Genomic DNA, 72089 nt, shown 5'->3' with positions numbered 1-72089 from the left:
CCAATATCTCTCTTTTGCAAAGAGCTGCGCATTGGAAAATTCAGGGCTATGTCGTGTAGATGATGGCCTAACAGGAGGCTTTAAAATTTTCTTTCTAGTGTCCTTCGTTTGGGAGAAAAATGCAAAGGTACAAGACAGCTTTTCCTTGCCAATATCTCTCTTTTGCAAAGAGCTGCGCATTGGAAAATTCAGGGCTATGTCGTGTAGATGATAGCCTAACAGGCGGCTTTAAAATTTTCTTTCTAGTGTCCTTCGTTTGTGAGAAAAATGCAAAGGTACAAGACAGCTTTTCCTTGCCAATATCTCTCTTTTGCAAAGAGCTACGCATTGGAAAATTCAGGGCTATGTCGTGTAGATGATGGCTTAACAGGAGGCTTTAAAATTTTCTTTCTAGTGACCTTCGTTTGGGAGAAAAATGCAAAGGTACAAGACAGCTTTTCCTTGCCAATATCTCTCTTTTGCAAAGAGCTGCGCATTGGAAAATTCAGGGCTATGTCGTGTAGATGATGGCCTAACAGGAGGCTTTAAAATTTTCTTTCTAGTGTCCTTCGTTTGGGAGAAAAATGCAATGGTACAAGACAGCTTTTCCTTGCCAATATCTCTCTTTTGCAAAGAGCTGCGCATTGGAAAATTCAGGGCTATGTCGTGTAGATGATGGCCTAACAGGAGGCTTTAAAAAAAAATTTCTAGTGTCCTTCGTTTGGGAGAAAAATGCAATGGTACAAGACAGCTTTTCCTTGCCAATATCTCTCTTTTGCAAAGAGCTGCGCATTGGAAAATTCAGGGCTATGTCGTGTAGATGATGGCCTAACAGGAGGCTTTAAAATTTTCTTTCTAGTGTCCTTCGTTTGGGAGAAAAATGCAAAGGTACAAGACAGCTTTTCCTTGCCAATATCTCTCTTTTGCAAAGAGCTGCGCATTGGAAAATTCAGGGCTATGTCGTGTAGATGATGGCCTAACAGGAGGCTTTAAAATTTTCTTTCTAGTGTCCTTCGTTTGGGAGAAAAATGCAAAGGTACAAGACAGCTTTTCCTTGCCAATATCTCTCTTTTGCAAAGAGCTGCGCATTGGAAAATTCAGGGCTATGTCGTGTAGATGATGGCCTAACAGGAGGCTTTAAAATTTTCTTTCTAGTGTCCTTCGTTTGGGAGAAAAATGCAAAGGTACAAGACAGCTTTTCCTTGCCAATATCTCTCTTTTGCAAAGAGCTGCGCATTGGAAAATTCAGGGCTATGTCGTGTAGATGATGGCCTAATAGGAGGCTTTAAAATTTTCTTTCTAGTGTCCTTCGTTTGGTAGAAAAATGCAAAGGTACAAGACAGATTTTCCTTGCCAATATCTCTCTTTTGCAAAGAGCTACGCATTGGAAAATTCAGGGCTATGTCGTGTAGATGATGGCTTAACAGGAGGCTTTAAAATTTTCTTTCTAGTGACCTTCGTTTGGGAGAAAAATGCAAAGGTACAAGACAGCTTTTCCTTGCCAATATCTCTCTTTTGCAAAGAGCTGCGCATTGGAAAATTCAGGGCTATGTCGTGTAGATGATGGCCTAACAGGAGGCTTTAACATTTTCTTTCTAGTGTCCTTCGTTTGGGAGAAAAATGCAAAGGTACAAGACAGGTTTTCCTTGCCAATATCTCTCTTTTGCAAAGAGCTGCACATTGGAAAATTCAGGGCTATGTCGTGTAGATGATGGCCTAACAGGAGGCTTTAAAATTTTCTTTCTAGTGTCCTTCGTTTGGGAGAAAAATGCAAAGGTACAAGACAGCTTTTCCTTGCCAATATCTCTCTTTTGCAAAGAGCTGCGCATTGGAAAATTCAGGGCTATGTCGTGTAGATGATGGCCTAACAGGAGGCTTTAAAATTTTCTTTCTAGTGTCCTTCGTTTGGGAGAAAAATGCAAAGGTACAAGACAGCTTTTCCTTGCCAATATCTCTCTTTTGCAAAGAGCTACGCATTGGAAAATTCAGGGCTATGTCGTGTAGATGATGCACTAACAGCAGGCTTTAAAATTTTCATTCTAGTGTCCTTCGTTTGGGAGAAAAATGCAAAGGTACAAGACAGCTTTTCCTTGCCAATATCTCTCTTTTGCAAAGAGCTACGCATTGGAAAACTGACTCGCTGTTTATCCTCTACGCACCAAACAAGATGGGTGCTCCTGCTTCAAAGCAGACTATTGCTCGCTGGATATGTAGCACAATTCAGCTTGCACATTCTGCGGCGGGACTGCCGCATTGTAGATCAGTAAAAGCCCATTCCACGAGGAAGGTGGGCTCTTCTTGGGCGGCTGCCCGAGGGGTCTCTGCTTTACAACTTTGCCGAGATGCTACTTGGTCGGGGTCAAACACATTTGCAAGATTTTACAAGTTTGACACCCTGGCTGAGGAGGACCTGGAGTTCGCTCATTCGGTGCTGCAGAGTCATCCGCACTCTCCCTCCCGTTTGGGAGCTTTGATATAATCCCCATGGTCCTTACGGAGTCCCAGCATCCACTTAGGACGTCAGAGAAAATAAGATTTTACTCACCGGTAAATCTATTTCTCGTAGTCCGTAGTGGATGCTGGGCGCCCATCCCATGTACTTGTACATAGTTATTGTTAACAAAAGGGTTATTGTTGAGAGCCATCTGTGCAGAGGCTCCGTTGTTGTCATACTGTTAACTGGGTATAATATCACGAGTTGTACGGTGTGATTGGTGTGGCTGGTATGAGTCTTACCCGGGATTCAAAATCCTTCCTTAGTGTCAGCTCTTCCGGGCACAGTATCCTAACTGAGGTCTGGAGGAGGGTCATAGGGGGAGGAGCCAGTGCACACCAGGTAGTCCTAAAGCTCTCTTTAGTTGTGCCAAGTCTCCTGCGGAGCCGCTATTCCCCATGGTCCTTACGGAGTCCCAGCATCCACTACGGACTACGAGAAATAGATTTACCGGTGAGTAAAATCTTATTATATATATATATATATATATATATATATATGACTTGGGGTTTGTTTTATTAGATAGAGCATGTCCCTGTGAAGTGCCTTTTGGGGTTGTGGTTTTTCAGAAAGTTACAGGTTTTTTTTAATTAAGAGAAATATGCCCCATTATAGAGATCGGGCATTTCAATTTGTTGCGCCTGCGCAGTGGCCGCCAGCAGGGGGTGTACTAGAGTGCCTTCTCTTGAGAGCCGCAATATGGCCGCCTTCTCCCCGGTTATTCTGTAAATAGGAAAATAACCTCACAGGTTCACATAGGGCAGAGTTGCCACTACTAGTGCAGGGCTGTAACTTACAGTACTAAGGAAAAGCCATATACTAAAGCGGCACGGTGACCTCACCCCTCTCAGAGACACCAGGGCGCAGCACACTGGTACACACACCTGTTAGCTCAGGGCAGCACTATAGGACCCTCCTGTAATGCTGTGCTGGCGGCGTGTAGTGATCAGGGCACTGGGAGACTGGCTGGCTGGTCTCCGTCTCTGCTGCCTATAGAACTTCCACCTCTGTTATATATCAGGGCTGCTGTCCTGTTGTTATGATTCCAATACTCTGGTCTGGGGATATCTTATAGCAAGGACCTGAGTACTGGAACGTAATGCTTGGAAAGGGAGTGGGAACGGGAATAGCCCCTGGCGCCCTATCTCCGTTGTCTCGCCCGTGCTGTCAGAAATCTCTTGCGAGACTATGGTTGCTTGGGCCCATGGCAGCCGCGTTTGAAGGGCGGATTACGTCTGCCCAACTCCGATGCCCCCTCAGGTCTTAATGGGAGACAAAGAGAAATCCGAGACAGGGTGATAACAAGGGGCCCTCTACTAAACAACAAAGCCAGGGGCTCAAAACTAACTTTAAACTAGAGTATGTGCGGAAAACCGCCAGGGAAAAGGACAACCAAAATACCCACTTGTCCACTCTTCTACCCATCACCGGCGAGTTCCGGAGAGGAGTGTGGGAGAGTAAACCTCCGCAAATGCACCAACACAGAATACAAAATAAAGCGGCCTAGGCCGCAGCACGCGGCAGAGCCGCCACTCACGAAAACCACACGAGATCCTCTAGCGACTGTTGCGGGTAAATGAGGACTGGAAGACTCCTTTGGAAGAGATGACAACACTAAGATTCAGGAACTCTGAGGACAGGAATGACCGGACACAGCAGAACTGGAACAGACGTCAGCAAACCAAAGCAGCATGCAGGAAGCTATTACCGGCGTCTGTGTGAAGCACTGAGAAGGTATTTAGCAGGGAGTCCTTCAATCAGAAGTTCAGAGCCTGATTAGCACAATGCCGTGCAGCTGCCTTGCTGCACGACCAGAAGACAAGTGTGTGTGTGTAGTTCACTTGATTGACCCTGCAAGGGGAGCGCAGTCCGTCCGTGGCGTCCCCGTTGCTAGGGTCCAGGCGGCTCAGCGCGCCCGGCGTCCTAGCGTTGCTAGGGAGCCGGCGGCTAGCACGCTCGGCGTCCCTAGTTGCTAGGCGCCGGGCCGCGAGGACATCGCGGACCACGGCGCCTAACACCTGTGTGTTCTCTTCCTCTCCTACCTCACACTGGAACTGGCCGCCCAGAGAACGAGAGGGCAGCGGCTGACATCAGAGAGGGTGCAGCAATCTGTGTGGGCAGAGCCCCTCACAGCAAGGTGTCCTTATGCTGTGCCCCGTGTAATCACTGTGATCCATACAGACTCTCACCCTGGTATGCTCTCTATTATTTATTTTTTTACACTGCGGCATGCTCGAGGGAAGGGAGCAGGCACCACCCCACCGCCACTACTCCTCCGCCAGCATCACTGCCGAGCCGGTCAGTGTTTCGGCGGCAATGAGCAGTAGGCAGCCACCAGCAACAACAGTCAGGAAGCTGTTACTCCCGGCAGCAGTAGCGTCAAGCTGCAATTCAGCCAGCGGCACGATGATCCGGGAGACAGTGGCAGCACAGGGAAGCAGTACCCCCTCCAATCGCAGCACCAACTAGGAGACTGAGGCAGCAACCTGCCCCCAGCAGCAGCACCACCCTGATGATAGGTAAGATGCATTTTGGTGTCACAAGAAGGTGGCCGGAGTAGTGGCTGGCTGTGGTCACACCCCGGGGAAAAGTGATAGTGATTTCAGTGTTCCCTTGCGCGGGGATTGGATGTGTAGATGTATGGAGGCTATGTATGTATAGATGTGAGCGGCAGTGTGCGGATGTATGAGAGCGGCAGTGTGCGGATGTATGAGAGCGGCAATGTACGGCTGTATAACTGCGTCGGTGTGCGGCTGTATGAGTGCGATGGTGTGCGGCTGTATGCGTGCGGCGGTGTGCTGCTGTAAGAGTGCGGCAGTGTGCGGCTGTAAGAGTACGGCTGTAAGAGTACGGCTGTAAGAGTGCGGCTGTAAGAGTGCGGGGTTGTACGGATGTATGAGAGCGGGGTTGTACGGATGTATGAGAGAGGGGTTGTACGGATGTATAAGAGCGGCAGTGTATGGATGTATGTGAGAGCAACAGTGTACAGTTGTGTGAGAGCGGCAGTGTGCGGATGTATATGAGTGGCGGTGTACGGATGTATGAGAGCGGCAGTGTATGGATGGCAGCGTCATAGGGAGGGATGTCGGAATGCTGTTATAGGGTTCCTAATACAAAATGCCACGTTGGGCTTGATGGGCAGGTAGTGCGGCAAGCACACCCAAATTGGCATCTGACGTCGCCTGCAGTCCACACTGTTGTGAGGAGTCAGAGTTAATTTTGACTGTGTAGTGTACTCACAGAGGACCTACCGCCTGTCCCCTCCTCGCATCTGAGCAGCAGGTCAGGCTCTTATTTTCTTTTTAATCAGGAGAGGCCGAGTGAACTGTGAGCAGGGGGGCAGAGCTACATGGGACCCAGAGGGGCTGCTGTGCTGTCAGAGAGGGAGAGGAAGAGAGAGATGAAGCTACTGCAGATCCCCAGCTGATTGTGAGGTGCCGGGTTGAAGGGTGATGTGATCACCCTTCTCCCTCGCTGCCGCTGGGGACCGCATCTAGGCTTCCTCCATCGAGGGCATGCGGCGCAGCAGTGGGCAGCGTGTAATGAGTTTGTCTGACTCATTATACTGCTGCCTGTTGTGGACACCTCCGTCCGTACGGACTGGTGTACATGCCCAGCACAGAGGTGACAGTGTTGGTGGAAGTGCTGCCCAGTTCTGACCCTGCAGGCTTCCCTCAACTGACTGCGGCCGCTGCTACTGCTGCGGCCCGAAACCCCTGCCGGTCCCCTCCATAGACTTCTGCCTGTCCAGCGCTGAGGTACTAGGGGTATCCCAGCTGCGGGAAGGGTATGTCTCTGGCTTTCTCTCCGGCAGGGGAAGGTGACAGCGGCGGAGGAAGTGTTGCCCACCTCAGACACTGCAGGCCTCCCCGATCCAGCTGCGGCCACAGCTGATGCTGCCAGAACCCCCTGCTGGTCTCCTTTGTTGACTGCCGCATGGCCAGTGCTGAAGTACTGGGGGTAGGCCAGCTACGGGAAGAGTGTCTCTGCCTCGGGCTCTCTCTCTCTGTCAGGGGAAGGAAGGGCTGATTCTCTGGCACAACAGGGAGGGCTAGGCTGCAGGAACACAGCACTGGAAGAAACAGGAGGCCGAACTCATGACCAAAAAGTGAGCAGTGCAGTGATCAGCCCCCTAGTCTTTCCCTCTCTCTGGGTGCAGAGCTGTATTCTACAGAGAGAGCTGGGATGGGAAGAAGGGGAACGGCACCTGACACACACATACACGCGCGGCACCTGACACACACATACACGCGCAACACCTGACACACACACATACACGTGCGGCACCTGACACACACACACGTAGCATCAGACACAATAAAATAAACATGCAGCACCTGACCCACACATACACGCGCAACACCTGACACACACACATACACGTGCGGCACCTGACACACACACACGTAGCATCAGACACAATAAAATAAACATGCAGCACCTGACCCACACATACACGCGCAACACCTGACACACACACATATACACGTGCGGCACCTGACACACACATGTACCATCAGACACAATAAAATAAACATGCAGCACCTGACACATGCATATACACGCAGCACCTGACACATGCATATACACGCAGCACCTGACACATGCATATACACGCAGCACCTGACACATGCATATACACGCAGCACCTGACACATGCATATACACGCAGCACCTGACACATGCATATACACGCAGCACCTGACACATGCATATACACGCAGCACCTGACACATACATATACACGCACACCATCAGACACACACATACACACGCAGTGCCTTACTCACACACACATAGACACGTGCAGCACCTGAGGCACACACATGTACACGCGCAGCACCTGACGCACACACATGTACACGCGCAGCACCTGACGCACACTCATGTACACACGCAGCACCTGACGCACACTCATGTACACGCGCAGCACCTAATGCACACTCATGTACACGTGCAGCACCTGACGCACACTCATGTACACGCGCATCACCTGACACAGACATACGTATTCATGCACAGCACCAGACATACACTTGTACACACGCGGAGCACCTGATACTCACACACATATACACCCGCAACACCTGACACACACACACACACGTGCGGCAGCTGACGCATACACACGCACCATCAGACACACTCATATATACACGCAGCACCTGACACACACATACACACAGGAGCTGACACACACATACACAGGCAGCACCTGACACACACACACATATACACGCGCAGCACCTGACACCACGCACTCACACGTACAAGCAATGCATTTCACGCCTACCTCCAGCCTCAGTTACAGGCTGCTGCCGCCTACCCCCCTCCCTGCATCAGCTGCAAAGGCAGCAAAATATTTTGACCAAAGTCTAAAGGCCCGTACACATTAAACGATGTCGCTCTGTGAGCTACATCGTCTAATGTTTCCCCTCCCGGGCCGGCCGGCGGCCGACTGTACACACTGAGCGATATGACCGCTCATATCGCTCAGTGACGTCACGCCCCCGCCAGCCCTGCATGAAGGTCGTGGACGACAGTCCACATCCTTCCTGCATGCCCTACCGACAGCGAAGATTGTTGCCGACCCGCGGGGCCGCGCATCGTTTGTCGCTGGCTGCATACACACTTAACGATAAAATGAGCGACGTCGCTCATTAAATCGTTAAGTGTGTACGGACCTTAAACAATTTGGTTTGGTTAATAAAATAATTTTGCACAGAACAGTGATGTTATACGAACATTTTCATTAAACATTTAAAAAATCAAATGTTTATTCTTACAGTGAAATTTTACATTTCTGAATAAAATTTTTTTTTTTTTAAAAAGCGATGAAATTCCATAGACAAAAAACCTTACGGTTTCACATGTCCCATTAAGGCTTCTTAGACATGATCGAAATTTCAGAAACCTGTTGTAACTCTTCCACTCAAACTCCAAAAAGCAATGAAATTCCGATCATTAAGGCTGACGCCTTAATGGACGTGTTCCTTGCGTAATACAGATATGGTATGCCTTCACAGCCTGTGGGTAAGTGCAGATTCAGCACTCTCACAGAGTGAGATTGCTGTCACTCACACAATGGTGGAGCTGCTAATTCACAGATTTGTGTGCTCATTGGAATACACACATGCAGTCTATGCAACTGAAGGTCTGAGCGGAAGACAAAGCTGCTCAGATGAGGTAAGAGTGTTGTTGATTGGAGGGAGGAGAGCGGTGTGGATGGGGGAACAGAAGTGTGTGGATAGAGGGAACACTAAGCAGCACTAATGGGGGGGACAGAGAAACACAGGGGGTAATTCAGACCGCAGCAGCAGCAGCGATTGCAGTCTGAATTAGTTTGTGAGGTGCGCACGTGCAATGGCCGCACTGCGCGTGCGTACCCCAGGAGCCCAGTGAGATGCTATCACCCTGCCTGATTGATAGGCAGAGGTGGTTGCGGGGAAGGAGGGGGGCGTGCAAACAGCGTTAGAATGCCATTGGCAGGGCATGGTCTGCACAACGGAGGCGTTTCCGGACCACTGGGGGGTGGGCTGTGGCGGTTATCCCCCTGCCAAGAGCGCAGGATCCACTAAATTTACCTTCAGGATGTCAGCTACATGAATAGGGTAAGAGTGGTGTGGATAGGGGGTAGATTAAGCAGCAAGTATGGGAAGGGAGACAGAGCGGTGCAGATGGGGGAAATGGTGCAGATGGGTTGAAAACACTGGCATGGATGGGTAGAAAACTGGTGCAGATGGGAGAGAAGACAGTGTGCCATGTACTGGAGGAGGCAGAGTGACGTTGAAGAAGGAAACACTGAGCAGCACAGAGAGAAGGAAACGGTGGTACAGACAATGCACAGGTGGGGAAAGACAGATGGTACAGATAAGTTAGTACAGACTAGCACAGATGGGAGAACACAGCAGTAGGGATTGGGGAAGACCGGGCAGCATGGGGGTGTATAGGGGACGTAAGTGTAGATGCATAGACCGTAGATGGGGTATTATAGTTTAGCAATTAACCAAGATGTTTGAGGGAGCTAAATGTGTATACTAAGTGAGATGGATGTATGGAGTTAGAAGGATGTTGTAACAAGGTGGCTTTGTTGTGTTGACTGAATGGGATGGTTGTGGGCACTGTGTGGGATGGGAGCACCACAAAACTGCTCAGACCTTCAGTTGCATAGACTGCATGTGTGTATTCCAATGAGCACACAAATCTGTGAATTAGCAGCTCCACCATTGTGTGAGTGACAGCAATCTCACTCTGTGAGAGTGCTGAATCTGCACTTACCCACAGGCTGTGATGGCATACCATATCTGTATTGCGCAAGGAACACGTCCATTAAGGCGTCAGCCTTAATGATCGGAATTTCATTGCTTTTTGGAGTTTGAGTGGAAGAGTTACAACAGGTTTCTGAAATTTCGATCATGTCTAAGAAGCCTTAATGGGACATGTGAAACCGTAAGGTTTTTTGTCTATGGAATATATATATGTATCACAAACATATATGATTCATACATATATCACACACACATACATGATACATACATGAGAAAGACCTGGGATGGTGATGAGGCCAGGGCCCCCTGCTGATGTTGCGTTGAGGAAGGCAGTGTTCCAGGGCGGATGCCAGTCGGGTAGAGCGCCGCGCAGCCCGGGAAAAATACTGCTGAGGAGCTACATCTGGAAGAGCCCCTGGGAGGGAGAGTGCCACATGCCCCATCCTGCGCGGCAGACTCTGCAAGCCTGCACATGGGAAGGGAGGTCTCTGGCCACACATACTCACCCTTCTGCTGAAGCCCCGCTGCTGTCCCCATCAGCGATCTCCAGCGGGGAGCGTGGCCAGGATGAACCTCAACCTGAGAGAACTATCTTCATGATCAAGAGATCTCATATGCAAGATAAGTATGTTTTGGGATAGGGCTGGGGAGGGCGGCTGCTCGGGCACAGCCCCGTCAAGTTAAGGAGATTTAACTGAGGAAGCACAAGGGAACTCTCGTCTGGGGACAACAACTGCAGGGAGACCACATCTTTTCAGATGAACATGGGAGGGCGGAAGGCTGCCTAATACTGAAGCACCCTCAGACATTAAACCATATGCAACAACTATTGCAAGCATTCCTGGGGGAAGGTCTGCAGCAGACGGATTTGCATACGGTGATGTCATCCAAGCAGTGGGCCAAAGTTGGCTGGAACCCTCATCTGTATATGAAAAGAGAAAAGGGGCATGCAGGGCATGGCGGCCTTTTGCGGCGATTGGATAACCCCAAGTTTGCATTAAACACCCCCACCCTCCTTCGGTGTGGGGCTCATGTTAGCCATGCCCAAGCCCCTGAAGCATTCAAGCTGATTTCTTGCAGCAGCTGGGCACTGTAACAGCTTCAGAGCTGCTCTACAAGACAAGTAAAAGGGTGTGGGCCCTGCAGCACCACCTGTAGTTTGCATACACACATATATAGGACAGCATCTCTTATATGCCCCAGGGTCAATAAAATAGTATCCTTGTCTAGGCTATCCATCCCCTCAGATAAGGTATTTGTCCATGCCGCTACAGCACTACACACCCAGGCCGACGCAATTGCTGGTCTGAGTAAGGTACCTGAATGTGTATAAATGGACTTCAGGGTAATCTCCTGTTTGCGGTCAGCACACTCTTTGAGGGTAGCCGTATCCTGGGACGGGAGGGCTACCTTCTTGGATAAGCGTGTTAATGCTTTGTCCACCCTAGGGGAGGATTCCCATCGTAACCTATCCGTTGATGGGAAAGGATACGCCATAAGAATCCTTTTGGAAATCTGCAGTCTTTTATCTGGAGATTCCCAAGCTTTTTCACATAACTCGTTCAGCTCGTGTGAGGGGGGAAAGGTTACCTCAGGCTTCTTACCCTTGTACATATGTACCCTCTTGTCAGCGACAGGGGGTTCCTCTGTGATGTGCAAAACATCTTTTATTGCCATAATCATAAATCGAATGGATTTTGCCAATTTTGGCTGTAACTTTGCATCATCGTAATCGACACTGGAGTCAGAATCCGTGTCGGTATCTGTGTCAACAATCTGGGATAGTGGGCGCTTATGAGACCCTGACAGTCCCTGCAACATAGGATCAGGCATGGGTTTAAACCCTGACTGTCCCAAAGCTTCTGCCTTGTCTAATCTTTTGTGCAATGAGTTTACACTAGCATTTAAAACATTCCACATATCCATCCAATCAGCTGTCGGCGGAGACACCACATTCATTTGCTCCCGCTCCTCTCTATTATAGCCTTCTTCCTCAGACATGTCGACACACGTGTACCGACACACTACACACACAGGGAATGCTTTTTCTGAAGACAGTTTCCCCACAAGGCCCTTTGGAGAGACAGAGAGAGAGTATGCCAGCACACCCCCCAGCGCTATATAACCCAGGAATAAAACAGTAACTTAATGTTTGCCCAGTAGTGCTGCTGTATGTAATTTGCGAATTATGTGCCCCCCCCCTCTTTTCAACCCTCTTGTCTAACGTGGTATAAGCAGGGTAGAGTCCGGGGAGCTTCCTCTCAGCGGTGCTGTGGAGAAAAAATGGCGCTGGTGAGTGCTGAGGGAGAAGCCCCGCCCCCTCGGAGGCGGGCTTCTGTCCCGCTTAAACTGTAAAATTGGTGGGGGCTTATACATATATAAAGTGCCCAGGTGTATATATGTTATATTTTTGCGAAAGAGGTTTATATTGCTGCCCAGGGCGCCCCCCCTGCGCCCTGCACCCTTACAGTGACCGGAGTATGTGAGGTGTATGGGAGCAAAGGCGCACAGCTGCAGTGCTGTGCGTTACCTCAGTGAAGATCATGAAGTCTTCTGCCGCCTCTGAAGTCTTCTTTTCTTCTCATACTCACCCGGCTTCTATCTTCCGGCTCTGCGAGGGGGACGGCGGCGTGGCTCTGGGACGGACGGCGAGGGTGAGATCCTGCGTACCAATCCCACTGGAGCTAATGGTGTCCAGTAGCCTAAGAAGCAGGACCTTGCAACTCAGAGAGTAGGGCTGCTTCTCTCCCCTCAGTCCCTCGATGAGGGAGTCTGTTGCCAGCAGTGCTCCCTGAAAATTAAAAACCTAACAAAATACTTTCTGTCAGAAAGCTCAGGCGAGCTCCTGAAAAGCACCCAGTCTCCACTGGGTACAGTATCAAACTGAGGTCTGGAGGAGGGGCATAGAGGGAGGAGCCAGTGCACACCCAGAACTAAAGTCTTTCTTAAAGTGCCCATGTCTCCTGCGGAGCCCGTCTATCCCCATGGTCCTTACGGAGTCCCCAGCATCCTCTAGGACGTTAGAGAAAATAGGATTTTAATACCTACCGGTAAATCCTTTTCTCTTAGTCTGTAGAGGATGCTGGGCACCCGTCCCAGTGCGCACTGTGTCTGCAGTTATTAAATGGCCCTTAACTCCAGAACATTTATGTGGAGATGAAAACATCCAAGGAAGACTTGACCATCTTCCTTGGATGTTTTCCCCCTGTGTGACTGCTCTCCAGCCTCGGAGGGTTGCATCCGTGGTCCCTAGGATCCCGTCCTGGATCCCGAACCATCGCCCCTCTAGGTGGTGAGAACTGTGCAGCCACCAATGGAGTGAGATTCTGGTCTTGGAAGACAGGATTATCCTCCGGTGCATGTGTAGGTGGGATCCGGACCACTTGTCCAACAGGTCCTACTGGAACACTCTGGCATGGAACCTGCCAAACTGAATGGCCTCGTTGGCCGCAACCATCTTCCCCAGCAACTGAATGCATTGATGGATTAACACTCTTGCTGGTTGCTGGATCTCCAGAGCCTTTCCACTAGAAGAAAACCTCTTCTGTGTCCAGTATCACTCCCAAAAACAACAACCGCGTCATTGGGACCAACTGCGATTTTGGCAAGTTTAGGAGCCAACCATGTTGTTGAAGAACTGTCAGGGAGAGTAGATGTTTTGCACCAACTGGTCCCTGGATCTCGCCTTTATCAGGAGATCATCCAAGTACGGGATAATTGTGACTCCTTGCTTGCGAAGGAGGACCATCATTTCCGCCATCACCCTGGTGAAAATCCTCGGAGCCGTGGACAGACCAAACGGCAACGTCTGAAATTGGTAATGACAATCCTGAATTGCAAACCTCAGGTAGCTTGATGCAGTGGCTAAATGGGAACATATAAGTAGGCATCCTTTATGTCTACCAAAACCATGAAATCTCCTTTATCCCCCGGACTGGAGATCACTACCCTGAGAGATTCCATCTTGAAATTGAATTTCTTTAGGTAGAAATTAAGGGATTTCAGATTTAAGATTGGTCTGACTGAGCCGTCCGGCTTCGGGACCACGAAGAGGCTTGAATAAAAACCTTCTCCCTGCTGACTAAGGCTGATTTGAACAATCGGTAAGGGGGAACGTCTTGAAACCCCAGTTTGTACCCTTGGGACACTATTTGTAAAACCCACGAGTCCAGGTCCGAATGAATCTAGAACTGACAGAAGAGTTTTAGACGTGCCCCCCACTGGTGCGGGCTCCTGCAAGAGAGCCCCAGCGTCATGCAGTGGATTTGGCAGAAGCAGAGGACGATCTCTGCTCCTGCGATCTTGAAGAGGCTACAGACCTCTTCCCTCTTTTCCTTCCTCTACCTGCAAAGAAAGGGGAATCTTAACTTCTTGCATATCTATTGGGCCGAAATGACTGCGTCAGATAATGATGCGTCTTCATCCGTTGAGAGGGAACATAGGGCAAGAAGGATGACTTACCTGCGGGAGCTGCCGAGATCAAATTAACTAGGCCGTCGCCAAACAAGGCTTCACCTTCATAGGGAAGAGACTCCCTTTCTTCTTGGAGTCAGCATCAGCATTCCCTTGGTGAATCCACAATGCCCTCCTATCCGAGACTGCCATGAAATTGGCCCGTGAGCACTTGTGCCCGGTGTAGGATTTTTAAATATGTGTAGTTTACTGTATGCAAGGGTTTAAAACCTTTTAGGAACTGAGCTCTAAGGTGTATTACATGTAGTTTAAAAAAAACAAAAAAGGTTTATTTTATTGCAGTAGTTTCCAAACTGGGGTTCTTGCACTGGTAGCATAGTTTGGTGGTCCAGGACCAATTAAAATTATTTATACTTTATTAAATTGGCAAAACCATTCCCTCACAACATAACTGAACCTGAGGATGACATGCTATAAACACAATTTACTTAATTTTATATTTTTTTCTGAATTTCTCAATAAAAAAAACTTTGGCCTAGGGGTGCCGTGAAACAAATTTTGATACTCTAGGGCAGGGGTGTCAAACCCATGGGCCGCATGCCGCCCCCAATGCATCCTTTTGTGGCCCACAGGCCGGGGTCCGGCAGGGGTCCGACAGGGGTCCTTTTGTGGCCCGATCACCTTGCTTAGAGCGAGGGCAGGAGAGTGCAGCCAGAGTCTTTGCTTTCTATGTGCGGCACCATCTTCCCGAAGAGATCACCGGGAAGATAGTGCCCCTTCCACTGGCTACAGCACAGGTATACTGGGGTGGGGTAGCAAACTGGGGGCCCCAATGGGCCCCTCCAGCAGTCCCTCTACCAAAACACGTCTTTTGGTGGTTTTGCGGTGTTGTTATAACTACATGGTGACGATACTGTAGCACAGAGATTTTCAACCATTTACAACTCACGTCACACAGAACAAGATTTAAATATTGACAAGGCACACTGAAATATAATGGTGATGCATGGTGCAGTATCGTGTCCTAGGATGTCATGTCGCAGCTTCTCCATAGGTAACGCCTGAACAGGCCCGGTGACAGGGGGGACCAAGGGGACACTTGTTCAGGGCTCCAAGTATTAAGAACTGAAATAATGGGGCCACAGTGCCAATATTGCTTTTTAAAGTGTATCCACCAACTGCTCAATTTAAGCAGGAAAACAATTAACAGGCCAACTAAACCCTCCCCCCTCCTTTTACCCCATCACTTTGTCCAGTCCCTGTGGTCCATACTGTATTGCCATTATTATGCATGTTGCTGTGCTGGCCCTTTTCTGAATGTCCCTGCCACCGCCACCGAAGAGCTGGATAGCCCAGTATGAAAACCACCTGCCGGCCTCACTGACGGTCCGAGTCAAAGGCTCCATTTTTTTTTTAAAGATCCCTCTGCCAAGTTAAGGGGGGGTTGAGGGGGCCCCAGAGATATCAGTGTACTGGGCCCCGAGATTTCTGTTTCTGGCCCTGACCCTCAGGGGCGTATCTACCCCTTGGCCAGGATGGCACTTGCCAGGGGCACCATCCAGCTGTGCCAACCGTGGCTAAGGGATAGAGTTCTGCAGTCTCGAAAGGGCGCTATGGCAATCAGCGTGGGACTGACCAATTAGACGGTGAGGGAAGGATACTGAAATTGTCCCAACCCTGTTACAGTTTGAAACGCCCCTCAACTGCTGTCCACTGCTTCACTCCTAGCTCTGCCCCTTTGAAATTATTAATCCCTACCCCCCGGTAGGCGGAGTTCTCCAGGCCCATACTCAGGAGTCACCACTGCTGTACATTATGTGCCGGTTGTAGAGGCAGAGCGGGGAACATCAGAGAACGCCACAAATTACACAGTGGGCAAGGAGATGGCTGGAGACAGCTGCACAGCCATGCCTTGCAAGTTCGAGAGAGCTGTTGAATTTCAGCACTTCAAGTCAGAGCCTGCCCCCTGCTGCCCAAGCAGTCCGTGACAGTTAGTGTCGAGGAGGGGGGGATTTGTGCATGTGTGCTTTCAGTGTGTGTGTGGGGGGGGGGGGGGTGGGGGGGTGGAGGATGTGTGTGACTGTGAGGGAGCTGTCAGTGTCAGTGGGGAGAGGAGCAGGAGGGAGTTGTCAGTGTGTGGAAGTGATGAGAGTTGTCAGTACTGGGGAAATGTGTGTGTGTGTGTGTGTGTGTGTGTGTGTGTGTGTGTGTGTGTGTGTGTGTGTGCTAGATTTAGGAGTGTGTGTTTGTGAGAGGTTTCAGTTGGGGAATTAGAGTTCATACAGTAATTAAATGTTTTCATATTGAGAACTACATCTCCCAGCATATACAGTGTGCTGGGGATGCTAACAAGCTTTATTTAAAAGTTTAAAAAACATTGCTTTTATGACTGCAATGGTTAAAAAGGGAGAGCTATAAATCAATTTATCAGTGAATGATCGCAGTTTGAGCTGTTACATTTTACTGAACCACCTATCCCTCCACACTCACTACCTGTCCTCAGGATACATTTACCATCCCGGCAGACGGTATACCGGCGGTCATTTGACCGATGTTGGAATCCTGACACCACTTGGGAGACTGGTGCCGGCACACAGACAGCCAACATCCCGAAGGCGAGTATTGGAGGGAGGGTTAGGACCGGGGGAGGGGGTGTTAGGGAAGGCACTAGGAGGGGGGGGGGGGGTTAGTCCTAGCTGCCACCCCCTGAGGGTTAGCCCTATCCGCCACCCCCCCAGAGGGTTAGGATTAGGATTAGGTATCATGTGACTGCTGGAATCCCGAGCGCCGGATGCCATACCCAACCCCCTTTACTTTTTCAGGCATTTCTATCTCTCCTCTCTCTATGGTGTTCCGATTGCCCACTTTCCCTTGTGCTTTTCTCTCTCTCTCCTTTGTTTAGAGCATCAGTTTCTGTAGTCCACTTTATCCTTATTTTTTCCAGTGTTTCACTATCTCTCTGATGTAATGAGGATGTATGGTCTAGAGGGATCAGTAATGCATTGTACTGTATAGAGGCGTCAGGGATGTAGCGTAGGGTATAGAGGCGTCAGGGTTGTAGCGTAGGTTATAGAGGCATCAGGAATGTAGCGTAGGGAATAGAGGCATCAGGGATGTAGCGTAGGGAATAGAGGCGTCAGGGATTTAGCTTAGGGAATATAGGCATCAGGGATGTACTAGCAGGTATATAGAGGTCAGTGTACTGTATAGAGGGGTCAGTAATGCAGTGATGGTTATAGAAAGGTCAGTGATGTAGTGTAGGGTATAGAGGGGTCAGTTATGTAGTGTGGGGTAAAGAGGGGTCAGTAAAGATACTAAGCTGAAGTACTTAGAACACTTCTTGAATTAAGACACAACCTGCAAGAAAAAGTATGCAATATGGGTGAAAAGGCAAATGTCAGAGGTCTGATACAAGTGACCAGCTCCACACCTTGCACCACATAGCGTTATGTTAAACTGGGATATGTTCTTTTTTGGTGTGTGTGTGTGTGTGTGTGTGTGTGTATGTGTGTGTGTGGGGGGGGGGTGCCAAAGGAAATTTTTGCCATTGGCTCCTTTGGTCTAGAACCAGCCCTGATCACAAAATATTTTTGTCTGAGCAGACTGGACACTGATCAGCGTTGGCTCATTCTCAGCCCCCCGCCCAGCCTCTGCTGCCAACAGACTGCTATTAGCTAGTTAACCTTCTGCCTTCCCTATCTATGACACAGACTGCTGCTAATGCTACCAGAATGTTCCCAGTGGCTTCACACCAACAGTGAATCCCAGCCGATGATGTAGGGCAGCGTGTGGGGGAGGGGGTCAGTTGCTGTGGCTCCAACATGGTAACCGCCAATGGACTGCAATGCTTTATCGAAAGGGGGGGCGCCAGTCCCTTACTTTGCCAGGGGCGCTTGGACCCCTAGCTACACCTCTGTTGACCCTAACCGATACCCCTAAACTAACCATAATTCCTGCAGTAAAAATCCATGTTTCTATGTATATAGGGGGTCATTCCGAGTTGATCGCTTGCTGCCGTTGTTCGCTGCGTAGCAATCAGTTGAAAAAAAATGGCTAATCTGTGCATGCGCATGCTCCGTAATGTGCATGCGCATCGTACGGGTACAAAGTCCATTGTGGTTTTGCACTAGTTCTAGCGATTATTCCAATCACAGAACAGGCCACAAGGAGATTGACAGAAAGAGGGCGTTTCTGGGTGTCAACTGACCGTTTTCAGGGAGTGCTTGGAAAAATGCAGGCGTGGCAGAAGAAATGCAGACGTGGCTGGGCATTCGCTGGATGGGTGTGTGACATCAAAAGCCGTCCCTCGGTTGTTAGAATCAACGCACACGAAGTGTAACTACAGTGCTGGTCTTATTTTGAAACGATTTTGCAGGCGCTCTGCTGCTCAAGTGTTCGCACTTCTCCAAAGTGAATATACACTCTCCAGTGGGCAGCGACAATGCGTTTGCATGGCTGCTAAAAACTGCTAGCGAGCAATCAACTCAGAATGACCCCCATAGTGTATTGCAAGAAAATATCTGTAAATCCAATGGTACCGTAAGTGCGGTATATACTCGCACTTCTTTGCGGGGTGAGAACATCTCCCCTAAGTGAAGTCAGCCCTATGAATAGAGTTTGTGTGATCCCTGTGCAGCAGTCACAGAAAGGGTTCATCTCTGCAGTTTGTCACTCAAATTACATTGCTGCATTTTTTCTAGAAGTGGATCTGAGAGCTGTTACCCGCAGACCAGCTACAATAATTATCCTGGGTACTCACTAGACCAGTGGTTCTCAAACTGCACCCTGGGGTGCCTCAGGACACTTGCAGGGGTGCCTTGGATTGGTGGTCCAGGACCAATTCAAAATATTTATAGTTAGTGTTATAGGCAAAACCAGTGCTGTTGGCTGGCAATCATAACATATGTGCACAAGCAGAAGCAAATCCTGTCCCCTACCAAAGGGCCAGTGCTAGGGTGTTTGGCGCCTCCCTGCAAACTATTAATTTGGGCCCTCTCTCCAATACTTAATAAAGGGACAGTGCGCTCCTTAAAAAAAGAAGGTGTGGTATCACAAGGAAGGGGCATGGCCACACAATAGCACCCCAAATCAAAATACGCCACACAGTAGCACTATCTTATTGTCATTACACTGCATGTAATAATAATAATAATAATAATAATAATACCCACAGTCGCAGTGCCCTTTATACACATAACCACCATATCAGTGCAGCTTACACACATAATGCCAACAGTAGCAGTGCCCCTTCTACACATGCCCACGGTGGCAATCCTTTACATGGCAAATATCAACCTGGTTTTGCCATGTAAAGGATTGCCACTTTAAAAAACAAACAATAAAAAAAAAAAAAAACAGGAAAAAACACAAAATCTCTCACTTTCTGATTCTCACACCCTATTACATTCCTCCCTATATATTTAAATGTTTCTATTACTGTATGTTCCCTCTTCCCTTCTCCAAACTATACACATCAACATTTTTTTGTATTTCCAGGTAAGTTTTGTGATGTAGGCCATGCACAATTTTAGTTGCCCTAATGTATTTACAGCCTTCTGGAGATATGGCTTCTGGAACTGAACACAGGATTCTAAATGTGGCTGTACCAAGGACCTATACAGTGGCATTACAGGTTGAGTATCCCTTATCCAAAATGCTTGGGACCAGAGGAATTTTGGATATCGGATTTTTCTGTATTTTGGAATAATTGCATACCATAACGAGATATTATGGTGATGGGACCTAAATCTAAGCACAGAATGCATTTATGTTTCATATACACCTTATACACACAGCCTGAAGGTCATTTTAGCCAATATTTTTTATAACTTTGTGCATTAAACAAAGTGTGTGTACATTCACAGAATTCATTCATGTGTCATATACACCTTATACACACAGTCTGAAGTTCATTTAATACAATATTTTTAATAACTTTGAGTATTAAACAAAGTTTGTGTACACTGAGCCATCAAAAAACAAAGGTTTCACTATCTCAGTCTCACTCAAAAAAGTCCGTATTTCGGAATATTCCGTATTTCGGAATATTTGGATATGGGATACTCAACCTGTATTACTTTTTTCTGCTACTGGTTCTTTAACCTATGCAAACAAGCATCTGACTTGCCTTTCCTATTGCTTTGTTACATTGCTCACCTGAAATAGTAATACTTAGATAGCTTTCCTCTTGCCATTATAATGCCCTTAATATTATAGTTAGCCTTTGCATTTTTGAGACGTGTATGATTTTGCATTTTTTGGCATTAAATGTTGCCATGTTCTTGACCATTCCTCTAGTCCAGGGGCAGAACTGCCAGAGACAACGGAGTCAGTTGCCGCCGGGCTCCAGCCCTGAAGGGGCTCCAGCCCTAAAGGGGCTTCCTCCATTGCCCCCCGGCTGTTACGTGCCCTTCCTACTAAATAGACAAAGGCGCTACCAGCAGGGTCTCGCAGTTTGTACATTCCATGCCGTAACACCCTTCTTTCCACCTTTTTCAAGACCCAGCCCAGCAGCCTCGCCGCTGCCACCACCGCTAGCTGCAGCACTGCCAGCGGTGGGGTGCCCCTGCTTCTTCTCACACCACAGATAGCTGGGCAGCACTGCAACTGCCTGCCTGATTGCTCCGCCCCCTTCCGGCTCCCAAGCACCTCTGCTGCCCAGTGATCCAGGAGCCTGCTGCTAGGAAGAAGTGGCCGAGCTTCAGCAAGCGAGTCTGGACACTGGCGGAGGAAGCCATGATAACCAGATAATGGGGAGTGGAGAGCCAGTTCCAAGGTAATACTTTATACAGCTGGTTGAGATCCTGGTCGGTGGATATGGATTCCAAGAAAACCCTGGAGGTGCTTCCTTTCAAGGGAGACACTCTCTTTGGAGAAGACCTCAATAAGATTGTAGCTGATCTGGCTACTGCTAAAACAGCTTGCCTACCTCGTATGACTCCTACCACGCAGAAGGCTAAAAGTACTTTCCCTTGGCCCTTTCATCCCTCAGGTAAAGCGTACCCAAGGTCAGGCATACCCAAAGCAAGCTCATGCTTCCAGACCTGCCAAGCCCAGACTGAAGCAAGCCTGGGCTGCCCATCAGCCTGCTTCCAAAACGGACAAGCCTGCCGCATGACGGTGCAGGCCTCCCTCTGGGGGATCCCAGGGTGGGGGGCCCGACTTCTAGGTTTGGCATAGAAAGGTATAATTCTAAGCTAGAGAATTCTGTTTGGAGCTCACCTTGTACTTTGTGAAGAAATAATCAGCATTGTGGCTGAGCAGATACATGTAGTGTGTGGCTGCAAACTGCATGGATCTGCTGCGTTGTAATGCTGATACTTTTTTTTTGCAAAGTACCAATAGCTTCATATAATGTTCACAATTTTTATGCAGGATCAAATAGCTCAATAGGTAGGGTGTTTGATTAGAATTCAACAGGTTATAGGTTTGAATCCTGGGTATGGTAGTTTGAGATGTGTTATTTAATAAAGTATGTTGTTCTGACTGCTGGGATATCATACTAAATAAATGGAGTTGATCAATTTTTTTTTTATTTTTTTTTTAAACTAGGGACAATTTCCAGATACTTTTCTTTATAACTGAGATTGCCCCCTGGAACTTCACATCAGTTGACAACTATGCATGAGTGGGCAGTGCTTGCTCTGGATCTGCCCACCCATTTATGTGCCGTCATAAAAGAAAGCACAACTGACAGTTATCCTGGGCGTACACTACACAATTATCTGTCAGGCTATCTATCCAGTCTGGATGGATGGAATGAAAATCTGGTAATGTATAGTAGCAAATGTCAATTAACCATTTGCTCCCAAACACTAGAAAAGTGGTCAAAAATGGTCATTACACAAATTGGTTAAACCCAAAATTTAACCAATTTGTTTAGGGGACCATGTTTGTCCATTTTCTAGTGTTTGAGAGTAAATCGTTGATGGTCATTTGCTCACATAGATAACCGGATTTCTATTCCAACCAGCCAGTGTTGGAGATATGGTCTGCCAGATTACATAATGCATACCAGAGCCATAACTAGACTTTTTGGTGCCCTGTGACAGAGAATTATATGCCCCCCCCCTCCCCTCCCCATTTTTGCAATATGGACAAAAGGCGCATGCCTTGTGGGGAAGGGGCATAACAAGATTGGTCTCAGAGAAAGCACATGAGATATGAAGATATATCTAGTATACTTGACACTCAATGGTTTGTGGTATTGCCGGGGTGCCCTCCTTAAATGCATATACAGTCACACATGGCGTGTTTGTGCAAATGGCATATCAGCAGTCAGCACTAACTGGTGACATGCCATTTGTACAAGTAAGCCATGTGTGACTAATATATAAACATACTTTATTAAATAACACCTCAAACTATCATACCCAGGATTCAAATCTATAACCTGTTGAATTCTAATCAAACACCCTACCCATTGAGCTACTTGATCCTGCATCTATTCTAACCTCCAAAAACAGATTCGGTTGCATTTTCCAGCGTGTTTTGTTTGCGCCTTTGCAAATGTCTTACATCGACAAACTTATTTAGTACTATTTTGCAAATAGGGTTACATTGTCGCAACATTGTGTTCCCTAATTGCTTGATTTTTTAAATGCAACAATTGATAAAGACACCTGATAATTGCTCTGTGGAGTGTTATTTTGTGTCTACTTCTTATCTACATTTAATTCCCTACCTCTAATCAAGGCATTTTTAAATGCTGGGGGCTGCCAGGACGTGAGGCCTACCTAGACTTTAGATCGGAATTTGAATGTACTTGTGAACTAACTTAATTTCCTACTTCTAAATTCATTCCTAAATTCACTACTTACATTAATCCTGTAGTTGGGCATTTTGAGCCTTCAATTGTGGGTATTGTTTTGTGTCCAGACCAGCAGCTGGTGGTGTGCATTTGCTGGAAAGGCATCGAAGACCTCCGATATGCTGCATCTCCTGATGTGTGTCTCCCTCAAGTGGCTGTCAGCAAATGCATGCTAGACACCCCATTCCAAGCTGATTGTGACATCACGGAACATGCATCATAGAACAGGCATGCTAGAATATGGGTCTTCAACCTGCGACCCTCCAGCTGCTGTGGAACTACATATACCAGCATGCCCTGCCTCAGTTTTAGCATACCTTAATAGCAAAACTGTGGCAGGGCATGCTGGGATGTGTAGTTTCACAGCAGCTGGAGGGCCACAGGATGAAGACCCATGTGCTAGAGCCAAGCCGCAGGTACATTGAATGCTAGCAAGCTGAATGTTTAAATCCTTTTTGTTCCGCAGCATTCCAATGCGGAAGATTCCATGGAACCAGAGATTATTCCATTGAGAAGGACATGCTGCCTGGATGACTGCACTGTGCAAATTAAATCACGGAGCCAGTTGGCTTGTGGGTGGCTCTGGTGACTGGGTGGTTGGGTGGGCGGTGTGTCAGAGGTGGAGCACATGCAAATGAATGTGTATCATCCTGCTAGTGAGAGTGAAAACTCATGCAGGAGTGTGCCTGCTTGTCAGTGGGTTATGCACCTTGCCAGGCGTCAAATCTACATGGAGCAGCTGGAGGGGACAAGAGCAGGTTTGCAAAATATAGATAGAAGAGCATATATGCTGGCGCATTCTCCATGATTGTGTCAGCTTATGTTTTGGTGCACTGCACTTTCCTCCACTAAGTTTTAGCCATTTTGGTTAAACGCAAGTGTAGTTGCTTCTCGCCCTTTTGGCTGTGATCTTGTATCGTGGTTGAAGAGTCTGCTGGAGGGATTGTTTTCTTCATTGACGAGAGACTGAAGATATTACAGGATGGAAGGCTTGGGAACACTATCTGTTTTTCAGTTGTGGAAGAGTTGAAAGACAGCTTTTCCTTGCCAATATCTCTCTTTTGCAAAGAGCTACGCATTGGAAAATTCAGGGCTATACTGTGTAGATGAAGCACTAACAGGAGGCTTTAAAAATTTCATTCTAGTTTCCTTCGTTTGGGAGAAAAATGCAAAGGTACAAGACAGCTTTTCCTTGCCAATATCTCTCTTTTGCAAAGAGCTGCACATTGGAAAATTCAGGGCTATGCCGTGTAGATGATGGCCTAACAGGAGGCTTTAAAATTTTCTTTCTAGTGTCCTTCGTTTGGGAGAAAAATGCAAAGGTACAAGACAGCTTTTCCTTGCCAATATCTCTCTTTTGCAAAGAGCTACGCATTGGAAAATTCAGGGCTATGCCGTGTAGATGATGGCCTAACAGGAGGCTTTAAAATTTTCTTTCTAGTGTCCTTCGTTTGGGAGAAAAATGCAAAGGTACAAGACAGCTTTTCCTTGCCAATATCTCTCTTTTGCAAAGAGCTACGCATTGGAAAATTCAGGGCTATACCGTGTAGATGAAGCACTAACAGGAGGCTTTAAAATTTTCATTCTAGTGTCCTTCGTTTGGGAGAAAAATGCAAAGGTAGCTTGTGCCATCGCCACTCTGCTCCTTGTGCCACCTTGGCGGTTTACATGAGCCACTGCGGTGACGTTGTCTGACTGGATCAGAACCGGTTGGTCGCAAAGTAAGGTCTCCGCTTGACGTAGGGCATTGTATATGGCCCCTAGTTTCAGGATGTTGATGTGAAGACAAGTCTCTTGACTTGACCAAAGACCTTGGAAATTTCTTCCCTGTGTGACTGCTCCCCAACCTTGGAGGCTTGCATCTGTGGTCACCAGGATCCAGTCCTGAATGCCGAATCTGCGTCACTCGAGAAGGTGAGCACTCTGCAGCCACCACAGGAGTGATACCCTGACCCTGGGGGACAGGGTGATCAACCAATGCATCTGTAAATGTGACCCAGACCACTTGTCCAGTAGGTCCCATTGGAAAGTCCTCGCATGGAACCTGCCGAATGGAATGGCTTTGTATGATGCCACCATCTTTCCCAGGACTCGAGTGCAGTGATGCACTGACACAAGTTTTGGTTTCAATAGGTTCCTGACAAGAGTCATGAGTTCCTGGGCCTTTTCTATCGGGAGATAAACCCTCTTCTGGTCTGTGTCCAGAATCATGCCCAAGAAAGACAGACGAGTCGTAGGAACCAACTGCGACTTTGGGATATTGAAAATCCAGCCGTGTTGCTGTAACACTTTCAGTGAAAGTGATACGCTGTTCAGCAACGGCTCTCTTGATCTCGCTTTTATGAGATCGCTCAAGTACGGGATAATTGTGACACATTGCTTGCGCAGGAGAACCATCATTTCCACCATTACCTTGGTGAAAATTCTCTGGGCCGTGGAGAGACCAAACAGCAACGTCTGAAATTGGCAATGACAGTCCTGTACCGCAAATCTGAGGTACGACTGATGAGATGGATAAATTTGGACATGAAGGTTTGCATCCTGTACACAAATGCGGACAACAGGTGTCAAGCCGTGTGTTGCCTTTGTCAAGCTGTAATAAGTAGGGGTAAGGACGTTAACCACCTCAGAACATCCTCCCTTATATGTCACCTGCAGCGCATTAATCATAAGTCAGTGACAAGTTCAAAAACTTTGGATGACAGCGGAAGCAGTCCACTGACCACTAAATCCCTTCCTCTTGTAACCAAGCTCCTGCAAACCACACCACCAACTCCCCCAGTGTCAATTTCCTCCTTAGACAGGAGAGCCAATAGTCCTGCAGGCCATGTCACTGGCAAGTCTGACGAGTCCTCTCCTGCCTGGGATTCCTCCGATGCATCCTTGAGTGTAACGCCTACTGCTGCTGGCGCTGCTGTTGTTGCTGCTGGGAGTCGATCGTCATCCCAGAGGGGAAGTCGGAAGACCACTTGTACTACTTCCAGTAGGCAATTGACTGTCCAGCAGTCCTTTGCGAGGAAGATGAAATATCACAGCAGTCATCCTGCTGCAAAGCGGATAACTCAGGTCTTGTCAGCCTGGGTGGTGAGAAACGTGGTTCCGGTATCCATCGTTAATTCAGAGGCAACTAGAGACTTGATTGAGGTACTGTGTCCCCGGTACCAAATGCCATCTAGGTTCCATTTCTCTAGGCAGGCGATACCGAAAATGTACACGCTTCTCCCAGGGCAAGGCTCACCCATTGCACTCTGGGTGTGCTGCTCCTGCGATTTCCCCAAATGTGGGACACTTGACTGCATAATTTGTGTTTCCTCTGGTCGGCTCTCGTATAATTCAGATCTCTTTGTCTCAGGTCTCTCTCCAGCCTAGTTTGCTGTCTGTTTCCACTTCTCTTTTCTTCAGCCGCTCCCTTCTATGCCCTTGCGCACTATCCTGACTTCTCCCGTCTGCTTACTTTGTGCCTTCCAACGCACAATGCGAACTACAGGTAGTGCTGCAGGGCCCACACCCTTTTAGTTGCCTTACAGAGCAGCTCTGGAGCTGTTACAGTGCCCAGCTGCTGCAAGAAATCAGCTGGAATGCTTCAGGTGCTGGGGCATAGCCAACATGAGCCCCACACCGAAGGAGGGTGGAGGTGTTTAATGCGAATTAGGGGTCATCCAAGGGCCGCAAAAGGCCGCCATGCCCTGCACATCCCTTTTTTCTTTTCATATGCAGACGAGGGTTGAAGCCAACTTTGACCCACTGCTTGGATGGCATCACCATATGCAAATCCATCTGCTGCAGGCCTTCCCCCAGGAATGCTAGCACTAGTTGTTGCATTTGGTTTGTTGTTTGGGGGTGCTTCAGTATTAGGCAGCCTTCTGCCCTCCCATGTTCATCTGAAAATATGTGTTCTCCCTGCAGTTGTTGTCCCCAGATGAGAGTTCCCTTGTGCTGCCTCAGTTGAATCGCCTTTACTTGACAGAGATGTGCCTGAGCAGCGGCCCTCCCCAGCCCTATCCCAAATCATACTTATTTTGCATAGGAGATATCATGGTCATGAAGATTGTTCTCCCAGGGTGAGGTTCATTCATTGCATTCTGGGTATGATGACCCCTGTGATTTCCCCAAATGTGGGAAACTCGACTGCATTATTTGTGGTAGTGGGGGACTGTGTTGTGCTTTCCTCTGGTCAGCTCTGGTAAAAGTCAGATTTCTTTGTCTCAGATCTTCCTCTAGCCTTGTTCTTCTTTCGAGAGTTCCCTTGTGCTGCCTCAGTTGGATCTCCTTCACTTGACAGGGGGGTGCCCGAGCAGCGACCCTCCCCAGCTCTAGCCCAACTCCTACTTACCTGCCAGGTGAGATACTATGATCATGTAGGTGCTTCTCCCAGGGCAAGCCTCACCCATTGCACTCTGGGTGTGCTGCCCCTTTGATTTCCCCAAATGTGGGAAACTTGACTGCATAATTTGTGTTTCCCCTGGTCGGCTCTCATATAATTCAGATCTCTTTGTCTCAGGTCTCTCTTCAGCCTAGTTTGCTGTCTGTTTCCACTTCTCTTTTCTTGAGCCGCTCCCTTCTATGCCCTTGCGCACTATCCTGACTTCTCCCATCTGCTTACTTTGTGCCTTCCAACGCACAATGCAAACTACAGGTAGTGCTGCAGGGCCCACACCCTTTTACTTGCCTTACAGAGCAGCTCTGGAGCTGTTACAGTGCCCAGCTGCTGCAAGAAATCAGCTTGAATGCTTCAGGGGCTGGGGCATAGCCAACATGAGCCCCACACCGAAGGAGGGTGGAGGTGTTTAATGCGAACTAGGGGTCATCCAAGCGCCGCAAAAGGCCGCCATGCCCTGCACGCCCCTTTTCTCTTTTCATATGCAGATGAGGGTTGAAGCCAACTTTGACCCACTGCTTGGATGACATCACCATATGCAAATCCATCTGCTGCAGGCCTTCCCCCAGGAATGCTTGTACTAGTAGTTGCATTTGGTTTGTTGTTTGGGGGTGCTTCAGTATTAGGCAGCCTTCTGCCCTCCCATGTTCATCTGAAAATATGTGTTCTCCCTGCAGTTGTTGTCCCCAGATGAGAGTTCCCTTGTGCTGCCTCAGTTGAATCTCCTTTACTTGACAGAGATGTGCCTGAGCAGCGGCCCTCCCCAGCCCTATCCCAAATCATACTTATTTTGCATAGGAGATACCATGGTCATGAAGATTGTTCTCCCAGGGTGAGGTTCATTCATTGCATTCTGGGTATGCTGACCCCTGTGATTTCCCCAAATGTGGGAAACTCTACTGCATTATTTGTGGTAGAGGGGGACTGTGTTTGTGCTTTCCTCTGGTCAGCTCTGGTAAAAGTCAGATTTCTTTGTCTCAGATCTTCCTCTAGCCTTGTTCCTCTTTCGAGAGTTCCCTTGTGCTGCCTCAGTTGGATCTCCTTCACTTGACAGGGGGGTGCCCGAGCAGCGACCCTCCCCAGCTCTAGCCCAACTCCTACTTACCTGCCAGGTGAGATACTATGATCATGAAGGTGCTTCTCCCAGGGCAAGGCTCACCCATTGCACTCTGGGTGTGCTGCTCCTGCAATTTCCCCAAATGTGGGACACTTGACTGCATAATTTGTGTTTCCCCTTGTCGGCTCTCGTATAATTCAGATCTCTTTGTCTCAGGTCTCTCTCCAGCCTAGTTTGCTGTCTGTTTCCACTTCTCTTTTCTTGAGCCGCTCCCTTCTATGCCCTTGCGCACTATCCTGACTTCTCCCGTCTGCTTACTTTGTGCCTTCCAATGCACAATGCAAACTACAGGTAGTGCTGCAGGGCCCACACCCTTTTACTTGCCTTACAGAGCAGCTCTGGAGCTGTTACAGTGCCCAGCTGCTGCAAGAAATCAGCTTGAATGCTTCAGGGGCTGGGGCATAGCCAACATGAGCCCCACACCGAAGGAGGGTGGAGGTGTTTAATGCGAACTAGGGGTCATCCAAGCGCCGCAAAAGGCCGCCATGCCCTGCACGCCCCTTTTCTCTTTTCATATGCAGACGAGGGTTGAAGCCAACTTTGACCCACTGCTTGACTGGCATTACCATATGCAAATCAATCTGCTGCAGGCCTTCCCCCAGGAATGCTTGCACTAGTTGTTGCATTTGGTTTGTTGTTTGGGGGTGCTTCAGTATTAGGCAGCCTTCTGCCCTCCCATGTTCATCTGAAAATATGTGTTCTCCCTGCAGTTGTTGTCCCCAGATGAGAGTTCCCTTGTGCTGCCTCAGTTGAATCTCCTTTACTTGACAGAGATGTGCCTGAGCAGCGGCCCTCCCCAGCCCTATCCCAAATCATACTTATTTTGCATAGGAGATACCATGGTCATGAAGATTGTTCTCCCAGGGTGAGGTTCATTCATTGCATTCTGGGTATGCTGACCCCTGTGATTTCCCCAAATGTGGGAAACTCGACTGCATTATTTGTGGTAGTGGGGGACTGTGTTTGTGCTTTCCTCTGGTCAGCTCTGGTAAAAGTCAGATTTCTTTGTCTCAGATCTTCCTCTAGCCTTGTTCTTCTTTCGAGAGTTCCCTTGTGCTGCCTCAGTTGGATCTCCTTCACTTGACAGGGGGGTGCACGAGCAGCGACCCTCCCCAGCTCTAGCCCAACTCCTATTTACCTGCCAGGTGAGATACTATGATCAGGAAGGTGCTTCTCCCAGGGCAAAGCTCACCCATTGCACTCTGGGTGTGCTGCTCCTGCGATTTCCCCAAATGTGGGACACTTGACTGCATAATTTGTGTTTCCTCTGGTCGGCTCTCATATAATTTAGATCTCTTTGTCTCAGGTCTTTCTCCAGCCTAGTTTGCTGTCTGTTTCCACTTCTCTTTTCTTGAGCCGCTCCCTTCTATGCCCTTGCGCACTATCCTGACCTCTCCTGTCTGCTTACTTTGTGCCTTCCAACGCACAATGCATACTACAGGTAGTGCTGCAGGGCCCACACCCTTTTACATGCTTTACAGAGCAACTCTGGAGCTGTTACAGTGCCCAGCTGCTGCAAGAAATCATCTTGAATGCTTCAGGGGCTGGGGCATAGCCAACATGAGCCCCACACCGAAGGAGGGTTCATCCAAGCGCCACAAAAGGACGCCATGCCCTGCACATCCCTTTTTTCTTTTCATATGCAGACGAGGGTTGAAGCCAACTTTGACCCACTGCTTGGATGACATCACCATATGCAAATCCATCTGCTGCAGGCCTTCCCCCAGGAATGCTTGCACTAGTTGTTGCATTTGGTTTGTTGTTTGGGGGTGCTTCAGTATTAGGCAGCCTTCTGCCCTCCCATGTTCATCTGAAAATATGTGTTCTCCCTGCAGTTGTTGTCCCCAGATGAGAGTTCCCTTGTGCTGCCTCAGTTGAATCTCCTTTACTTGACAGAGATGTGCCTGAGCAGCGGCCCTCCCCAGCCCTATCCCAAATCATACTTATTTTGCATAGGAGATACCATGGTCATGAAGATTGTTCTCCCAGGGTGAGGTTCATTCATTGCATTCTGGGTATGCTGACCCCTGTGATTTCCCCAAATGTGGGAAACTCGACTGCATTATTTGTGGTAGTGGGGGACTGTGTTTGTGCTTTCTTCTGGTCAACTCTGGTAAAAGTTAGATTTCTTTGTCTCAGATCTTCCTCTAGCCTTGTTCTTCTTTCGAGAGTTCCCTTGTGCTGCCTCAGTTGGATCTCCTTCACTTGACAGGGGGGTGCCCGAGCAGCGACCCTCCCCAGCTCTAGCCCAACTCCTACTTACCTGCCAGGTGAGATACTATGATCAGGAAGGTGCTTCTCCCAGGGCAAAGCTCACCCATTGCACTCTGGGTGTGCTGCTCCTGCGATTTCCCCAAATGTGGGACACTTGACTGCATAATTTGTGTTTCCTCTGGTCGGCTCTCGTATAATTCAGATCTCTTTGTCTCAGGTCTCTCTCCAGCCTAGTTTGCTGTCTGTTTCCACTTCTCTTTTCTTGAGCCGCTCCCTTCTATGCCCTTGCGCACTATCCTGACTTCTCCCGTCTGCTTACTTTGTGCCTTCCAACGCACAATGCGAACTACAGGTAGTGCTGCAGGGCCCACATCCTTTTACTTGCCTTACAGAGCAGCTCTGGAGCTGTTACAGTGCCCAGCTGCTGCAAGAAATCAGCTTGAATGCTTCAGGTGCTGGGGCATAGCCAACATGAGCCCCACACCTAAGGAGGGTGGAGGTGTTTAATGCGAATTAGGGGTCATGCAAGCGCCGCAAAAGGCCGCCATGCCCTGCACATCCCTTTTTTCTTTTCATATGCAGACGAGGGTTGAAGCCAACTTTGACCCACTGCTTGGATGACATCACCATATGCAAATCCATCTGCTGCAGGCCTTCCCCCAGGAATGCTTGCACTAGTTATTGCATTTGGTTTGTTGTTTGGGGGTGCTTCAGTATTAGGCAGCCTTCTGCCCTCCCATGTTCATCTGAAAATATGTGTTCTCCCTGCAGTTGTTGTCCCCAGATGAGAGTTCCCTTGTGCTGCCTCAGTTGAATCTCCTTTACTTGACAGAGATGTGCCTGAGCAGCGGCCCTCCCCAGCCCTATCCCAAATCATACTTATTTTGCATAGGAGATACCATGGTCATGAAGATTGTTCTCCCAGGGTGAGGTTCATTCATTGCATTCTGGGTATGCAAAATGTAACAGCTCAAACTGCGATCATTCACTGATAAATTGATGGAGTCCGGCCCATGTGATGTCATGCAGCTGCTCTGACCACGCCTCCTGTTTCTCCGTTGCCGACCCCATTTTGAAACCGTGCCCCCGCACCGCTCCATCTCCGACTTGGAAATGGAGTGTTGTTGACCCCCCTCCTCCCCCCCTTCACCGATTCACAGGAAGAGGTGATCGCATTATCTGCGGGGTGCCGCAGAAAATGCAGGCGTATGCTCTTAGCAGTTTTTGCAGTTGGATTGCGATCCAACCTGAATCAGGCCCCATTACCTATCACAATGCACTGCGGGTAGTACAAAATGGGGTTAATATAGGAGAAAACCCCCCAGAGCTGTGCTCCTTAACTGTCCCTGGTGGCTAGTGGAGCGGCTGCCCAGTAATCAGTGTCCACGCCAGTGCGCACACGGCCCGCCCCCATCAGCGGCCTCGTGATCCCGGAGGGCGGTGTGTGTGTGACTGACCTTAGGAAGAAACCGGAGCCTCCGCTGCAGTGACCCAGCAACCGGGGCACGGGAGTATACTGCGCCACTGGGAGTGATGGAGCTGCAGTAAAGAGGTCTATTAGACCTAGCCTGCTGCAGCCCTTGTAGATTCTTATAAAAAAAGTTCTTCTTTTCTTGCCAAAATTAATAGCTAAGAATAGGCTGCCTGAGGCAGCCCCCTGTTAAGTGGCCTGCTACTGAAGGCACCAACTACAAACAGAGCTCCCTGTTCATGGAAGCGAGGTTATAGAGGAGGGGGCGCTGAGCATCTTGGGAACAGTCAAAAGCTTTGAGCCTGTTGGTGCCTCAGATCAAGATCCTACTCTGGTGTACATATACAATGTGAATCCTTGTGGAGTCCAGTGTACCCCACAGAAGAAATGAATGCGTCACACCCATTGGCAGCAACATTAGAATAGCTGCTGATGGGCACAATTGAGAAAGGAAGGGGGGAAAACATTTGAATCCAGCACATATATGTAATTTGAATATGTAATTTGTACCTTCCTACTTTAAAATGTAATGGATGAACCTCACCCTGTGAGAACTATCTTCATGATCAAGAGATCTCATATGCAAGATAAGTATGTGTTGGGATAGGGCTGTGGAGGGCGGCTGCTCGGGCACACCCCTGTCAAGTTAAGGAGATTCAACTGAGGAAGCACAAGGGAACTCTCATCTGGGAACAACAACTGCAGGGAGAACACATTTTCAGACGAATGTGGGAGGGCAGAAGGCTGCCTAATACTGAAGCACCCCCAAACAACAAACCAAATGCAACAACTACTGCAAGCATTCCTGGGGGAAGGCCTGCAGCAGATGGATTTGCATATAGTGATGTCATCCAAGCAGTGGGCATAGTTGGCTGCAACCCTCGTCTGCATATGAAAAGAGAAAAGGGTCACGCAGGGCATGGCGGCCTTTGTGGGGTTGCGCTTGGATGACCCCTAAATCGCTTTATACACCCCCACCCCCCATCAGTGTGGGCTCATGTTGGCCATGCCCCAGCCCCTGAAGCATTCAAGCTGATTTCTTGCAGCAGCTGGACCCAGAAACAGCTCCAGAGTTGCTCTACAAGACAAGTAAAAGGGTGTGAGCCCTGCAGCACCACCTGTAGTTTGCATACACACATATATAGGACAGCATCTCTTATATGCCCCAGGGTCAATAAAATAGTATCCTTATCTAGGGTATCCATCCCCTCAGATAAGGTATCCGTCCATGCTTCTACAGCACTACACACCCAGGCCGACGCAATTGCCGGTCTGAGTAAGGTACCTGAATGTGTATAAATGGACTTCAGGGTAATCTCCTGTTTGCGGTCAGCAGACTCTTTGAGGGTAGCCGTATACTGGGACGGGAGGGCTACCTTCTTGGATATGCGTGTTAATGCTTTGTCCACCCTAGGGGAGGATTCCCATCGTAACCTATCCATTGATGGGAAAGGATACGCCATAAGAATCCTTTTGGAAATCTGCAGTCTTTTATCTGGAGATTCCCAAGCTTTTTCACATAACTCGTTCAGCTCGTGTGACCCCCTCAAAGGTTACCTCAGGCTTTTTCACCTTGTACATATGTACCCTCTTGTCAGGGACAGGGGGTTCCTCTCTGATGTGCAAAACATCTTTTATTGCCATAATCATATATCGAATGGATTTTGCCAATTTTGGCTGTAACTTTGCATCATCGTAATCGACACTGGAGTCAGAATCCGTGTCTGTAACTGTGTCAACAATCTGGGATAGTGGGCGCTTAGGAGACCCTGACAGTCCCTGCAACATAGGATCAGGCATGGGTTGAGACCCTGACTGTCCCAAAGCTTCAGCCTTGTCTAATCTTTTGTGCAATGAGTTTACACTAGCATTTAAAACATTCCACATATCCATCCAATCAGCTGTCGGCGGAGACACCACATTCATTTGCTCCTGCTCCTCTCTAATATAGCCTTCTTCCTCAGACATGTCGACACACGTGTACCGACACACCACACACACAGGGAATGCTTTTTCTGAAGACAGTTTCCCCACAAGGCCCTTTGGAGAGACAGAGAGAGAGTATGCCAGCACACACCCCAGCGCTATATAACCCAGGAATACACAGTAACTTAATGTTTGCCCAGTAGTACTGCTGTATGTAATTTGCGCCAAATTATGTGCCCCCCCCCTCTTTTCAACTCTCTTGTCTACCGTGGTATAAGCAGGGGAGAGTCCGGGGAGCTTCCTCTCAGCGGTGCTGTGAAGAAAAAATGGCGCTGGTGAGTGCTGAGGGAGAAGCCCCGCACCCTCGGCGGCAGGCTTCTGTCCCGCTTTAACTGTAAAATTGGCGGGGGCTCATACATATATACAGTGCCCCGCTGTATATGTGTTATATTTTTGCCAAAAAGAGGTTTATATTGCTGCCCAGGGTGCCCCCCCTGCGCCCTGCACCCTTACAGTGACCGGAGTGTGAGAGGTGTATGGGAGCAATGGCGCACAGCTGCAGTGCTGTGCGTTACTTCAGTGAAGATCATGAAGTCTTCTGCCGCCTCTGAAGTCTTCTTTTCTTCTCATACTCACCCGGCTTCTATCTTCCGGCTCTGCAAGGGGGACGGAGGCGCGGCTCTGGGACGGACGGCGAGGGTGAGATCCTGCGTACCAATCCCTCTGGAGCTAATGGTGTCCAGTAGCCTAAGAAGCTGGACCTTGCAACTCAGAGAGTAGGGCTGCTTCTCTCCCCTCAGTCCCTCGATGAGGGAGTCTGTTGCCAGCAGTGCTCCCTGAAAATTAAAAACCTAACAAAATACTTTCTGTCAGAAAGCTCAGGAGAGCTCCTGAAAAGCACCCAGTCTCCACTGGGAACAGTATCAAACTGAGGTCTGGAGGAGGGGCATAGAGGGAGGAGCCAGTGCACACCCAGAACTAAAGTCTTTCTTAAAGTACCCATGTCTCCTGCGGAGCCTATCTATCCCCATGGTCCTTACGGAGTCCCCAGCATCCTCTAGGACGTTAGAGAAAATAGGATTTTAATACCTACCGGTAAATCCTTTTCTCTTAGTCCGTAGAGGATGCTGGGCACCCGTCCCAGTGTGTACTGTGTCTGCAGTTATTAAATGGCCCTTAACTCCAGAACATTTATGTGGAGAAAACTTTCCTGACTTGACCATCTTCCTTGGATGTTTTCCCCCTGTGTGACTGCTCCCCAGCCTCGGAGGGTTGCATCCATGGTCCCTAGGATCCAGTCCTGGATCCCAAACCATCGCCCCTCTAGGAGGTGAGAACTGTGCAGCCACCAATGGAGTAAGATTCTGGTCTTGGAAGACAGGATTATCCTCCGGTGCATGTGTAGGTGGGATCCGGACCACTTGTCCAACAGGTCCCACTGGAACACTCTGGCATGGAACCTGCCAAACTGAATGGCCTCGTAGGCCGCAACCATCTTCCCCAGCAACAGAATGCATTGATGGATTAACACTCTTGCTGGTTTCAGAATTTGTTTGACCAGACTCTGGAACTCCATAGCCTTTCCACTGGAAGAAAGCCTCTTCTGTGTCCAGTATGACTCCCAGAAACAACAACCGCGTCATTGGGACCAACTGCAATTTTGGCAAGTTTAGGAGCCAACCATGTTGTTGAAGAACTGTCAGGGAGAGTAGATGTTTTGCACCAACTGGTCCCTGGATCTCGCCTTTATCAGGAGATCATCCAAGTACGGCATAATTGTGACTCCTTGCTTGCAAAGGAGAACCATCATTTCCACCATCACCCTGGTGAAAATCCTCGGAGCCGTGGACAGACCAAACGGCAACGTCTGAAATTGGTAATGACAATCCTGAATTGCAAACCTCAGGTAGCTTGATGCAGTGGCTAAACGGGAACATGTAATTAGGCATCCTTATGTCTACCAAAACCATGAAATCTCCTTCCTCCGGACTGGAGATCCCTACCCTGAGAGATTCCATCTTGAAATTGAATTTCTTTAGGTAGAAATTGAGGGATTTCAGATTTAAGATTGGTCTGACTGAGCCGTCCGGCTTCGGGAGCACGAAGAGGCTTGAATAAAAACCTTCTCCCTGCTGACTAAGGCCGATTTGAACAATCGGTGAGGGGGAACGTCTTGAAACCCCAGTTTGTACCCTTGTGACACTATTTGTAAAACCCACGAGTCCAGGTCCAAATTAATCCAGGACTGACTGAAGTGTTTTAGACGTGCCCCCACTGGTGTGGGCTCCTGCAAGAGAGCCCCAGCGTCATGCAGTGGATTTGGCAGAAGCAGAGGACGATCTCTGCTCCTGCGATCTTGAAGAGGCTACAGACCTCTTCCCTCTTCTCCTTCCTCTACCTGCAAAGAAAGGGGAATCTTAACTTCTTGCATATCTATTGGGACAAAATGACTGCGTTAGACAATGATGCGTCTTCATCCGTTGAGAGGGAACATAGGGCAAGAAGGTTGATTTACCTGCGGGAGCTGCCGAGATCAAATTAACTAGGCCGTTGCCAAACAAGGCTTCACCTTCATAGGGAAGAGACTCCCTTTCTTCTTGGAGTCAGCATCAGCATTCCCTTGGTGAATCCACAATGCCCTCCTATCCGAGACTGCCATGAAATTGGCCCGTGAACTCAAGAGTCCTATATCCCTTGCAGTCGTAAGTATGCTGCAGTGTCCTTGATATGATCCAACGTAAGGAGTATCCCATCTCTCCAAGATATCTATATCGGAAGACAAGGTATTCGACCAATTCTTGAATACTACTACTCACCCATGCGCATGTAATGTCAGGTCTAAGTAATATACCCGTGGTTACATAACTAGAAATAATGTAGCTTCCTGCATACGATCCGCTGGATTTGTGACAGGGCCCCGTGCAGAACAGGGGGTGACTCCCACTTTATTCTGTCCGCAGCAGTAAATGAATAAACAATCGGAAACCTTTTGGGGATTTGAAACCATCTTGTCGAGCTGGCCCAGACTTTCTCAAACAGAGATGGAGGAACGTTACATCAGCTTTCATTATATATCTATATATACATACATATAGACCCCTTTGTCAGGAACAGCAGGGTCCTCAGTGATGTTAATATGTCCTTAATATCCACAATCATGTACTGAATGCTCCTTGCCAATATTGGATCTAATCAGGAAATATTATGGTCGACATAGGAATCAGTATCCGAGTCAGTATCAGTGTGTAGTAACATTTTTGCGGGCCTGAGGGAAAAGAAGCATAGCCATGAACATCACATCTATTCTCTACGTCTGTGTCTGGGACACAGATTTATCCAACCTCACTCTGATATTATTGAAACTTTCACCCAGTCAGTTATTGGTGGTGCCAACAGGGCCACCATCATATGTCTGCATTCCTAATATAGTTTCCTCTTGGGAAAAACATTCAGCCACCGACATGTTGACACACATGTACCAAGTACCCACAGACACATCGGCTTATGGGGGATAGACCTACAGTAAATCTGTCAGAGGGACAGAGAGGATTTTTCAGCTCACAACCCAGCGCCAAAAGTACACAGTCTGGGAAATAATAAACTCTATAGTGATAGACTATAGATGTGCTGGTGAGGTGAGGAAGAAGCCCCGCCGCTGTAATGGCACGCTTCTGTCCCGCTCAGAAACAAATAATTAATTACGCTGGCGGGGTAAGGACAGTGCCCAGGCACTAATGTCCACTTTTGCCAGCCTTTTGTGAGGAATTTATGCTGCCCAGGGTGCCCCCCCCCCCACCCACATGCCCTGCACCCTGCAGTGCCTGTGTTTGTGTGGAAGCATGGCGCACAGCATTCCGCTCGCTGCGTGGTACCTCAGAATGCCGTCACTGGAGAAGAAGTCTTCTGTTCTTCTGCTACTCGCCTGTCTTCTGACTTCTGGCTCTGTAAGGGGGTGATGGCAGGCTACGGGAGTGGGCATCTAGGCGTATCCAGCGATCAGCACCCTCAGGAGCTAATGGTGTCCTGTCAGCCAGAAGCAGAGCCATTGAACTCACTAGAAGTTGGTCATACTTCTCTCCCCTAAGTTCCACGAAGCAGGGAGACTGTTGCCAGCAGCCTCCCTGAAAATAAGAAAAACTAACATAAGTCTTTTCAGAGAAACTCAGTAGAGCTCCCCTGTAGTGCATCCAGTCTCACTGGGCACAATTCTAAAACTGGAGTCTGGAGGAGAGGCATAGAGGGAGGAGACAGTTCACACCCTTTGAAAGTCTTAAAGTGCCCATGTCTCCTGCGGATCCCGTCTATACCCCATGGTTCTTAATGTGATCCCAGCATCCTCTAGGACGTATGAGAAAACAAATAACGCACACACGAGGAGGAGAGAACAAAGGAAGCTATAAGGAGGGGAGGGGAGGGGGGGGGAGGTAAGGTAGTAAAGGGATATTGGATAAACTACAACCTTATACATATTCATTAATGTACCAGTAGTTAGAAGTAGAAGAGCTCTAACAGAAACCACAAAGCTTATCTAAAGCCACACCACACTGGATATGCCCAATCTCATTTGATCTTTGAAGCAAAGCAGTATTGGACTTTGTTACTACCAAGCAGTCTCCCATCCATGTATTATCAGATTCTTTAGGTGTTTTTAAACTACCAACACCCTTTTCTTGGTACTGTACATTTAATTTTTACACATATTCTTTTATGTACCAGAAGTTAGAAGTAGAAGAGCTCTAACAGAAACCATGAGCTCATCTACAGCCACAGCACACTGGATTTGCCCAATCTCTCCTGATCATGGAAGCTGAGCAGTGTTGGTCCTGGTTTTAGTACTTGGATGGGAGACCACCAGGAAATACCAGGAGCTGTGTGTATTTTTACAATACCAACAACGTTCTCTTGATGCATTCCATTTTGAAACATTGGGGCAGATCTATTAAGCCTGGTGAACTGATAAAGTGCAAGGTGATAAAGTACCAGCCAGTCAGCTCCTAACTGTCATTTTTCAAACCCAGCCTGTGACATGGCAATTAGGAGCTGATTGGCTGGTACTTTATCACCATGCAAATTATCATTTCACCAGGTTTAATAAATCGTCCGCTTATTCATTTATGTACGAGTAGTTAGAAGTAGAAGAACTCTAACAGAAACCACTAAGCTCATCTACAGCCACACCACACTGTATATGCCCAATATCACCTGATCTTAGGCCTGGTTTGTTCTTGGATGTGAGACCACCTGGGAATACCAGGTGCTGTAGGTAGTTTTATACTACCAACACCGTTCTCTTGATGCATTCTATTTTGAAACTTATTCATTGATGTAGAAGTTAGAAACAGCAAAAATCATCTACAGCCGCATCACACTGGATATGTCCAATCCAGTGGCGTAACTAGAAATTTTTCTCCCCCAAGCCAAGAAATTCTTTGGCGCCCCCCCCCCCCCCCCCCCTTCATGCTCCATAATTGGGAGCAAGAAAGGGATAAATATGCGCGCGCCTAAATAAAAAAGGGGCGTGGTTTTGGCGGAGTGGGCGTGGTTTCGCATAAAGGGGCGTGGCATTGCAGGAAAAGACTACCTTATACCCCAGTTTTGCAACCTGCACGCCCATACGTTGGCCACCACAGGAAAGAAAAATAATCCTGATTCATGCCCCTTACATTATTTGTCATTTTTCCTCCTTATAGTAATGCCCAGTATACATTATGCCACATACTGCAATGGCCCTTAGACATTATGCCGCACACAATAATGCACGACACAATATGCACACACTGTAATGCCCCCGACACATTATGCCACACACCGTAATGTCTGTGACACATTATGCCACACACCGTAATGCTTGTGACACATTATGACAGGAATCGCAATGCCCGTTATACATTATGCTACACACTGCAATGCCCCTGATACATTATAGCACATACAATGTCTGTGACACATTATGACACACACCGCAATGTCCGTGATACATTATGCCACACACTGCAATGCCCGATACATTATAGCACATACAATGCCTGTGACACATTATGCCACACACTGCAATGACCTTGAGACATTATACCACAATGCCCGTGATATAGTATACCATACACCGTAATGCCTGTGACACATACCGCAATGCCCTGCCCGTTATACCCTATGCCACACATCGCAATGCCCGTTATGTATTATGCCACACTGCAATGACCCTGAGACATTATACCACAGGACCTGTTGCATCAGGGGCCCTGTCTGTTCCAAGACTTACCGCAGCTGCGTTTGACGGCATGGCGGTTGAATGCCGGATCCTAGCATTCCGGTTGAGGTCATCCCTACGCTGATAAAGGCTAGGAAGGATGTAACGTTAAAACATTACACCGTATATGGCGAAATTATGTTTCTTGGTGTGAGGCCAGGAATGCTCCTACGAAAGAATTCCATCTGGGCCGTTTCCTTCACTTCCTACAAACTGGAGTGAATTTGGGCCTAAAATTAGGCTCTATTAAGGTCCAGATTTCGGCCTTATCCATTTTCTTTCAAAAAGAATTGGCTTCTCTTCCAGAAGTTCAGACTTTTGTAAAAGGAGTGCTGCATATTCAGCCTCCTTTTGTGCCTCCGGTGGCACCTTGGGACCTTAACGTGGTGTTAAGTTTTCTAAAATTACACTGGTTTGAACCACTTAAAACAGTGGAGTTAAAATATCTCACATGGAAGGTGGTCATGTTATTAGCCTTGGCTTCGGCTAGGCGAGTGTCGGAATTAGCGGCTTTGTCACATAAAAGCCCATATTTGGTATTTCATGTGGATAGAGCGGAATTGCAGACCCGTCCTCAATTCCTACCAAAAGTGGTCTCATCTTTTCATATGAACCAACCTATTGTGGTGCCTGTGGCTACGCGTGACTTGGAGGATTCCGAGTTACTTGATGTGGTTAGGGCTTTGAAAATTTACGTGGCCAGGACGGCTAGAGTCAGGAAAACTGAAGCGCTGTTTGTCCTGTATGCAACCAACAATATTGGTGCCCCTGCTTCAAAGCAGGCAATTGCACGCCGTATTTGTAACACGATTCAGCAAGCGCATTCTATGGCTGGATTGCAGTTACTGAAATCGGTCAAGGCCCATTCCACGAGGAAAGTGGGCTCTTCTTGGGCGGCTGCCCGAGGGGTCTCGGCACTACAGCTGTGTCAAGCTGCTACTTGGTCGGGTTCACACACCTTTGCAAAATACTATAAGTTTGATACCCTGGCTGAGGAGGAACTCATGTTTGCTCAATCGGTGCTGCAGAGTCATCCGCACTCTCCCGCCCGTTTTGGAGCATTGGTATAATCCCCATGGTCCTTACGGAGTCCCCAGCATCCTCTAGGACGTTAGAGAAAATAAGATTTTAAACCTACTGGTAAATCTTTTTCTCGTAGTCCGTAGAGGATGCTGGGCGCCCGTCCCAAGTGCGGACTACTTCTGCAATACTTGTATATAGTTATTGCTTCAATAAGGGTTATGTTATAGTTGCATCGGTCCTGCACTGATGCTATGTTGTTTTTTCATACTGATAACTGGGTAGTTTATCACAAGTTATACGGTGTGATTGGTGTGGCTGGTATGAATCTTGCCCTGGATTAACAAAATCCTTTCCTCATACTGTCCGTCTCCTCTGGGCACAGTTTCTCTAACTGTGGCATAGAGGGAGGAGCCAGTGCACACCCAGAACTAAAGTCTTTCTTAAAGTGCCCATGTCTCCTGTGGAGCCCGTCTATCCCCATGGTCCTTACGGAGTCCCCAGCATCCTCTACGGACTACGAGAAAAAGATTTACCGGTAGGTTTAAAATCTTATTTTCTACTTTATTCTTTTCTATCCTAGTTTATTACGACCAACTCTCATCCAAGGAGTTTGATATTCTACTACCTGCATGCAATTTAAATTGCTTAAATTGTTTATATGGTTGATTTGTCCTTCACAATCCATAATCTGCAACTTGGATGTACTTGTGTCATTGAAAATCTTATAATAAAAATGTATATACAGATACTCAACCTGTATATTGAAAAAAAAAAAGTTATAAGACATATGCATTCAATATTTGAAGAAACAAAATAAAATAAAGCTATCTATTGGGTTTCACTAACAAGCACATTGGAAGACTTGACTACTGTTAAAAGACATGCATTACATGGTATAGAGCCACAAACCACAATGTAGTAAAATAAAAACAAACTTACATGTGTATCAAACCTATGTGAGGCTTACATTGATAGTGCAAGATCAACACTCTATCAACTGTGCAAACTAGACTGCACATAAATGCCATAAAATTTATCTGAGATTTTAGTAAATAAGGCCCGTTGCTGTCCGGGTCACGCAGCCGTCACGGCCCGCCCCCATACGGTCCGGTCATGTCTGCGTTGTCCTGACTGTGCCCCCAAAATGGCGGCACAACGCCGCTGGCCCGACTCCTCCTGCCCAGTGACCGCCTCTGCCTGTCAATCAGGCAGAGGCGCTCACTGGGCAGAGACCTGATCTCCTGTTGTGTGAATATGCACAGCAGGGATCAGGTCTGAATTAGGCCCTATATACAGCTGTCAGTAAGGCAGGGATGTGCTGCTGCCAGTGAGGCAGGGATGTGCTGCTGGTAGTGAAGCAGTGATGTGCTGCTGTCAGTGAAGCAGTGCTGTGCTGCTGTCAGCGAGACAGGGATGTGCTGCTGTCAGCGAGGCAGGGATGTGCTGCTGTCAGCGAAGCAGGGATGTGCTGCTGTCAGCGAAGCAGGGATGTGCTGCTGTCAGCGAAGCAGGGATGTGCTGCTGTCAGCGAGGCAGGGATGTGCTGCTGTCAGCGAGGCAGAGATGTGCTGCTGTCAGCGAGGCAGGGATGTGCTGCTATAAGTGAGGTAGGGATGTGCTGCTGTCATTGAAGCAGGAATGTGCTGCTGCAGTGAGGCAGAGATATGCAGCCCACTATCTCCCTATCACCCCTGCCTGAGTCACACACTTTCCCTGTCACCCCTGCCTCAGTTACCCACTATCTCCCAGTCACCGCTGCCTCAGTCAACCACTATATCTGCGATCCCTGCCTCAGTCACCCACTATACCAGTCACCCCTGCTTTAGTCACCCACTGTCACCCTATCACCCCTGCTTCAGTCACCCACTATCCCTGTCAACCCTGCCTCAGTCACCCACTATCTCCCAGTCACCCCTGCCTCAGTCAGCCACTATCCCTGTCACCCCTGCCTCAGTCTCTTACTGTCCCTGTCACCCCTGCCACAGTCATCCACTATCTCCCTATCACCCCTGCCTTAGTCATTTATTATACCTGTCACCCACTTTCTTCCCATACTTACCCAACCCCTTCCTATCACCCCTCCCTCAGTAACCCACTATCTCCCTGTCACCCACTATCTCCCAGTCACCCCGGCCTCAGTCACCCACTATCTCCCACTCATACATGCTTCAGTCACCCACTATCTCCCAGTCATCCCTGCCTCAGTCACCTACTGACACCAGTGCAGACATTTCTGCTGCGGCCTCTCCACTCTCCAGCGTGAACGTCCTGACGACTGAGGAAATCCGCTTCCTAGTTGAGGACTCCGGGAATGAACACTGCCGATATTGCTGTCAGATGACTTTCTACCCAACTGAGGATTTTTGATACTTCCAGCTTTGCCATGCAGTTTCGAGTGCCGCCTTGATGATTTGTGTACACTACCGTGGTGGCGTTGTCAGATTGTACTTGAACAGGCTTGTTCTGTACTAGAGGCAGGGCCAGTGTCAATTAATTGAACACTGCCTGCAATTCCAGAATGTATATCAGGTGGAGAGATTCCTCCCTGGTCCACCGACCCTGTAGAAAGTGTTGCTCCAACACCATGGCCCAGCCCAAAAGACTGGCATCCATTGTCAGGAGGACACAGTTGGAGATCCAGAAGGGATGGCCCCTGCTCAACTGTTGGTCCTGTAGCCACCAGCTCAGTGTCAGACGAACCTCCGGAGTCAAGGAGATCATTTGAGACATCATCCGATGAGGCAGGCCGTCCCACTTGGAGAGGATTAACCTCTGCAGAGGGCGGTAATGAAATTGAGCGTACTCTACCATATCGAAAGCCGACACCATGAGGTCTAGTACTTGCATCGCCGTGTGTATCAACACTCTTGGGCGAGAGAGGACGATACTGTCCTGAATTTTCAGGACTTTCTCTGGAGACAGAAACAATTGTTGGCTGTGTGTGTCCAGCAGTGCCCCTAGGTGCACAATGTTCCGAGCAGGGACCAGCGAGGACTTTTTTCAGTTGATGAGCCACCCGTGGACTTTTAGGAATTGGACCGCCAGTTCCAGATAACTGTGGAGAACCTCTTGGGAGTTCACCAGGATCAGCAAGTCGTCCAGATTTGGCAGGATCCTGATTCTCTGATGGTGAAGGGTCGTCATCACGGCCATGACCTTGGTGAATATCCGAGGTGCCGTGGCCAAACCAGAAGGCAGGACTTGAAATCCAAAAACAAACCAGGCACAACACTGCTTAGCTTCCATCATCAGATGAGATTAGACCAGTGGCGTAACTACTGCCCCCGCAGTCCTCGCGGTGGCTTGGGGGCGAGGGGCTGCGGGGGCACCACTGATTTACAGCAGACTGACATGCGGACGAGCGTCCGCATGTCAGTCTGCAGTCTCCTTCCCTCCGCCGCTTTTTGGAGGGACACGGAGGGCACACAGCGCGCCTCCCTGTGTCCCTCCTGCTGCATCATCTCCGGCGACCGCGGGTCTAATAGGGGGAAGTGCCGTCCGTGAGCTCTAATTGGCTCACGAACCGGCACTTCCCCCTATTAGACCCGCGGCCGCCAGAGATGATGCAGCAGGAGGGACACAGGAGAGACGAGCTGTGCCCTCCGTGTCCCTCCAAAAAGCGACGGCGGGGGGGGGGGTAAATATCTGGCACTGGGGGCATATATGGCACGGGGGGGGGAGGAATATCTGGCACTGGGGCATTTCTGGCACTGGGGGGAATATCTGGCACTGGGGGCATATCTGGCACTGGGGGGGATATCTGGCACTGGGGCATATATGGCACTGGGGGGGGGGTATCTGGCACTGGGGGCATATATGGCACGGGGGGCATATATGGCACTGGGGGGAATATCTGGCACTGGGGGCATATATGGCACTGGGGGGGAATATCTGGCACTGGGGGCATATGTGTACCTGGCACATGGGGGGGGACTATATTTGGCACTGGGGCATGTAAGTACCTGGCACCGTGGGGGAATATCTGGCACTGGGGACATATGTAGCACTGGGAGCACAGCCCTAGCAACAAGGACTACCTCCTAGCAACAAGCATGACACCCAGTGCATGAAACATCTGGCAACGAGCATGACACCCAGTGCATGAAACACCTGGCAACGAGCATGACACCCAGTGCATGAAACCCCTGGCAACGAGCATGACACCCTGAGCATGAAAACCCCTGGCACCGTGCATGGAACCAAGAGCATGAAACCCCTGGCAACGAGCATGACACCCAGTGCATGAAACCCCTGACAACGAGCAGGTAATTGAAAAGTAATTAGAAGCCTTACTGTAGGACTTAATGTGTAATGGGCATTACGGTGTGTGGCATAATGTATCACGGACATTGCGGTGTGTGTCATAATGTGTCGCAGGCATTACGGTGTATGGTATACTATATCGCGGGCATTGTGATATGTGGTATAATGTCTCAGGGTCATTGCAGTGTGTGGCATAATGTATCACGGACATTGCGGTGTGTGTCATAATGTGTCAGGCATTACGGTGTGTGGTATACTATATCACGGGCATTGTGGTATGTGGTATAATGTCAGGGTCATTGCAGTGTGGCATAATACATAACGGGCATTGCGATGTGTGGCATAGGGTATAACGGGCAGGGCATTGCGGTATGTGTCACAGGCATTACGGTGTATGGTATACTATATCACGGGCATTGTGGTATAATGTCTCAAGGTCATTGCAGTGTGTGGCATAATGTGTCACAGGCATTGTATGTGCTATAATGTATCGGGCATTGCAGTGTGTGGCATAATGTATCACGGACATTGCGGTGTGTGTCATAATGTGTCACAGACATTGTATGTGCTATAATGTATCAGGGGCATTGCAGTGTGTAGCATAATGTATAACGGGCATTGCGATTCCTGTCATAATGTGTCACAGGCATTACGGTGTGTGGCATAATGTGTCACAGACATTACGGTGTGTGGCATAATGTGTCGGGGGCATTACAGTGTGTGCATATTGTGTCGTGTATTATTGTGTGCGGCATAATGTCTAAGGGCCATTGCAGTATGTGGCATAATGTATACTGGGCATTACTATAAGGAGGAAAAATGACAAATAATGTAAGGGGCATGAATCAGGATTATTTTTCTTTCCTGTGGTGGCCAACGTATGGGCGTGCAGGTTGCAAAACTGGGGTATAAGGTAGTCTTTTCCTGCAATGCCACGCCCCTTTATGCGAAACCACGCCCACTCCAACAAAACCACGCCCCTTTTTTGACGCGCGCGCCTTAGGCGAGCGCATATTTATCCCTTTCTTGCTCCCAATTATGGAGCATGAAGGGGGGGGGGGGGGGGCGCCGAAGAATTTTTTGGCTTGGGGGAGAAAAATTTCTAGTTACGCCACTGGATTGGACATATCCAGTGTGATGCGGCTGTAGATGATTTTTGCTGTTTCTAACTTCTACATCAATGAATAAGTTTCAAAATAGAATGCATCAAGAGAACGGTGTTGGTAGTATAAAACTACCTACAGCACCTGGTATTCCCAGGTGGTCTCACATCCAAGAACAAACCAGGCCTAAGATCAGGTGATATTGGGCATATACAGTGTGGTGTGGCTGTAGATGAGCTTAGTGGTTTCAGTTAGAGTTCTTCTACTTCTAACTACTCGTACATAAATGAATAAGCGGACGATTTATTAAACCTGGTGAAATGATAATTTGCATGGTGATAAAGTACCAGCCAATCAGCTCCTAATTGCCATGTCACAGGCTGGGTTTGAAAAATGACAGTTAGGAGCTGACTGGCTGGTACTTTATCACCTTGCACTTTATCAGTTCACCAGGCTTAATAGATCTGCCCCAATGTTTCAAAATGGAATGCATCAAGAGAACGGTGTTGGTATTGTAAAAATACACACAGCTCCTGGTATTTCCTGGTGGTCTCCCATCCAAGTACTAAAACCAGGACCAACACTGCTTAGCTTCCATGATCAGGAGAGATTGGGCAAATCCAGTGTGCTGTGGCTGTAGATGAGCTCGTGGTTTCTGTTAGAGCTTTTCTACTTCTAACTTCTGGTACATAAAAGAATATGTGTAAAAATTAAATGTACAGTACCAAGAAAAGGGTGTTGGTAGTTTAAAAACACCTAAAGAATCTGATAATACATGGATGGGAGACTGCTTGGTAGTAACAAAGTCCAATACTGCTTTGCTTCAAAGATCAAATGAGATTGGGCATATCCAGTGTGGTGTGGCTTTAGATAGGCTTTGTGGTTTCTGTTAGAGCTCTTCTACTTCTAACTACTGGTACATTAATGAATATGTATAAGGTTGTAGTTTATCCAATATCCCTTTACTACCTTACCTCCCCCCCCCCTCCCCTCCCCTCCCCTCCTTATAGCTTCCTTTGTTCTCTCCTCCTCGTGTGTGCGTTATTTGTTTTCTCATACGTCCTAGAGGATGCTGGGATCACATTAAGAACCATGGGGTATAGACGGGATCCGCAGGAGACATGGGCACTTTAAGACTTTCAAAGGGTGTGAACTGTCTCCTCCCACTATGCCCCTCCTCCAGACTCCAGTTTTAGAATTGTGCCCAGTGAGACTGGATGCACTACAGGGGAGCTCTACTGAGTTTCTCTGAAAAGACTTATGTTAGTTTTTCTTATTTTCAGGGAGGCTGCTGGCAACAGTCTCCCTGCTTCGTGGAACTTAGGGGAGAGAAGTATGACCAACTTCTAGTGAGTTCAATGGCTCTGCTTCTGGCTGACAGGACACCATTAGCTCCTGAGGGTGCTGATCGCTGGGTACGCCTAGATGCCCACTCCCGTAGCCTGCCATCACCCCCTTACAGAGCCAGAAGTCAGAAGACAGGCGAGTAGCAGAAGAACAGAAGACTTCTTCTCCAGTGACGGCATTCTGAGTTACCACGCAGTGAGCGGAATGCTGTGCGCCATGCTTCCACACACACACAGGCACTGCAGGGTGCAGGGCATGTGGGTGGGTGGGGGGGGGGGCACCCTGGGCAGCATAAATTCCTCACAAAAGGCTGGCAAAAGTGGACATTAGTGCCTGGGCACTGTCCTTACCCCGCCAGCGTAATTAATTATTTGTTTCTGAGCGGGACAGAAGCGTGCCATTACAGCGGCGGGGCTTCTTCCTCACCTCACCAGCACATCTATAGAGCGTTACAAGTCTATCACTATAGAGTTTATTATTTCCCAGACTGTGTACTTTTGGCGCTGGGTTGTGAGCTGAAAAATCCTCTCTGTCCCTCTGACAGATTTACTGTAGGTCTATCCCCCATAAGCCGATGTGTCTGTGGGTACTTGGTACATGTGTGTCAACATGTCGGTGGCTGAATGTTTTTCCCAAGAGGAAACTATATTAGGAATGCAGACATATGATGGTGGCCCTGTTGGCACCAGCAATAACTGACTGGGTGAAAGTTTCAATAATATCAGAGTGAGGTTGGATAAATCTGTGTCCCAGACACAGACGTAGAGAATAGATGTGATGTTCATGGCTATGCTTCTTTTCCCTCAGGCCCGCAAAAATGTTACTACACACTGATACTGACTCGGATACTGATTCCTATGTCGACCATAATATTTCCTGATTAGATCCAATATTGGCAAGGAGCATTCAGTACATGATTGTGGATATTAAGGACATATTAACATCACTGAGGACCCTGCTGTTCCTGACAAAGGGGTCTATATGTATGTATATATAGATATATAATGAAAGCTGATGTAACGTTCCTCCATCTCTGTTTGAGAAAGTCTGGGCCAGCTCGACAAGATGGTTTCAAATCCCCAAAAGGTTTCCGATTGTTTATTCATTTCCTGCTGCGGACAGAATAAAGTGGGAGTCACCCCCTGTTCTGCACGGGGCCCTGTCACAAATCCAGCGGATCGTATGCAGGAAGCTACATTATTTCTAGTTATGTAACCACGGGTACATTACTTAGACCTGCCATTACATGCGCATGGGTGAGAAGTAGTATTCAAGAATTGGTCGAATACCTTGTCTTCCGATATAGATATCTTGGAGAGATGGGATACTCCTTACGTTGGATCATATCAAGGACACTGCAGCATACTTACGACTGCAAGGGATATAGGACTCTTGAGTTCACGGGCCAATTTCATGGCAGTCTCGGATAGGAGGGCATTGTGGATTCACCAAGGGAATGCTGATGCTGACTCCAAGAAGAAAGGGAGTCTCTTCCCTATGAAGGTGAAGCCTTGTTTGGCAACGGCCTAGTTAATTTGATCTCGGCAGCTCCCGCAGGTAAGTCAACCTTCTTGCCCTATGTTCCCTCTCAACGGATGAAGACGCATCATTGTCTAACGCAGTCATTTTGTCCCAATAGATATGCAAGAAGTTAAGATTCCCCTTTCTTTGCAGGTAGAGGAAGGAGAAGAGGGAAGAGGTCTGTAGCCTCTTCAAGATCGCAGGAGCAGAGATCGTCCTCTGCTTCTGCCAAATCCACTGCATGACGCTGGGGCTCTCTTGCAGGAGCCCACACCAGTGGGGGCACGTCTAAAACACTTCAGTCAGTTCTGGATTAATTTGGACCTGGACTCGTGGGTTTTACAAATAGTGTCACAAGGGTACAAACTGGGGTTTCAAGACGTTCCCCCTCACCGATTGTTCAAATCGGCCTTAGTCAGCAGGGAGAAGGTTTTTATTCAAGCCTCTTCGTGCTCCCGAAGCCGGACGGCTCAGTCAGACCAATCTTAAATCTGAAATCCCTCAATTTCTACCTAAAGAAATTCAATTTCAAGATGGAATCTCTCAGGGTAGGGATCTCCAGTCCGGAGGAAGGAGATTTCATGGTTTTGGTAGACATAAGGATGCCTAATTACATGTTCCCGTTTAGCCACTGCATCAAGCTACCTGAGGTTTGCAATTCAGGATTGTCATTACCAATTTCAGACGTTGCCATTTGGTCTGTCCACGGCTCCGAGGATTTTCACCAGGGTGATGGTGGAAATGATGGTTCTCCTTCGCAAGCAAGGAGTCACAATTATGCCGTACTTGGATGATCTCCTGATAAAGGCGAGATCCAGGGACCAGTTGGTGCAAAACATCTACTCTCCCTGACAGTTCTTCAACAACATGGTTGGCTCCTAAACTTGCCAAAATCGCAGTTGGTCCCAATGACGCGGGATTTGTTTCTGGGAGTCATACTGGACACAGAAGAGGCTTTCTTCCAGTGGAAAGGCTATGGAGTTCCAGAGTCTGGTCAAACAAATTCTGAAACCAGCAAGAGTGTTAATCCATCAATGCATTCTGTTGCTGGGGAAGATGGTTGCGGCCTACGAGGCCATTCAGTTTGGCAGGTTCCATGCCAGAGTGTTCCAGTGGGACCTGTTGGACAAGTGGTCCGGATCCCACCTACACATGCACCGGAGGATAATCCTGTCTTCCAAGACCAGAATCTTACTCCATTGGTGGCTGCACAGTTCTCACCTCCTAGAGGGGCGATGGTTTGGGATCCAGGACTGGATCCTAGGGACCATGGATGCAACCCTCCGAGGCTGGGGAGCAGTCACACAGGGGGAAAACATCCAAGGAAGATGGTCAAGTCAGGAAAGTTTTCTCCACATAAATGTTCTGGAGTTAAGGGCCATTTAATAACTGCAGACACAGTACGCACTGGGACGGGTGCCCAGCATCCTCTACGGACTAAGAGAAAAGGATTTACCGGTAGGTATTAAAATCCTATTTTCTCTAACGTCCTAGAGGATGCTGGGGACTCCGTAAGGACCATGGGGATAGATAGGCTCCGCAGGAGACATGGGTACTTTAAGAAAGACTTTAGTTCTGGGTGTGCACTGGCTCCTCCCTCTATGCCCCTCCTCCAGACCTCAGTTTGATACTGTGCCCAGTGGAGACTGGGTGCTTTTCAGGAGCTCTCCTGAGCTTTCTGACAGAAAGTATTTTGTTAGGTTTTTAATTTTCAGGGAGCACTGCTGGCAACAGACTCCCTCATCGAGGGACTGAGGGGAGAGAAGCAGCCCTACTCTCTGAGTTGCAAGGTCCAGCTTCTTAGGCTACTGGACACCATTAGCTCCAGAGGGATTGGTAAGCAGGATCTCACCCTCGCCGTCCGTCCCAGAGCCGCGCCTCCGTCCCCCTTGCAGAGCCGGAAGATAGAAGCCGGGTGAGTTTGAGAAGAAAAGAAGACTTCAGAGGCGGCAGAAGACTTCATGATCTTCACTGAAGTAACGCACAGCACTGCAGCTGTGCGCCATTGCTCCCATACACCTCACACACTCCGGTCACTGTAAGGGTGCAGGGCGCAGGGGGGGGGGGGGCACCCTGGGCAGCAATATAAACCTCTTTTTGGCAAAAATATAACACATATACAGCGGGGCACTGTATATATGTATGAGCCCCCGCCAATTTTACAGTTTAAGCGGGACAGAAGCCTGCCGCCGAGGGTGCGGGGCTTCTCCCTCAGCACTCACCAGCGCCATTTTTTCTTCACAGCACCGCTGAGAGGAAGCTCCCCGGACTCTCCCCTGCTTATACCACGGTAGACAAGAGAGTTGAAAAGAGGGGGGGGGCACATAATTTGGCGCAAATTACATACAGCAGTACTACTGGGCAAACATTAAGTTACTGTGTATTCCTGGGTTATATAGCGCTGGGGTGTGTGCTGGCATACTCTCTCTCTGTCTCTCCAAAGGGCCTTGTGGGGAAACTGTCTTCAGAAAAAGCATTCCCTGTGTGTGTGGTGTGTTGGTACACGTGTGTCGACATGTCTGAGGAAGAAGGCTATATTAGAGAGGAGCAGGAGCAAATGAATGTGGTGTCTCCGCCGACAGCTGATTGGATGGATATGTGGAATGTTTTAAATGCTAGTGTAAACTCATTGCACAAAAGATTAGACAAGGCTGAAGCTTTGGGACAGTCAGGGTCTCAACCCATGCCTGATCCTATGTTGCAGGGACTGTCAGGGTCTCATAAGCGCCCACTATCCCAGATTGTTGACACAGATACAGACACGGATTCTGACTCCAGTGTCGATTACGATGATGCAAAGTTACAGCCAAAATTGGCAAAATCCATTCGATATATGATTATGGCAATAAAAGATGTTTTGCACATCAGAGAGGAACCCCCTGTCCCTGACAAGAGGGTACATATGTACATGGTGAAAAAGCCTGAGGTAACCTTTGAGGGGGTCACACGAGCTGAACGAGTTATGTGAAAAAGCTTGGGAATCTCCAGATAAAAGACTGCAGATTTCCAAAAGGATTCTTATGGCGTATCCTTTCCCATCAATGGATAGGTTACGATGGGAATCCTCCCCTAGGGTGGACAAAGCATTAACACGATTATCCAAGAAGGTAGCCCTCCCGTCCCAGTATACGGCTACCCTCAAAGAGTCTGCTGACCGCAAACAGGAGATTACCCTGAAGTCCATTTATACACATTCAGGTACCTTACTCAGACCGGCAATTGCGTCGGCCTGGGTGTGTAGTGCTGTAGCGGCATGGACGGATACCTTATCTGAGGGGATGGATACCCTAGATAAGGATACTATTTTATTGACCCTGGGGCATATAAGAGATGCTGTCCTATATATGTGTGTATGCAAACTACAGGTGGTGCTGCAGGGCTCACACCCTTTTACTTGTCTTGTAGAGCAACTCTGGAGCTGTTTCTGGGTCCAGCTGCTGCAAGAAATCAGCTTGAATGCTTCAGGGGCTGGGGCATGGCCAACATGAGCCCACACTGATGGGGGGTGGGGGTGTATAAAGCGATTTAGGGGTCATCCAAGCGCAACCCCACAAAGGCCGCCATGCCCTGCGTGACCCTTTTCTCTTTTCATATGCAGACGAGGGTTGCAGCCAACTATGCCCACTGCTTGGATGACATCACTATATGCAAATCCATCTGCTGCAGGCCTTCCCCCAGGAATGCTTGCAGTAGTTGTTGCATTTGGTTTGTTGTTTGGGGGTGCTTCAGTATTAGGCAGCCTTCTGCCCTCCCACATTCGTCTGAAAATGTGTTCTCCCTGCAGTTGTTGTTCCCAGATGAGAGTTCCCTTGTGCTTCCTCAGTTGAATCTCCTTAACTTGACAGGGGTGTGCCCGAGCAGCCGCCCTCCACAGCCCTATCCCAACACATACTTATCTTGCATATGAGATCTCTTGATCATGAAGATAGTTCTCACAGGGTGAGGTTCATCCATTACATTTTAAAGTAGGAAGGTACAAATTACATATTCAAATTACATATATGTGCTGGATTCAAATGTTTTCCCTCCTTCCTTTCTCAATTGTGCCCATCAGCAGCTATTCTAATGTTGCTGCCAATGGGTGTGACGCATTCATTTCTTCTGTGGGGTACACTGGACTCCACAAGGATTCACATTGTATATGTACACCAGAGTAGGATCTTGATCTGAGGCACCAACAGGCTCAAAGCTTTTGACTGTTCCCAAGATGCTCAGCGCCCCCTCCTCTATAACCTCGCTTCCATGAACAGGGAGCTCAGTTTGTAGTTGGTGCCTTCAGTAGCAGGCCACTTAACAGGGGGCTGCCTCAGGCAGCCTATTCTTAGCTATTAATTTTGGCAAGAAAAGAAGAACTTTTTTTATAAGAATCTACAAGGGCTGCAGCAGGCTAGGTCTAATAGACCTCTTTACTGCAGCTCCATCACTCCCAGTGGCGCAGTATACTCCCGTGCCCCGGTTGCTGGGTCACTGCAGCGGAGGCTCCGGTTTCTTCCTAAGGTCAGTCACACACACACCGCCCTCCGGGATCACGAGGCCGCTGATGGGGGCGGGCCGTGTGCGCACTGGCGTGGACACTGATTACTGGGCAGCCGCTCCACTAGCCACCAGGGACAGTTAAGGAGCACAGCTCTGGGGTTTTTTCTCCTATATTAACCCCATTTTGTACTACCCGCAGTGCATTGTGATAGGTAATGGGGCCTGATTCAGGTTGGATCGCAATCCAACTGCAAAAACTGCTAAGAGCATACGCCTGCATTTTCTGCGGCACCCCGCAGATAATGCGATCACCTCTGCCTGTGAATCGGTGAAGGGGGGGGGGGAGGGGGGTCAACAACACTCCATTTCCAAGTCGGAGATGGAGCGGTGCGGGGGCACGGCTTCAAAATGGGGTCGGCAACGGAGAAACAGGAGGCGTGGTCAGAGCAGCTGCAGACATCACATGGGCCGGACTCTGCCAGTGGAGCCCCAGCGTCATGAGGTAGATTTTGTAGAGGCCGGGGAGGACTTCTGTTCCTGGGAACTAGCTGTGTTGTGCAGCTTTATTCCTCTGCCCCTACCTCTGGCAAGAAAGGACGCACCTCGCACTTTCTTGTTTCTTTGTGACCAAAAGGACTGCATTTGATAATGCGGAGCGTTCTTATGCTGTGAGGGAACATAAGGTAAAAAATTTGATTTTCCAACTGTAGCTGTGCGTGTTAATGCTTTGTCCATCCTACGGGAGGATTTCCATCGTAACCTATCCGTTGATGAAAAAGGATACGCCATAAGAATCCTTTTGGAAATCTGCAGTCTTTTATCTGGAGATTCCCAAGCTTTTTCACATAACTCGTTCAGCTCGTGTGACCCCCTCAAAGGTTACCTCAGGCTTCTTTCCCTTGTACATATGTACCCTCTTGTCAGGGACAGGGGGTTCCTCTGTGATGTGCAAAACATCTTTTATTGCCATAATCATATATCGAATGGATTTTGCCAATTTTGGCTGTAACTTTGCATCATCGTAATCGACACTGGAGTCAGAATCCGTGTCGGTATCTGTGTCAACAATCTGGGATAGTGGGCGCTTATGAGACCCTGACAGTCCCTGCAACATAGGATCAGGCATGGGTTGAGTCCCTGACTGTCCCAAAGCTTCAGCCTTGTCTAATCTTTTGTACAATGAGTTTACACTAGCATTTAAAACATTCCACATATCCATCCAATCAGGTGTCAGCGGAGACACCACATTCATTTGCTCCCGCTCCTCTCTAATATAGCCTTCTTCCTCAGACATGTCGACACACGTGTACCGACACACCACACACACAGGGAATACTTTTTCTGAAGACAGTTTCCCCACAAGGCCCTTTGGAGAGACAGAGAGAGAGTATGCCAGCACACTCCCCAGCGCTATATAACCCAGGAATAACACAGTAACTTAATGTTTGTCCAGTAGCGCTGCTGTATGTAATTTGCGCCGAATTATGTGCCCCCCCTCTCTTTTCAACCCTCTTCTCTACCGTGGTATAAGCAGGGGAGAGTCCGGGGAGCTTCCTCTCAGCGGTGCTGTGGAAAAAAAATGGCGCTGGTGAGTGCTGAGGGAGAAGCCCCGCCCCCTCGGCGGCGGGCTTCTGTCCCGCTTAAACTGTAAAATTGGTGGGGGCTCATACATATATACAGTGCCCAGCTGTATATATGTTATATTTTTGCCAAAAAGAGGTTTATATTGCTGCCCAGGGCGCCCCCCCTGCGCCCTGCACCCTTATAGTGACCGGAGTATGTGAGGTGTATGGGAGCAATGGCGCACAGCTGCAGTGCTGTACGCTACCTCAGTGAAGATCATGAACTCTGTGGAGCCCGTCTATCCCCATGGTCCTTACGGAGTCCCCAGCATCCTCTAGGACGTTAGAGAAACTAGGATTTTAATACCTACCGGTAAATCCTTTTCTCTTAGTCTGTTGAGGATGCTGGGCACCCGTCCCAGTGTGTACTGTGTCTGCAGTTATTAAATGGCCCTTAACTCCAGAACATTTATGTGGAGACAACTTTCCTGACTTGACCATCTTCCTTGGACGTTTTCCCCCTGTGTGACTGCTCCCCAGCCTCGGAGGGTTGCATCTGTGGTCCCTAGGATCCAGTCCTGGATCCCGAACCATCGCCCCTCAAGGAGGTGAGAACTGTGCAGCCACCAATGGAGTGAGATTCTGGTCTTGGAAGACAGGATTATCCTCCGGTGCATGTGTAGGTGGGATCCGGACCAATTGTTCAACAGGTCCCACTGGAACACTCTGGCATGGAACCTGCCAAACTGAATGGCCTCGTAGGCCACAACCATCTTCCCCAGCAACTGAATGCATTGATGGATTAACACTCTTGCTGGTTTCAGAATTTGTTTGACCAGACTCTGGATCTCCATAGCCTTTCCACTGGAAGAAAACCTCTTCTGTGTCCAGTATGTGTTATGATTCCAGCACTCTGGTCAGAGAAGATCTTATGGCAAGGACCGGAGCACTGGAACGGAATGCTGGGGAAGGGAGCAGGACAGGAAAATAGCCCCTGGCGCCCTAACTCTGTTGTCTCACCCGTGTTGTCAGAAATCCCCTGCGAGACTATGGTTTCTTGAGCCCTTGGCAGCCGCGTTTGAAGGGCGGATCATGTATGCCCAACTTCGATGCCCCCCGGTCTTAATGAGAGACAAAGGGAAACCCGAGACAGGGTGATAACAAGAGGCCCTCTAACTAAACAACCAGGCCAGGGGATAAGCAAACTCAAAACTATAATATGTGCGGAGAAACCGCCAGGAAAAAGGACAACCAAAATATCCACTTGTCCAATTCTCCTACCCGGCACCGCCGAGTACCAGAGAGGACTTGTGGAAGCGGAACCCTCCGCAAATGCTACAAACACAAAATATAAAAGGTAAAGTGGCTGAGCCGCAACACACGGCAGAGCCGCAACTCACGAACACCACTGGATATAAAACGGTGATCAGTCAGGACTCCAGGGAACCAAACGACCTCTTGGGATGAGATGACAACTCCCGAATACCGGACTTCTGCGGACTGGAATGACCGGATACAGCAGGACTGGAAACAGACTCTCAGCAAACAAAGGCAGCATGCAGGAAGCTATTACCGGCATCTGTGAGAAGCCCTGGGAGTGTATTTAACAAGGAGTCCTCCAATCAGCTGCTAATGGCTGATTAGAATAAATGCCGTGCAGCTGCCTTGCTGCACGGCCAGAGAGCAGGTGAATATCTTAATTTCCTAAAGCCTAGAAACGGGGAACGCGGTCCGCCAGTGGCGTCCCCGTTGCAAGGGTCCGTGCAGCTCAGCGCGCCCGGCGTCTAGCGTTGCTAGGGAGCCGGCGGCTGTACGTGCACGGCATCTCTAGTTGCTAGGCGCCGGGCCGCGCAGACCATCAAGCGGACCCCGGCGCCTAACAGTACCCCCCCCTTGAGGAGGGGTCAAGGAACCCCTAAAGCCAGGTTTCTGAGGAAATTCCCGAAAAAATGCCCTCTTGAGCCTCGGGGCATGAAGATCCTTATCCAGGACCCAAGACCTTTCCTCCGGACCATAGCCTTTCCAGTGAACCAGAAAATACAGCCGATCCCGGGACAATTTGGAATCGAGAACCTTCTCTACCATGAACTCCTGTTGTCCCTGTACATCCACTGGAGATCTACCCTGAGAGATCTTCCGAGGAAATCTACTGGAAGAAACGTATTGTTTCAACAGGGAACAATGAAACGTATTTCCAATCCTGAGAGATCTTGGTAAACGTAACCGAAAGGCAACTGGGTTGACTCTTTTAATAATAAGAAATGGCCCAATAAATTTGGGTCCCAGTCTAGCTGAGGATTGTCGAAGCCTGATGTTGCGAGTCGACAACCACACCCTATCTCCCACCTTAAAAGTGCAAGGACGTCGGAGCCTGTCAGAAAATTTCTTCTCTCGAAAAGCCGCTTTTCTGAGAGCAAGGTGCACCTTTTTCCAAATGGCTCTGAGATGGGAGGTTAAGGTAAGCGAGAAGACTGAGGAATGATGAAAAAAAGAATTAGCTCTGGGGTGAAAACCAAAAACTGAAAAGAATGGAGACTCTTTAGTGGAGGAATGACAAGAATTATTGTAAGCAAATTCAGCCAACGGAAGAAACTCGGACCAATCATTCTGGAGTTTGGCTGAATACAAGCGCAAATATTGTTTCAATGATTGGTTAACTCGTTCGGTTTGCCCGTTGGATTGTGGGTGGTAACCGGATGTTAACGACAATTTCATCTTCAATGAGGCACAAAAACATTTCCAGAATTGTGCGATGAATTGTGGACCCCGATCAGAAACAATATCAGTAGGCAACCCATGAAGCCTGAATACATGGCGGAGAAACAAAACTGCCAACCCTTGGGCAGAAGGCAATCGGGGAAGAGCAATAAAATGAGCCATTTTACTAAAACGGTCCACTACCACCCATATGACTCGGAATCCGGCTGAAAGGGGAAGGTCAACCACAAAATCCATGGAAATATGAGACCACGGCCTGAGAGGAACATTTAAGGGCATAAGTTGCCCGATGGGCAAGGAACGGGGAACCTTATGCTGTGCACAAACCTGACATGAATAAACAAATTCCTTGACGTCTTTAGAAAGACCAGGCCACCATACTGAGCGAGAGACTAACTCCAATGTCTTAGAGACTCCTGGATGCCCTGAAACTTTGTTATCATGGAATTCCGTTAAAACAGTAACTCTCAAAAACTCAGGGACGTAAAGACGACCAGCAGGAGTAATTCTAGGAGCTTGGTGTTGAAGCTGTTTTAACTGGGTAAATAAATCTTGTGTGAGGCCCGCCCAGATGACCGAAGATGGAAGTATGGGGGTAACAGGATTGTTATTGTGAACCGGAAGAAAGCTATGTGACAGGGCATCAGCCTTAGTATTCTTGGAACCAGGCCTGAAAGTGATTATAAATTTGAAACGCGTAAAAAATAATGCCCAACGTGCCTGCCGGGCATTAAGCCGCTTAGCCGATTCAATGTATTGCAGGTTCTTATGGTCAGTCAATACCGAAATAGTATGTTTTGCTCCCTCCAGCCAATGCCTCCACTCCTCGAAAGCCCATTTTACCGCCAGTAACTCCCGATTACCAACATCATAGTTGGATTCAGCGGAGGAGAATTTCCTGGACATAAAGGCACAAGGATGTAACTCCAGAGACTCCGGATCCTTTTGAGAAAGGATAGCCCCCACTCCAACCTCCGAGGCATCAACCTCCACCACAAAGGGCAATTCCGGATTAGGATGTCTGAGGACTGGAGCCGAGACAAAGGCTTGTTTCAAGGCCCGGAAGGACAACTCAGCTTCACGCGACCAGTTGGTAGGATCCGCTCCTTTCTTTGTCAGAGCTACAATGGGAGCAACCAGGTCAGAAAAAGAATGAATGAACCTCCTATAATAATTCGCAAACCCTAAAAAACGCTGAATTGCTTTTAAATTGGTGGGTTGCGCCCAACTAAGGATGGCCTGGAGTTTCTTTGGTTCCATGGAAAATCCCTGAGGGGAAATTATGTACCCTAAAAAAGATACTTCCGTGACATGAAACTCACACTTCTCCAGCTTGGCATATAAATGATTCTCACATAACTTTTGAAGAACCAGACGCACCTGGGTAACATGTTGTTCCATTGATTTAGAAAAAATCAGGATGTCGTCTAAGTAAACGACCACAAATTTCCCTAGGAAGTCACGGAGCACATCGTTAATGAGGTCTTGAAAAACTGCCGGAGCATTGGACAGGCCGAACGGCATCACCAGGTATTCGTAGTAACCCGACTGAGTACTGAAGGCCGTTTTCCACTCATCTCCAGATTTAATTCGGATGAGGTTGTACGCTCCTCTAAGGTCAATTTTAGAAAAAAATCACAGCAGAACGTAACTGATCAAAGAGTACAGAAATCAACGGCAAAGGATAGGTGTTTTTAACTGAGATCTTATTCAGGGCTCTAAAATCAATGCAAGGTCTAAGCGAGCCATCCTTTTTCTCCACAAAGAAGAAGCCTGCACTTAAAGGAGATTTTGATGGTCTAATAAATCCTTTCTCAAGGCTCTCCTTTACATAATCATTCATAGCCGCAGTTTCTGGCCCGGATAATGCATATAATCTTCCCTTTGGCAATGCGGCACCAGGAATTAACTCAATAGCACAATCATAAGGCCGATGGGGAGGCAGAATGTCCGCATTGCCTTTGGAGAAAACATCAGCAAACTCCTGGTATTCCACCGGAATGAGTTCTGGAATGATAGCTGCTACTCTGACTGGAAACGTGATACATTCCTTATCACAAAAAGTACCCCAATGTGAAATCTCCCCCGACCGCCAATCAATGGTGGGATTATGAAAGGCCAGCCAAGGGTGACCCAGAACAACTGGAACTGCTGGGCAATGTGTAAGAAAGAACTCGATTTTCTCGGAATGTAGAGCTCCTACTGTAAGTAGTACAGGGGGTGTACGGAGAGAAATAATCCCATTAGACAGCGGACTCCCATCTAAGCCATGCATGGTGACACACCTACCCAAAGGTAACTGAGGAATGCCTAAGGCCTTAGCCCAAGTTAAATCCATAAAGTTTCCTGCAGCTCCACTGTCAACAAAAGCCGACACCGAAGAACTGAGGCTGCCAAAGGAAACTTTAACTGGGACTAAAAGGGAGTTATTCGAGGAGATAAGCTGCAGACCTAGGTGAACCCCCTCACAATTCACCTGGTCAAAGCATTTCCCGACTTGTTCGGACAATTACGAGCAAAATGTCCCTTACCCCCACAGTACAGACAAAGACCAGAATTTTGCCTTCTGGCTCTTTCTTCAGGAGACAGCCGGGAGAGACCCATCTGCATGGTCTCCTCTACGTCTTCAGGAATGGAATATACACACGGACTTGACCTTACAGGTGCTCCTTTTTCAGCCCTCCGCTTTCTGAGACGACGATTAATCTTAATAGAAAGCTCCATGAGTTTATCAAGAGTCTCAGGAGCGGGGTACTGAAGGAGACTGTCTTTTATAGACTCTGATAAGCCGAGGCGAAACTGACTGCGCAGGGCTGGGTCATTCCAGCCACAGTCGTTCGACCAACGGCGAAACTCCGTACAATAAACCTCTGCAGGATTTCTACCCTGTCTGAGAGCGCGCAACTGACTTTCAGCGGACGCCTCTCTATCAGGGTCATCATACAAGAGCCCTAAAGACTCAAAAAAAGCGTCAACTGACAACAATGCCGGATCCTCTGCTCTTAAACCAAATGCCCAGGTCTGAGGATCCCCCTGGAGCAAAGAAATAATAAACCCGACCCGCTGAGATTCAGTACCCGAGGAAGTCGGTCTTAAACGAAAATAAAGTTTACAGGATTCTTTAAAATTAAAAAACTCTTTTCTATCACCAGAAAAACGGTCAGGCAAATGCATCTTTGGTTCAGGGACTACCCTTGGGGAAGCTCGCAAAAGATCTTCCTGCGACTTCACCCGAAGAGAAAGATCCTGAACCATCTGAGTAAGTTCTTGAATCTGGCTGACTAAGAGCTGACCAGGATTTGGCCCTAAACCTGTTGGATTCATGAGGCCGATAAACTCTCACAAAACTGAATGAAAAAAAATTAAACCCCGTTTAATTTTAAGTTTTGGTATGGCCGGTAATAATGTTATGATTCCAGCACTCTGGTCAGAGAAGATCTTATGGCAAGGACTGGAGCACTGGAACGGAATGCTGGGGAAGGGAGCAGGACAGGAAAATAGCCCCTGGCGCCCTAACTCTGTTGTCTCACCCGTGTTGTCAGAAATCCCCTGCGAGACTATGGTTTCTTGAGCCCTTGGCAGCCGCGTTTGAAGGGCGGATTATGTCTGCCCAATTTCGATGCCCCCCAGTCTTAATGAGAGACAAAGGGAAACCCGAGACAGGGTGATAACAAGAGGCCCTCTAACTAAACAACCAGGCCAGGGGCTAAGCAAACTCAAAACTATAATATGTGCGGAGAAACCGCCAGGAAAAAGGACAACCAAAATATCCACTTGTCCAATTCTCCTACCCGGCACCGCCAAGTACCAGAGAGGACTTGTGGAAGCGGAACCCTCCACAAATGCTCCAAACACAAAATATAAAAGGTAAAGCGGCTGAGCCGCAACACACGGCAGAGCCGCAACTCACGAACACCACTGGATATAAAACGGTGATCAGTCAGGACTCCAGGGAACCAAACGACCTCTTGGGATGAGATGACAACTCCCGAATACCGGACTTCTGCGGACTGGAATGACCGGATACAGCAGGACTGGAAACAGACTCTCAGCAAACAAAGGCAGCATGCAGGAAGCTATTACCGGCGTCTGTGAGAAGCCCTGGGAGTGTATTTAACAAGGAGTCCTCCAATCAGCTGCTAAAGGCTGATTAGAATAAATGCCGTGCAGCTGCCTTGCTGCACGGCCAGAGAGCAGGTGAATATCTTAATTTCCTAAAGCCTAGCAACGGGGAACGCGGTCCGCCAGTGGCGTCCCCATTGCTAGGGTCCGTGCGGCTCAGCGCGCCCGGCGTCTAGCGTTGCTAATGAGCCGGCGGCTGTACGTGCACGGCGTCTCTAGTTGCTAGGCGCCGGGCCGCGCAGACCATCAAGCGGACCCCGGCGCCTAACAGTATGACTCCCAAAAACAACAACCGCGTCATTGGGACCAACTGCGATTTTGGCAAGTTTAGGAGCCAACCATGTTGTTGAAGAACTGTCAGGGAGAGTGCAATGTTTTGCACCAACTGGTCCCTGGATCTCGCCTTTATCAGGAGATCATCCAAGTACGGGATAATTGTGACTCCTTGCTTGCGAAGGAGAACCATAATTTCCGCCATCACCCTGGTGAAAATCCTCGGAGCCGTGGACAGACCAAACGGCAATGTCTGAAATTGGTAATGACAATCCTGAATTGCAAACCTTAGGTAGCTTGAGGCAGTGGCTAAATGGGAACATGTAAGTAGGCATCCTTAATGTCTACCAAAACCATGAAATCTCCGTCCTCCGGACTGGAGATCACTGCCCTGAGAAATTCCATCTTGAAATTGAATTTCTTTAGGAAGAAGTTGAGGGATTTCAGATTTAAGATTGGTCTAACTGAGCCGTCCGGCTTCGGGACCACGAAGAGGCTTGAATAAAGACCTTCTCCCTGCTGACTAAGGCCAATTTGAACAATCGGTGAGGGGGAACGTCTTGAAACCCCAGTTTGTACCCTTGGGACACTATTTGTAAAACCCACGAGTCCAGGTCCGAATGAATCCAGAACTGACTGAAGAGTTTTAGACGTGCCCCCACTGGTGTGGGCTCCTGCAAGAAAGCCCCAGTGTCATGCAGTGGATTTGGCAGAAGCAGAGGACAATCTCTGGTCCTGCGATCTTGAAGAGGCTACAGACCTCTTCCTTTTCCTTCCTCTACCTGCAAAGAAAGGGGAATCTTAACTTCTTGCATATCTATTGGGCCAAAATGACTGCGGTAGATAATGATGCGTCTTCATCCGTTGAGAGGGAACATAGGGCAAGAAGGTTGACTTACCATTGAAATGAGGATGCATCTTGCTGCCTTTCCAATGAAGCAAGTTTAATTTAGTAATAGGTGAAAAACCATCCTTACAAAGGTGTTAATCAGAGACTTGGCTTTGTGGACACTTTTCAGAGAACAAATTTGTTAGCATAAAAATAAAGCCAGAAAATGAAGAGCTGTTTAATCACTCAATTGGATTTTTCTGCCAGCATATTTTTTTTCTCTGCAACCCACTGCTAAATTGTGCTTCCTAGCTGTTTTTATAAAATCACTGAATCAAATCTAACTCTGATTACATCAGAGAAGGCCAGGTACCCTACACCATAACAGGGGGTTTGAAATTTTGACTTGTCTACTTAAAGATCACCAAAATCTGATAACAAGGTCAATTAGGTCCCTGGGTGGGATTGAACCACCAACCTTATGGTTAATAGCCGTACATACTAACTGATTGCGCCACAGAGACACTTTGCAAAAGTCCATACTGACAAAGGCTAATAAGCATTCATCTAAAACGTTTCCTAGAAAAACTTTAAAAAGTCAATAATCTGGAGAGTTTTTGTAAGATGTTTCTTCCATCAACCAACGAAGAAACACATTGGTACTTTCCCATGATGAGTGAGTGCTTCAGGATCTCTTGCACTTACATGTGCAGCAGAGTACTGCAATGGAAGCATGCTGGGCCCATAACCCAGAGGTAGGCAGATTGAAACTATCCTCTGCTATATGCATTTTTTTTTGTTAATTAAAGTAATCCAAAACTGGGATTGATATTTTGTCTCTTTTATTTTTACTTAAAGTACAATAACTTTTACCATTTTAATTTGTTTTAATAGTATATTGACAGTATTGTTTTCTTTCAAAAATCCACTTCATTTTCTTTACCCTATTATTAAAATGGTAATTGACAAAAACAAACTACATTGTCACCAGAAGAGCAATACAAAATGTACAAGTGATATATTAAAATCATCTTTCCAGCTTGAATTTCAATGATGCATTGGGTCAACAATTTTGTGAGAAACATCTTCACCCTTAAATAAAGATTTTCTTAATTCCTTACCTGTGTGCTAATTAGATATCACCTTGTTTTCACATTAAACAGACTTCCACATGAGAAAGCAGCAAGGATGCAGTGGCGTTAATGTTTCCTGGTGTCAACCTGTATTATTTCAGTAGACATTGAAATGAGGATACATCTTGCTGCCTTTCCAATGAAGCAAGTTTAATTTAGTAATAGGTGAAAAACCATCCCTACAAAGGTGTTAATCAGAGACTTGGCTTTGTGGACACTTTTCAGAGAACAAATTTGTTAGCATAAAAATAAAGCCAGAAAATGAAGAGCTGTTTAATCACGCAATTTGATTTTTTTGCCAGCATATTTCTTTTTCTCTGCAACCCACTGCTAAATTGTGCTTCCTAGATGTTTTTATAAAATCACTGAATCAAATCTAACTCTGATTACATCAGAGAAGGCCAGGTACCCTACACCATAACAGGGGGTATGAAATTTGACTTGTCTACTTAAAGATCACCAAAATCTGATAACAAGGTCAATTACGTCCCTGGGTGGGATTGAACCACCAACCTTTTGGTTAATAGCCGTACACACTAACTGATTGCACCACAGAGACACTTTGCAAAAGTCCATACTGACAAATGCTAATAAGCATTCATCTAAAACGTTTCCTAGAAAAACTTAAAAAAGTCAATAATCTGGAGAGTTTTTGTAAGATGTTTCTTCTATCAACCAACGAAGAAACACATTGGTACTTTCCCATGATGATTGAGTGCTTCAGGATCTCTTGCACTTACATGTGCAGCAGAGTACAGCAATGGAAGCATGCTGGGCCCATAACCCAGAGGTAGGCCGATTGAAACTATCCTCTGCTATATGCATTTTTTTGTTTGTTAATTAAAGTAATCCAAAACTGGGATTGATATTTTGGCTCTTTTATTTTTACTTAAAGTACAATAACTTTTACCATTTTAATTTGTTTTAATAGTATATTGACAGTATTGTTTTCTTTCAAAAATCCACTTAATTTTCTTTACCCTATTATTAAAATGGTAATTGACAAAAACAAACTACATTGTCACCAGAAGAGCAATACAAAATGTACAAGTGATATATTAAAATCATCTTTCCAGCTTGAATTTCAATGATGTATTGGGGCAACGATTTTGTGAGAAACATCTTCACCCTTAAATAAAAATTTTCTTAATTCCTTACCTGTGTGCTAATTAGATATCACCTTGTTTTCACATTAAACAGACTTCCACATGAGAAAGCAGCAAGGATGCAGTGGCGTTAATGTTTCCTGGTGTCAACCTGTATTATTTCAGTAGACATTGAAATGAGGATGCATCTTGCTGCCTTTCCAATGAAGCAAGTTTAATTTAGTAATAGGTGAAAAACCATCCCTACAAAGGTGTTAATCAGAGACTTGGCTTTGTGGACACTTTTCAGAGAACAAATTTGTTAGCATAAAAATAAAGCCAGAAAATAAAGAGCTGTTTAATCACTCAAATGGATTTTTTTGCCAGCATATTTCTTTTTCTCTGCAACCCACTGCTAAATTGTGCTTCCTAGCTGTTTTTATAAAATCACTGAATCAAATCTAACTCTGATTACATCAGAGAAGGCCAGGTACCCTACACCATAACAGGGGGTATGAAATTTGACTTGTCTACTTAAAGATCACCAAAATCTGATAACAAGGTCAATTACGTCCCTGGGTGGGATTGAACCACCAACCTTTTGGTTAATAGCCTTACACACTAACTGATTGCGCCACAGAGACACTTTGCAAAAGTACATACTGACAAATGCTAATAAGCATTCATCTAAAACGTTTCCTAGAAAAACTTTAAAAAGTCAATAATCTGGAGAGTTTTTGTAAGATGTTTCTTCTATCAACCAACGAAGAAACACATTGGTACTTTCCCATGATGAGTGAGTGCTTCAGGATCTCTTGCACTTACATGTGCTGCAGAGTACAGCAATGGAAACATGCTGGGCCCATAACCCAGAGGTAGGCAGATTGAAACTATCCTCTGCTATATGCATTTTTTTGTTTGTTAATTAAAGTAATCCAAAACTGGGATTGATATTTTGGCTCTTTTATTTTTACTTAAAGTACAATAACTTTTACCATTTTAATTTGTTTTAATAGTATATTGACAGTATTGTTTTCTTTCAAAAATCCACTTAATTTTCTTTACCCTATTATTTAAATGGTAATTGACAAAAACAAACTACATTGTCACCAGAAGAGCAATTCAAAATGTACAAGTGATATATTAAAATCATCTTTCCAGCTTGAATTTCAATGATGCATTGGGGCAACGATTTTGTGAGAAACATCTTCACCCTTAAATAAAGATTTTCTTAATTCCTTAACTGTGTGCTAATTAGATATCACCTTGTTTTCATATTAAACAGACTTCCACATGAGAAAGCAGCAAGGATGAATTGGCGTTAATGTTTCCTGGTGTCAACTTGTAATATTTCAGTAGACATTGAAATGAGGATGCATCTTGCTGCCTTTCCAATGAAGCAAGTTTAATTTAGTAATAGGTGAAAAACCATCCTTACAAAGGTGTTAATCAGAGACTTGGCTTTGTGGACACTTTTCAGAGAACAAATTTGTTAGCATAAAAATAAAGCCAGAAAATAAAGAGCTGTTTAATCACTCAATTGGATTTTTCTGCCAGCATATTTTTTTTCTCTGCAACCCACTGCTAAATTGTGCTTCCTAGCTGTTTTTATAAAATCACTGAATCAAATCTAACTCTGATTACATCAGAGAAGGCCAGGTACCCTACACCATAACAGGGGGTTTGAAATTTTGACTTGTCTACTTAAAGATCACCAAAATCTGATAACAAGGTCAATTAGGTCCCTGGGTGGGATTGAACCACCAACCTTTTGGTTAATAGCCATACATACTAACTGATTTCGCCACAGAGACACTTTGCAAAATTTAATACTGACAAAGGCTAATAAGCATTCATCTAAAACGTTTCCTAGAAAAACTTTAAAAAGTCAATAATCTGGAGAGTTTTTGTAAGATGTTTCTTCCATCAACCAACGAAGAAACACATTGGTACTTTCCCATGATGAGTGAGTGCTTCAGGATCTCTTGCACTTACATGTGCAGCAGAGTACTGCAATGGAAGCATGCTGGGCCCATAACCCAGAGGTAGGCAGATTGAAACTATCCTCTGCTATATGCATTTTTTTTTGTTAATTAAAGTAATCCAAAACTGGGATTGATATTTTGGCTCTTTTATTTTTACTTAAAGTACAATAACTTTTACCATTTTAATTTGTTTTAATAGTATATTGACAGTATTGTTTTCTTTCAAAAATCCACTTCATTTTCTTTACCCTATTATTAAAATGGTAATTGACAAAAACAAACTACATTGTCACCAGAAGAGCAATACAAAATGTACAAGTGATATATTAAAATCATCTTTCCAGCTTGAATTTCAATGATGCATTGGGGCAACGATTTTGTGAGAAACATCTTCACCCTTAAATAAAGATTTTCTTAATTCCTTACCTGTGTGCTAATTAGATATCACCTTGTTTTCACATTAAACAGACTTCCACATGAGAAAGCAGCAAGGATGCAGTGGCGTTAATGTTTCCTGGTGTCAACCTGTATTATTTCAGTAGACATTGAAATGAGGATACATCTTGCTGCCTTTCCAATGAAGCAAGTTTAATTTAGTAATAGGTGAAAAACCATCCCTACAAAGGTGTTAATCAGAGACTTGGCTTTGTGGACACTTTTCAGAGAACAAATTTGTTAGCATAAAAATAAAGCCAGAAAATAAAGAGCTGTTTAATCACTCAATTGGATTTTTCTGCCAGCATATTTTTTTTCTCTGCAACCCACTGCTAAATTGTGCTTCCTAGCTGTTTTTATAAAATCACTGAATCAAATCTAACTCTGATTACATCAGAGAAGGCCAGGTACCCTACACCATAACAGGGGGTTTGAAATTTTGACTTGTCTACTTAAAGATCACCAAAATCTGATAACAAGGTCAATTAGGTCCCTGGGTGGGATTGAACCACCAACCTTTTGGTTAATAGCCGTACATACTAACTGATTTCGCCACAGAGACACTTTGCAAAAGTTAGTACTGACAAAGGCTAATAAGCATTCATCTAAAACGTTTCCTAGAAAAACTTTAAAAAGTCAATAATCTGGAGAGTTTTTGTAAGATGTTTCTTCCATCAACCAATGAAGAAACACATTGGTACTTTCCCATGATGAGTGAGTGCTTCAGGATCTCTTGCACTTACATGTGCAGCAGAGTACTGCAATGGAAGCATGCTGGGCCAATAACCCAGAGGTAGGCAGATTGAAACTATCCTCTGCTATATGCATTTTTTTTTGTTAATTAAAGTAATCCAAAACTGGGATTGATATTTTGTCTCTTTTATTTTTACTTAAAGTACAATAACTTTTAACATTTTAATTTGTTTTAATAGTATATTGACAGTATTGTTTTCTTTCAAAAATCCACTTCATTTTCTTTACCCTATTATTAAAATGGTAATTGACAAAAACAAACTACATTGTCACCAGAAGAGCAATACAAAATGTACAAGTGATATATTAAAATCATCTTTCCAGCTTGAATTTCAATGATGCATTGGGGCAACGATTTTGTGAGAAACATCTTCACCCTTAAATAAAGATTTTCTTAATTCCTTACCTGTGTGCTATTTAGATATCACCTTGTTTTCACATTAAACAGACTTCCACAAGAGAAAGCAGCAAGGATGCAGTGGCGTTAATGTTTCCTGGTGTCAACCTGTATTATTTCAGTAGACATTGAAATGAGGATGCATCTTGCTGCCTTTCCAATGAAGCAAGTTTAATTTAGTAATAGGTGAAAAACCATCCCTACAAAGGTGTTAATCAGAGACTTGGCTTTGTGGACACTTTTCAGAGAACAAATTTGTTAGCATAAAAATAAAGCCAGAAAATGAAGAGCTGTTTAATCACTCAAATGGATTTTTTTGCCAGCATATTTCTTTTTCTCTGCAACCCACTGCTAAATTGTGCTTCCTAGCTGTTTTTATAAAATCACTGAATCAAATCTAACTGTGATTACATCAGAGAAGGCCAGGTACCCTACACCATAACAGGGGGTATGAAATTTGACTTGTCTACTTAAAGATCACCAAAATCTGATAACAAGGTCAATTACGTCCCTGGGTGGGATTGAACCACCAACCTTTTAGTTAATAGCTTTACACACTAACTGATTGCGCCACAGAGACACTTTGCAAAAGTACATACTGACAAATGCTAATAAGCATTCATCTAAAACGTTTCCTAGAAAAACTTAAAAAAGTCAATAATCTGGAGAGTTTTTGTAAGATGTTTCTTCCATCAACCAACGAAGAAACACATTGGTACTTTCCCATGATGAGTGAGTGCTTCAGGATCTCTTGCACTTACATGTGCAGCAGAGTACAGCAATGGAAGCATGCTGGGCCCATAACCCAGAGGTAGGCAGATTGAAACTATTCTCTGCTATATGCATTTTTTTTTTGTTTGTTAATTAAAGTAATCCAAAACTGGGATTGATATTTTGGCTCTTTTATTTTTACTTAAAGTACAATAACTTTTACCATTTTAATTTGTTTTAATAGTATATTGACAGTATTGTTTTCTTTCAAAAATCCACTTAATTTTCTTTACCCTATTATTTAAATGGTAATTGACAAAAACAAACTACATTGTCACCAGAAGAGCAATTCAAAATGTACAAGTGATATATTAAAATCATCTTTCCAGCTTGAATTTCAATGATGCATTGGGGCAACGATTTTGTGAGAAACATCTTCACCCTTAAATAAAGATTTTCTTAATTCCTTACCTGTGTGCTAATTAGATATCACCTTGTTTTCATATTAAACAGACTTCCACATGAGAAAGCAGCAAGGATGCAGTGGCGTTAATGTTTCCTGGTGTCAACCTGTATTATTTCAGTAGACATTGAAATGAGGATGCATCTTGCTGCCTTTCCAATGAAGCAAGTTTAATTTAGTAATAGGTGAAAAACCATCCCTACAAAGGTGTTAATCAGAGACTTGGCTTTGTGGACACTTTTCAGAGAACAAATTTGTTAGCATAAAAATAAAGCCAGAAAATGAAGAGCTGTTTAATCACGCAATTTGATTTTTTTGCCAGCATATTTCTTTTTCTCTGCAACCCACTGCTAAATTGTGCTTCCTAGATGTTTTTATAAAATCACTGAATCAAATCTAACTCTGATTACATCAGAGAAGGCCAGGTACCCTACACCATAACAGGGGGTATGAAATTTGACTTGTCTACTTAAAGATCACCAAAATCTGATAACAAGGTCAATTACGTCCCCGGGTGGGATTGAACCACCAACCTTTTGGTTAATAGCCATACATACTAACTGATTGCGCCACAGAGATACTTTGCAAAAGTTCATACTGACAAAGGCTAATAAGCATTCATCTAAAACGTTTCCTAGAAAAACTTTAAAAAGTCAATAATCTGGAGAGTTTTTGTAAGATGTTTCTTCCATCAACCAACGAAGAAACACATTGGTACTTTCCCATGATGAGTGAGTGCTTCAGGATCTCTTGCACTTACATGTGCAGCAGAGTGCTGCAATGGAAGCATGCTGGGCCCATAAGCCAGAGGTAGGCAGATTGAAACTATCCTCTGCTATATGCATTTTTTTTTTGTTAATTAAAGTAATCCAAAACTGGGATTGATATTTTGTCTCTTTTATTTTTACTTAAAGTACAATAACTTTTACCATTTATTTTGTTTTAATAGTATATTGACAGTATTGTTTTCTTTCAAAAATCCACTTCATTTTCTTTACCCTATTATTAAAATGGTAATTGACAAAAACAAACTACATTGTCACCAGAAGAGCAATACAAAATGTACAAGTGATATATTAAAATCATCTTTCCAGCTTGAATTTCAATGATGCATTGGGGCAACGATTTTGTGAGAAACGTCTTCACCCTTAAATAAAGATTTTCGTAATTTCTTACCTGTGTGCTAATTAGATATCACCTTGTTTTCACATTAAACAGACTTCCACATGAGAAAGCAGCAAGGATGCAGTGGCGTTAATGTTTCCTGGTGTCAACCTGTATTATTTCAGTAGACATTGAAATGAGGATGCATCTTGCTGCCTTTCCAATGAAGCAAGTTTAATTTAGTAATAGGTGAAAAACCATCCCTACAAAGGTGTTAATCAGAGACTTGGCTTTGTGGACACTTTTCAGAGAACAAATTTGTTAGCATAAAAATAAAGCCAGAAAATGAAGAGCTGTTTAATCACGCAATTTGATTTTTTTGCCAGCATATTTCTTTTTCTCTGCAACCCACTGCTAAATTGTGCTTCCTAGATGTTTTTATAAAATCACTGAATCAAATCTAACTCTGA

The 72089-nt window shown here is 46.8% G+C and overlaps 5 non-coding genes and 3 pseudogenes across 5 annotated transcripts; all 8 read left to right on the top strand.

The window, feature by feature from the left end:
• The first annotated feature begins 26973 nt into the window (after window positions 1–26973).
• On the top strand, window positions 26974–27136 carry LOC135027650 (U1 spliceosomal RNA). Its single transcript, XR_010224065.1, has one exon. It is a non-coding gene; the product is annotated as a U1 spliceosomal RNA (small nuclear RNA).
• Window positions 27137–27288: 152 nt separating this feature from the next.
• Window positions 27289–27430, top strand: LOC135027662 (U1 spliceosomal RNA; annotated as a pseudogene).
• Window positions 27431–28122: 692 nt separating this feature from the next.
• Window positions 28123–28286, top strand: LOC135027642 (U1 spliceosomal RNA). The gene has a single exon (XR_010224057.1). It is a non-coding gene; the product is annotated as a U1 spliceosomal RNA (small nuclear RNA).
• Window positions 28287–28438: 152 nt separating this feature from the next.
• Window positions 28439–28574, top strand: LOC135027654 (U1 spliceosomal RNA; annotated as a pseudogene).
• Window positions 28575–29272: 698 nt separating this feature from the next.
• Window positions 29273–29436, top strand: LOC135027639 (U1 spliceosomal RNA). The gene has a single exon (XR_010224054.1). It is a non-coding gene; the product is annotated as a U1 spliceosomal RNA (small nuclear RNA).
• A 152-nt stretch (window positions 29437–29588) lies between these two features.
• LOC135027660 (U1 spliceosomal RNA) lies at window positions 29589–29742 on the top strand (annotated as a pseudogene).
• Window positions 29743–30397: 655 nt separating this feature from the next.
• LOC135027644 (U1 spliceosomal RNA) lies at window positions 30398–30561 on the top strand. The gene has a single exon (XR_010224059.1). It is a non-coding gene; the product is annotated as a U1 spliceosomal RNA (small nuclear RNA).
• A 152-nt stretch (window positions 30562–30713) lies between these two features.
• Window positions 30714–30876, top strand: LOC135027652 (U1 spliceosomal RNA). The gene has a single exon (XR_010224067.1). It is a non-coding gene; the product is annotated as a U1 spliceosomal RNA (small nuclear RNA).
• The last annotated feature ends 41213 nt before the right edge of the window (window positions 30877–72089 follow it).

Source organism: Pseudophryne corroboree, unplaced genomic scaffold (genome assembly GCF_028390025.1).
Source record: "Pseudophryne corroboree isolate aPseCor3 unplaced genomic scaffold, aPseCor3.hap2 scaffold_467, whole genome shotgun sequence".
NCBI classification, from domain to species: domain Eukaryota; kingdom Metazoa; phylum Chordata; class Amphibia; order Anura; family Myobatrachidae; genus Pseudophryne; species Pseudophryne corroboree.
The sequence above is the reverse complement of the archived record's forward strand: the minus strand, read 5'-3'. Positions and strand labels throughout refer to the sequence as shown.